Source organism: Hyla sarda, unplaced genomic scaffold (genome assembly GCF_029499605.1).
Source record: "Hyla sarda isolate aHylSar1 unplaced genomic scaffold, aHylSar1.hap1 scaffold_1558, whole genome shotgun sequence".
Lineage (NCBI taxonomy): Eukaryota > Metazoa > Chordata > Amphibia > Anura > Hylidae > Hyla > Hyla sarda.
Genome location: NW_026608194.1, coordinates 6,435 through 78,523, shown reverse-complemented (window position 1 = coordinate 78,523; position 72,089 = coordinate 6,435). Strand labels below are relative to the sequence as shown.

General features: G+C 43.9%; 1 protein-coding gene across 3 annotated transcripts; it reads left to right on the top strand.

The window, feature by feature from the left end:
- The first annotated feature begins 41,253 nt into the window (after positions 1-41,253).
- On the top strand, positions 41,254-54,426 carry LOC130310169 (uncharacterized). 3 transcript variants are annotated; one of them, XM_056552377.1, is made up of 13 exons: positions 41,254-41,488; positions 43,673-43,713; positions 44,833-44,904; positions 48,792-48,836; positions 49,338-49,385; positions 50,111-50,218; positions 51,316-51,369; positions 51,516-51,635; positions 52,729-52,776; positions 52,862-52,945; positions 53,119-53,352; positions 53,480-53,759; positions 54,258-54,426. In XM_056552377.1, the coding sequence occupies exons 2-11, from the start codon at positions 43,678-43,680 to the stop codon at positions 53,323-53,325; spliced, it is 822 nt and encodes a 273-aa protein (XP_056408352.1). In that variant the 5' UTR covers positions 41,254-41,488; positions 43,673-43,677; the 3' UTR covers positions 53,326-53,352; positions 53,480-53,759; positions 54,258-54,426. The 3 variants fall into 3 exon arrangements, with proteins under 3 accessions (XP_056408352.1, XP_056408351.1, XP_056408350.1); XM_056552376.1 differs by having other exon boundaries at positions 51,313-51,369; positions 53,480-53,620; XM_056552375.1 differs by having other exon boundaries at positions 51,313-51,369.
- The last annotated feature ends 17,663 nt before the right edge of the window (positions 54,427-72,089 follow it).

Sequence of the window (72,089 nt, the reverse complement as noted above, 5' to 3'; positions counted from 1 at the left end):
TGTATCTATTTCACAAATCGTAAAATTAAAGGCCCAAGCCCAGAAGCATCATGAAGGCAAGTAGTTCCTGAAAGACACAGGAGCAGTCAGGAGTAGGCATCAGCAGTACCCAAGAGGCTTTCATAACCCCTTACATGGCACGATCGAGATCGAGCAATAACAGGTGTGTGAGGCCCTCAGATGTCCGGGGCTGCACGCGCGCTACACTGAACGGACCAGCGTGTGTCTATCCTTCACCGACAAGTGTGGGTAACCCGCTCAACCCCGTTCATGATAGGGATCGGGGATTGCAATTATTTGCCATGAAAGAAGAATTCCAACTAAGTGCTGGTCATAAGCTCTGGTTCATTAAGTCCCTGGCCTTTGTACACACCGCCTGTCTCTACTACCGATTGGATGGTTTAGTGAGGTGCTCTGATCGGCCCCGGCGGGGTAGGCGACAGCCCTGGCAGACGCCGAGAATTTAAAGATCATTTTTGAAATTAGCATTAAGCATGTATTAGCTACTTCTAAACTTCCAAAAATTAAAGGCCCTAGGCCAGAAGCATCAGTGAGGCAAGAAGTTCCTGAAAGACACGGGATGATCCAGGAGCAGGCATTCACAGTACCCAAGAGGGTTTCATAACCCCTTACATATAAAGATCAATGTTGAAATTTGCATTAAGCAGGTATTTAGCTACTGCTAAACATTCAAAAATTAAAGGGCCAAGGCCCGAAGCATCTGTGAGGCAAGTAGTTCCTGAAAGACACAGGATGAGTCAGGAGCAGGCATTCGCAGTACCAAATTCATAATCCTAATTGATAACCCAAGAGGGTTTCATAACCCTAATTGGGAAGTGTTGGTGTAGCAGCATGGTCAATCTACTCTGAGGCATCTAGCATTGGTGGCTGGAAATCCTGGCTGATCCATCCCTGATTCATCTTGACAAACGTCATTCTCTCCACATTTTTAGTGGACAGACGAGTTCGCCTTGGGGTGACTATGGCCCCGGCCACACTAAACACCTGCTCTGATGGCACACTACTGGCCGGGCAGGACAGCTTTTCCAGGGCAAACTCTGCCAGTTGCGGCCATGAATCAAGTTTGGCTGCCCAGAAGTCCATCGGATCTTCAAGGTGTGTTGGCATGGCCATGTCAAGGTATGCCACCACCTTCTGGTTCAGGTCCTGCTCCATGTCTACCTGCTGCTGATGAGTTGCTTCACTATGTGGGTGAAGAAAGCTACTCATCAACGACTGTAGACTCAGGCTGCTGCTGATTGAGCTGGTACTGCTCCTGCCACCCCTCCCCTCCCCAGTAACCATGGCAGTGGAAGGTGAGCGCAGAGGGCCCCCCGAGTTAGACTTGCGGGTGGATGGACCATGTGGCCGATAGGCATCGGCCAACTGACTACGTAGGATCTCTCTGTAGTAGGTCAGTTGGTCCTCCCTCTCAGTGGGTGTAAAAAAGGCCCCCATTCTGGTACGGTAGCGAGGGTTTAATAAGGTGGAGATCCAGAAGTCATCCCGCTGACGAATTTTGACAATTCGGGGGTCACTACGTAAGCAACTGAGCATGCATCATGCCATTTGCGCCAGTGGCTCGGAGGGACTACCTGCCTCCATCTCCACTGCATACTGCCACGGTGTGTCTGGGTCCTCTGTCTCGCCTTCCTCATAATCCTCCAGCTCCACTGGCTGCTCCTGCTCCTCCTCTCCTGACCGATCACTAGAAACACCGGCCATCTCATCCAACCTAAACTGTGCTCCGCTCTGCCCCTCATCCTCCTCCTCCAGTTCAGCCCCCACAGGGCTCATGTAGTCTTGAGATGTTGGTGCAATGTCTCCATTGCTGTGACCAGCCATGGTTTCAATAATTTGTTGTAGGAAATGTAGGAGTGGAATTACGTTGTTCACGGCGTAATCCAGGTGACTTACAAATAAAGAATATAGTGGTAGACAGACCTCTAGGTACATATTAAATAAACAGTATTAGATAAATATTAGAATTGAGATGTGAGGTAGGTGTGTATGTGCAAATAGACTAGCAGTAGATAATATAAGTAAAAATTAGTTTATTAATGTAAAATATAGTAGTCCTAGCAGGGCCCTTGCTATGGATCTACTAAATATATAAACAATAAATTTGTACAAAAACAGTTAAAAATAATATTACGTTGTGCAAAAAATAATAAAAAATATTAAAATATCAAATAAAATAATGGGGCAGTCACCAATGGTATAGGAAATTGTGGACAGTTATAATGCTTTGTAATCCATAGAAATGCTTTGTAATCCACAGAGATACTTTTAGAGTACAGTGATCCCTCAACTTACAATGGCCTCAACATCTTTTCTGGACCATTGTAAGTTGAAACCAGACTCAACATACAATACTCCGGACAATCCAGATCTGCAAAACATATCAATAGCTGGAAGAACTGACCAATCAGAATGGACATTTCACTGGTAAAACACCTGTATTACTGAAGCGTATGCACTGAATTCCTGTCTGGTAGTGCCCCCTACAGTACAGGGAGGTATTACATGTTCTGTACTCTTTACCTGTACCAGGGTTACCTGCTCCTTTGGACACCAGTTGAGGGCGGCTCCATGTTACTTTTTTAGGACACTGTGTACTGTACAGGACCCTGAAGAAGCTCCTGTCCTCTACATAGACCAGCAAATCCTTACATATAAAAGTAAGAAAGATCTGCTGGGAGCTGTAAATCACTGTCTATGTCAGTGTTTCCCAAGCAGGGAGCCCCCAGCATTGCAAAACTACAACTCCCAGCATGCCCGGACAGCCTTTGGCTGTCCGGGCATGCTGGGAGTTGTAGTTTTGCAACAGCTGGAGGCTCCCTGCTTGGGAAACACTGACATAGACAGTGATTTACAGCTCCCAGCAGATCTTTCTTACTTTTATATGTAAGGATTTGCTTTATCTGTATTAGTTATCTACTTATTTTTCTTTAATCCTCACTTTTTCCTATTTTTGGATGACATTGGGCCTTTAGAACCAATTACCAGGTTTCCATTGAGTTATGATCTTAACATACAATGGTTTCAACATACAATGGTCATCCTGGAACCGATTAATATTGTAACTTGAGGGACCACTGTATACTTCAAGTATAATTGCAGTCCACTGAAGTTTTAGCAAAATAGTAACAAATAGAATATCAAATAAAGTATATGCCTGTGCTTCTGGACCACTCACCGCTCCGCTGTGTGCAGGAAACCTGGGATGGAATACCCTATTTCGCTGGGCTCCGTATCGCAGACTGGCTTGGCGGCCAGCTCAGTGTGGATGTCTGCGTGATAAGTCCGAGGATTTCCCAATTCTGATGGCAACAAGGATGCGGTGTGTGGCTGGTGAGTGGATGCAGGTGCAGATTAGCAATGCTGAAGGCGTCGTCCATGTGTTTGAGAGCGCATGTATGCACAGTGGTCCCAAAAGCAAGGGATTCCAGCTGTTGCAAATGGTAGGATGGTGTTAGGCTTCCAATGGTGATCTGAATGCTGGGGGTGGATAAGCTAGACGCATTTCGGGAGTGTCCCCTTTTTCAATAGCTGTTGTATACCCCATGTTTGAGGGTTTATATAGTCCATGTTGCTTTAATTGGTGGCTGATTTAAGGTTCGTTACAAACTGTGGACTGGGTTGTTGGTGACGTGTAAAACACGGACTAGATCATGCACAATTTAAACATAGTGTATAGAAATAAGTTAGGAATGGCTGGTCGTTACGAAAAAATTTGAAAAGTGGAATGTAAGTAGAGATATATCATAACGATGTAAAATTGGTTCATATGGGTATAGAATGAATTATTCTAGAATCTAGAGTGTGAATTTTATGTGGATGAATAAAGTATGCTGATAGAATGGATAACATAGATAGTACGTTTAATAAATAATATCAACATATGGATAGATGGAAACCATGAACATATGTATAATATATAGCTACAGAGATATAGAAATATGAAAATTAAAAATTAGAAATATAAAGTTGTATATGTTAAAATATATAAAAAATATACAAAATGTATATAAAAATTTGTATATGGTTATATTGGTTATATATTGTAATGGATGCTAAATCTATAAAAAAAAAAGTGTCAAAATAGTATAAAAGATGGTACAGTTTGTAAATGATTATGGCTAAAACTATAAAAAAAAAATTGAAAAATGTTTTTACAAAAAAAATCTTTTACAACATTTTTTATAAAAAATTCTAAAAAAAATAAATAAAAAAATACATTATAAAGGAAAGAATTTGATTTTGTTAAAATTTTATATGAAAAACCAAATGAAAATAGGGTGCTATAATTAAGATGTGATAATAAATTAGACAATAAATAAGACAATAAATGTGGACTACTGGTGCAGATGAAATTATCCATGTGAGTCATGACCCTGGGCCCATCCAGACGCTGATAGACAGCCTGGTACTGGATGGGGCGAGGGGCAAGGCCCAAAATGGAGGCATCACAGGAATCCAAAAACTTCCAATTCCGAATTTAAGCCCTTGGGTTCTTGAGATTCAAATTCATAGATCTTCCTGGCTTGTAATTGCCTCCCCTACAATCTTTCTTTATTTTTTGAATGCCTGTATATGTCATATTAGATGGGTCCTGTTGATGGTGGTGTAAAAAGTGTAATGATAATGGATGTTTGGTGTTTCCTTTTCTTATGTTATAAATGTGTTCTGAAATCCTTGCTTTAAGTGCTCTTTTTGTCCTGCCACATATTGTTTGTTGCAACCACATTGTATAATATAAATGATACTTTTAGTATTACAGGAGATATTATCTGTAATTTCCCAACAGAAATTATTGACTGTGAAATGTTTTCTGTTTTCTTTTGAAATGTGGTTAGTTTACAGTTTGAACATGTGTTGCATCTAAAAAAAACTTTAAAATGAAGCCATGTGTTATCTGTGTATGGCCCTAGTTTGTTTTGGATCGTTGGGGCTACTTGTAAACTTAGATTAGGAGCTTTTGAATAAATAATGGAGAGGGTTGGGGTTAAAATAGAATTTAAAAATTTGTCTTGATGTAAAAGATGCCAATGTTTGTTGAGGATTTTTTCCATTTTTTAATATTCTTGGTTAAAAGGTAATATGAGACGTGTTTCGTTGTCTTCCTTTGACATGGGGGGGGTGTCTAAAAAATATGTTTTTCTATCTTGGTTTTCTATTTTAGTTTTGGCTTTTTCTAGAATTGAATTTGGATAGCCTATTTCTTTAAATTTGTCTGTAAGGGATTGTGCTTCTATTTGGTATTGATCATCATAAGTACAATTACGTTTAAGGCGTAGATATTGGCCTGATGGTATATTCAGAAGCCATCTAGGAAGGTGGCAACTGGAGAACAGAATGAAACTATTTTTTGCTGTTGGTTTGTGAAAAGTATTTATTTCAAGTTTACTACCTGTGCTCCTTATTTTAAGATCTAAAAATTCAATGGATGTAGTATCGTTGGATGAAGTAAAAGAGAGATTCCAATCGTTTTTGTTAATATCTTTTAAAAACAGGTTTAGATCATCCAAAGAATTTTGCCAGACTAAAATGATGTCATCTATATACCTACGCCATAGGACCAGGCCCACACCTAGATGGGGGGTGACAAATGTTTCTTCCCACGCAGACATAAATAAATTAGCGTAACTAGGTGCGAACCTGGTTCCCATGGCGGTTCCTGTTCGTTGTAAATAAAAATTACCATTAAAATTAAAATAGTTGTGAGTTAAAATGAATAAAATACTGTCTAAAATAAATTGTATTTGTGTTGTTGGAAGGTCTCCTTTTGTTATTTTTTTAACTGCATTAATGCCTAAATTATGATATATTACTGTGTATAGCGAACTAACATCTAGTGTTACTAATAGGTAATGTTCTTGCCTTTTTAGATTTTCTAATATAGATATGATCTGGGTAGTGTCCTTAAGGTAGTAAGGTGTGGTTTGTACATAAGGTTGGAGCATTTTATCTATGTATTGTGATAGGTTTGATGAGATGGATTCATCTATTGGTCAGCCGGGTGGGTGAATGGGATTTTTGTGTACCTTGGGGATGCAATAAAACACTGGTATCCCTTTTTGGGTACCAGTTATGAATTGTTTTTCTTTTTGTGTTAGGATACCTAATTGGGAAGCTGTGTTGCAGAGGGTTTCTAATTCGGTGCTGTAATGTTCTGTGGGGTCTGATTTAAGTATGGAATAAGTGTTTGTGTCCGTTAATTGGGAGAGGCATTCTTTGTTGTAATCCTCTGTATTTAGTACCACTATTCCTCCCCCTTTATCTGCAGGCCGGATTGTTAGATTATTGTCTTGTTGCAACTGTTTAATTGCTTCTCTTTCTCTATAGGTTAAATTGGATTTGGTGAGTGTAGATGGGAGTTTGCGGAAATTGCATTCTACTGTGTGTTTGAAGGCAGAGATGTGTGGGCCTGCCTCATGTCTAGGGTAGAAATTAGATTGTAGCTTACAACTGGTGTGTGTATATATGTCTGTGGTAGGAATGTGAGGTTCTGGGGGGTTCTTTAAAAAATATTTTTTTAAACATAGTTTTCTTATGAACTTTTCTATCCCTATATATGTATCAAATTTATTAAGCTTTTTTTGTAGGGGCAAATTTTAGACCTTTTTCAAGTAATTTGGTTTGGGAGTTAGTGAGAATGGTGGAACTAAGGTTTATAATGGAGCTGACGGGTTTGGTTACTTGGCCTTCCCTACTTTGGTCGGGGGTTGGTTTATTATGTCTGGTTCTTCTGACTCTTCAACTAACCCTCTTTTTCTTGGGGTTGGAGGGGGTTGAGTTTGGAATGGGGATTGATGTTCGGCATAGGGTGGATATCTGCTTGAATCGTGCGTTGTTTGGGATGTGGTAAGGGTGGTTGGGTGTTGGGAGTGATGAGTGTTGGTATGGTGGTTTGTAGAGTTGGGAGAAGGGGCGAGGGTTTTCGTGTTTGGGGTGATTTGTAGTGGTTCCATCTTGGTTGATACTTGTGGTATTGTGATTTGTGAGTTCTGTTGGGTGAATGGTGGTAGAATGGACGGTTGTCTTAAAAATCTGCACCTGCGTCCACTCATCAGCCACACACCTTGTTGACATCAGAATTAGGAAATCCTCGTACTTATCACACAGACATCCACACTGAGCAGGCCACCAAGCCGAGTCAGTCTGCGATATGGAGCCCAGCGAAATTGGGGCTTCCATCCCAGGTTTCCTGCACACAGCGGAGAGGTGAGTGCTGCAGAAGCACCGCCATATACTTTATTTGATACTCTATTTGTTACTATTTTGCTAAAACTTCAGTGGACTGCAACTATACTTGAAGTATACTCTAAAAGTATCTCTGTGGATTACAAAGCATTTCCATGGAGTACAAAGCATTATAACTGTCCATAATTTCCTATACCATTGGTGACTGCCCCATTATTTTATTTTATATTTTAATATTTCTTATTATTTTTTGCACAACGTAATATTATTTTTAACTGTTTTTGTACAAATTTGTTGTTAATATATTTAGTAGAGCCATAGCAAGGGCCGTGCTAGGACTACTATATTTTACATTAATAAACAAATTTTTACTCATATTATCTACTGCTAGTCTATTTACAAATACACACCTACCTCACATCTCAATTCTAATATTTATCTAATACTGTTTATTTAATATATACCTAGAGGTCTGTATATCACTATATTCTTTATTCCCTTTCTGGCACGTAGGGTTACGTGTAACACAGAAACCTCGGTACATATTAGCACAGTGTGAGCCCCCCAAACCCTTGTTTACTTGACTTACAAATAATGTGGCTTCCTCAAAGGGCCTCAGCAAACGGCAGGTGTCACGTATGAGCGGCCACTGGTTCACATTGAAGTAACACAGGGGAGTATTCCTATCTGCTTGGATCATCAAGAAATCGGTGATGGCTTTTCTTTGTTCTTATAGTCTGTCCAACATATGGAGGGTGGAATTACAACGTGTGGCAACGTCACAAATATGACTATGTTGTGTGATACCGTTCTGACGCTGCAGCTCAAGGAAGGTGTGCTTGGCGGTGTACGAGTGACTGAAGTGCATGCACAGTTTCCTTGCACAGGATGTTTTGCAAATGGGGTGAAGACTTGAGGAAGTGCTTGACAACCAGATTCAACACGTGTGCCATGCAGGGCGCATGTTTCACACTTCCTTGTCGCAGTGCGGACACAATGTTCTTCCCATTGTCGGTCACCATGGTTCCCATTTACAGATTTCATGGAGTAAGCCATACTCAGATTTCTTTATGAATGAATTTTAGCAGTTCCTCCCCTGTGTGACTCTGTTCGGCAAGGCAAACCATGTGAAGAACAGCTTGACACCGCCGTGCCCTACACACATGGTATGATGAAGGGCCACCGAGATTTGGACGTGCAGTGGAGGCCGAGGACACGGTGGAGGATGAGGAGGCGGCGTCGCACACTGTAACAGGGCCAACTGCCTGAGAGCGAGAGCGTGGAGGAGGATGCGGTGTGACCTGTCCAAGTTGCTGGAACCACATTTGCCCAGTGGGCCATAAAAGACAAGTATTGTGCCTGCTCGTACTTACAGCTCCACACGTCGGCGCTGCCGTGCACTTTTGAACACACCGACAGGCTCAAGGACTGGCCCACCATCTCTTGTACAAACTTATGCAGGGCTGGTACTGCCTTCTTCACAAAGAGATGACGGCTTGGGACTCTCCACCTCGGCTCGGCACAAGCCATCAATTCTCTGAAAGGTGCAGAGTCCACCACTTGAAAAGGGAGGGACTGCAGCACCAACAACTTGGAAAGGAGCACATTCAACTTCTGCGCCATTGGATGAGTGGGCGCATACTGTTGTCTCTTGGACATGGCTTCGCCGATGGATTGTTGGTGGAATGGCTGACTAAAAGCGGGAGAAGCAGGAGCATCTGGAGCGACAGAAGGAGGGTTTGATACACACCTCCCTTCGGTTGAGGTGGTGGAGCCTTGGCTGGATGAAGGAGGGAGCGGATGGCCACTGAGTGATGCAGCAGGCTGGACCGCTACATCGGAGCCACGGTTCTTCCAGGCCGCTTTATGGTGGCGAAGCATGTGTTGATGCAGGGCTGTGGTGCCGACATTAGGACCCTGGCCCCGTTTCACCTTCTGCCTACAGATCTTGCATGTGGCTACGTGAACCTCCTCCGGATTCCTAATGAAAAACTTCCACACCGCCGAGTAGCTGATTTTCCCACCTACAGTCCGCACTAATTGACTGCTACTGGTGCCGTCTCAAGGAACCCCTGTTCCACTACCTCCCGGAAAGGTAGGCTGCCGCGCCGCAGTTGGTCTCCCCCAGGCATGTTCGGCTTCTGAATTTCCACTCCTGCCACCACGCTGACTGCCAACCGTGCTACCGCCTTGCTGCCTCAAGGGCAATCTGCAACTCTCTTGTCCTGATGATGATGAAGCCCCTTCTGCACCCAGCTCCCAATTGCGATCGGCTTCATCATCATCAACAGGTGTGTGCACGTCACTGATGTCCTCCTCAGGTTCCCCAACAGTGTCTGCTTCAGGACCCTGAACCCTTGCAACACTGCCTCCGCATCACTCTCCGCATCAGTACTTGGCCGCCTAGCGGAGCAAGCGGCGCATGTCTCCTGCCCTTCTTGGCTGGGCAGTAGCTGCTGACTGTCCTCTATTAGATCGTCCTTAGTAAATAGTGGAGCTGAACCCACAGCATAAGATACTACTTTAGGAGAGGGAACAGCATAGGACAAAGGCAATGGGAGGACAGGGACTACTCCCGGGCCATGCCAACTGAGGGTTGTGTCTGAGGACTGTTCACTGGGGGTGTCAGATGTCACTTGTGATCATGTGGATGAGCGTGTTAACCAATCGACGACGGCAGATGGGTTGCTGGTGGAGACACGACCGCTGGCTGATAACGGGAGCTCAGGCCTCTCGCTGCGACTCCTGCTGCCACTCGTCCCTAGTCTGCTGCCAACTCTGCCTGAAGTATTTAGGCCTCTGCCACTTCTCTGTGCACGTCCTGGCACTTCTCTGCCTGACATACTTAGTGCGCATATGAGGGTATTACAATACGCTTCACTACTCTTTAAACAGAATTTGTCTAGAACAGCAGCAGGTGATTACTTATGGCTGTCGTTTCACAGTATGTAGGACCTTGACAGATTAACAGGTACAAAATGTTACACTACTTGGATGTACATATGCGGTATGCACTGATGAGGGCAGAAATATGCGCAACTATATGCAGAAAAAACTCTGTATTTTTGTAAAACACCAGCCGGTGAATACTATTGTTTGGACTTTGACAGTATGGAGCACCTTGACAGCTTAACAGGTACAAAATGGTACAATACTTGGATGTACCTATGCGGTATGCACTGATGAGGGCAATAATATGCGCAACCATACGCAGAAAAAATAAGTATTTAAAAAAAAAAAAAACAGCTGGTGAATACTTTTGCCAGGAGTCAGGACTTTCCCTGTATCTAGACTTGTTACAGATACAGAATAGTAGACTGCTTTGATGTAGACATGTGTTATGCACGTATGAGGGTAGACAAATGCACAACAGTCCGCTGAAAAATAACTTATTTGTGAACAGCAGCAGGACCCAACAGTGCAGCACCACAATAAAAAAAAAATCCAGGGATTAAACCCTAAATTGCACTCTGTCACACAATTCTGAGCAGCAGATGATTTGTGGAGCAAAAACAATTCTGATTTGCGCTAAACAATGAGGACATAAGATGGTTGATGAAGTTCAGGCAGCTTGGAGATCTGTATGAGGCAGCTGACAGCTATCTGCCCCTCTCTACTGCAATGCTCAATAACGTGAATAGGAGGTTTAGCAATCAATGATCCTTCTCAGAGTAACAGCAAAGCACTCTGCACTCCTGCCTTTCCCTAATGCTGATGTGACTAGCAGTTGCAGAGTAACTCTGTGGTATAAGCTATTCACACACACACAGTCCCGTCCTCTCCATCTGAGTGCATAGATGAAATGAAGAGAGGCAAGATGGCCACCGATTATATAGGGCTGTGACATCACAAGGGTCAATGAATGCTGATAGGCTGCATCTCACATGTGATTCAGGGTCATCCCGCCTACCTTCATTTCCGTCGCTGTTTCCCGCCCTCCCATAATCCCCTGCCCCATGTACTCAAACGTGGATCTGCCATTTTAGGTCTCCAATAGCCTGGAACGCTTTAAAATTAAGTTTAATGAAGCAATTCACGCGATCGAATCGTTGAGATATTCGTATTTGCATCTCTAATGTAGATAATAACATTATATGTATATTTGCAATTTACATTGGTTAACAAATGTGTATATTTTTGGGTGAAAAAAATGCTGTCTCTGCAGCTATTGCCTGTGTGTCTCTGAGAGGAGTCCAAATACAGGAAGTGATGGTGGAACAAGCAGGGCTCTGTGCAGGCTCCTGGCTTGTCAATCATCATCATATGAGCCCATAGCATGTCACAGAGCCTCACTGCACAGAGCCCTGCTTGTCCTCAGTGTACAGAGCCCTGCTTGTCCTCAGTGTACAGAGCCCTGCTTGTCCTCAGTGCACAGTGCTCTGCTTGTCCTCAGTGTACAGAGTCCTGCTTGTCCTCAGTGTACAGAGCCCTGCTTGTCCTCAGTGTACAGAGCCCTGCTTGTCCTCAGTATACAGAGCCCTGCTTGTCCTCAGTCTACAGAGCCCTGCCTGTCCTCAGTGTACAGAGCCCTGCTTGTCCTCAGTGTACAGAGCTCTGCTTGTCCTCAGTGTACAGAGCCCTGCTTGTCCTCCATGCACAGAGCCCTGTTTGTCCTCAGTGTACAGAGCCCTGCTTGTCCTCGGTGTACAGAGCCCTGCTTGTCCTCGGTATACAGAGCCCTGCTTGTCCTCAGTGTACAGAGCCCTGCTTGTCCTCAGTGTACAGAGCTCTGATTGTCCTCAGTGTACAGAGCCCTGCTTGTCCTCAGTGCATAGAGCCCTGCTTGTCCTCAGTGCACAGAGCCCTGCTTGTCCTCAGTGCACAGAGCCCTGCTTGTCCTCAGTGTACAGAATCCTGCTTGTCCTCAGTGTACAGAGCCTTGCTTGTCCTCAGTGCACAGAGCCCTGCTTGCCTCAGTGTACAGAGCCCTGCTTGTCCTAGGTGTAGAGAGCCCTGCATGTCCTCAGTGTACAGAGCCCTGCTTGTCCTTAGTGTACTGACCCTGCTTGTCCTCAGTGTACAGAGCCCTGCTTGTCCTCAGTGTACAGAGCCCTGCTTGTCCTTAGTGTACTGAGCCCTGCTTGTCCTCAGTGTACAGAGCCCTGCTTGTCCTCATGGTACAGAGCCCTGCTTGTCCTCAGTGCACAGAGCCCTGCTTGTCTTCAGTGTACAGAGCCCTCCTTGTCCTCAGTGTACAGAGCTCTGCTTGTCCTCAGTGTACAGAGCCCTGCTTGTCCTCCATGCACAGAGCCCTGTTTGTCCTCAGTGTACAGAGCCCTGCTTGTCCTCGGTATACAGAGCCCTGCTTGTCCTCAGTGTACAGAGCCCTGCTTGTCCTCAGTGTACAGAGCTCTGCTTGTCCTCAGTGTACAGAGCCCTGCTTGTCCTCAGTGCATAGAGCCCTGCTTGTCCTCAGTGCACAGAGCCCTGCTTGTCCTCAGTGCACAGAGCCCTGCTTGTCCTCAGTGTACAGAACCCTGCTTGTCCTCAGTGTACAGAGCCTTGCTTGTCCTCAGTGCACAGAGCCCTGCTTGTCCTAGGTGCAGAGAGCCCTGCATGTCCTCAGTGTACAGAGCCCTGCTTGTCCTTAGTGTACTGACCCTGCTTGTCCTCAGTGTACAGAGCCCTGCTTGTCCTCAGTGTACAGAGCCCTGCTTGTCCTCAGTGTACAGAGCCCTGCTTGTCCTCAGTGTACAGAGCCCTGCTTGTCCTCAGTGTACAGAGCCCTGCTTGTCCTCAGTGTACAGAGCGCTGCTTGCCCTCAGTGTACAGAGTCCTGCTTGTCCTCAGTGTACAGAGCCCTCCTTGTCCTCAGTGCACAGAGCCCTGCTTGTCCTCAGTGTACAGTGCCCTGCTTGTCCTCAGGGTACAGAGCCCTGCTTCTCCTCAGTGTACAGAGCCCTGCTAGTCCTCAGTGTACAGAGCCCTGCTTGTCCACCCTCACTTCCTGTATTTGTACTCCTCATAGAGACACACAGGCAATAGCTGCAGGGAAAAAACATACATATTTTTTAACCAATGTTTATTACAAATATACATATAATGACATTATCCATATGATATAAAAAGTTATTGTTGACGACAGGTACCCTTAAAGTGAAGAAGGGCTTTAGCAGCTTAGAGGTTACCTTGGGTTCCTTTGTAACCTTACTGATTATTAAACTCCTTGTTCTAGGTTTGCTCTTTGTTGGCTGAGCACTCCTGGGGAGGGTAATAAAGCAACCGGCTCAGCTTTCATATCTTAAGTTCTGATTGGTTCTGGCTGTGATTGGTTGTTGTGGGCAAAACCAGATAGTTTTGGTTTCAGACAGATTGATAAATCGGGGCTAATCAGTCTGACTGCGGATTGATGGAGTCAAAATTATTTAGAGATGGGTTTATAACCATTTCCAGCCTGATGAGCATCACCAAGTCTTCTTCTAAGGTCCCCAAAAATCTATTTGGTTTGTGCCATGATACACTTCACAAACGTGTTTAGACTATGTTAAGACTTGATTCCGCTCCATCACCAATCCACACCTGATTGCCATCCCATATCTGTTAATCCTAAAGGTTCACATACGTTTGTCAAAAATGTGGTATTGGATCATTTGCCTAAAAATAGACCAAATCTGATATTTGGTTCCCTTTATCTACGTTTGGGACTTTTGTGAAAATCTGATATTTTAGGTGGAATTTATGTAAAAAAAAAAAAAAACTCTAAAGGTTTCACAAACTTTCATGCTTTAAAGGGGTATTCCAGGAAAAAAAAACTTTTTTATTTTATATCAACTGGCTCCAGAAAGTTGAGTTGTTCTTTTCTGTCTGGCAACAGTGTTCTCTGCTGACATCTCTGCTTGTCTCGGAAACTGCACAGAGTAGAAGAGGTTTTCTATAGGGATTTGCTTCTACTCTGGACAGCTCCCGAGACAGGTGTCATCAGAGAGCACTTAGACAAAAAAGAGCTCACCTTCAGCAGCTCATCAGTACTGAAAGGATTAAGATTTTTTAATAGAAGTAATTTACATATCTGTTTAACTTTCTGGAGCCAGTTGATATATATATAAAAAAAATTTTTTTTCCTGGATAACCCCTTTAAGTTTGTTTTCCAGTTGGTTGAAAGAAAGACTATCCACAATGAGTATTATGAACATATACACTCCATCTACATGATACACCAACAGATTTTGCATTTATATATGCTGGTGGGGGAGGTTTAACTGCAAAATGTTCTTTATCTTATTAATAACATTAAAGGTAAGTCCACCTCTATCAACCAGGTCTTATTTTTCCAATACATCTAAAATAAAATATGAAGTTTCCTATACTAAATATCGCCTACCGTTTTGTGTTGACATTTCCAAAGCAAACCTGTGTGCCTCCATGGTTACAGACTACAAACCATCCCAGTGTAGTCAGAATGTGTAATTATACTCCTTTTTATCTCTCCCCTTGTACTTCATAAAATGCATTTAAAAGGTTAGCAAAAATAACAGGGATCTGTCGTCGCATGCAATGGAGGTACATGGCCAGCATAGGAGTTGCACACACAGGATAGGTAGATATTTGGATGACAGATGTGTGACTATTTCCTCATATTGTACAATTCCAGTTTGGCCGCAGCATATCAGTTTTCAGAAAAATTACTCTGAGGTGTCATTGGATGGCTGATGGCTCCCTGTTCTAGAATATGTTGTATGAACTTCATACGCTTCAGGAGGTGTTAGCTACATATAAAAAGTTTCAAAAGTAAATAAACAAATCTTAATATGTGCAGCATTTTCTAATATATTTATATATATATGGCGGTGGGCTGTAACATTAAAACCACTGACAAGAGAATTGCACAGCATCGACCATCTCATTATAATGGTCATAGAGTGGTATATATCAGGCAGTAAGTGAACAGCAAGTTCTTGTTAGTGTCTGTGTTAGAAGCATGAGAAATGGACAAGTGTAAGGGCCAAATTGTGTTGGCAACACAACTGGGTCAGAGCCTCTCCAAAACTGCAGGTCTTATGAGTTGTTCCCAGGATGCAGTGGCTAAGATCTGTCAAAATTTGCAGATGAAGATAGGACAGTCCACTCCTCTAGTGGCACCCAGGGCATGTGCCATATCTGCATGCTCTAGATACACCACTGGTTTAAAAACTAGAATGATTCACAGTTGGGATGGGGTTTTTGGGGTTGTACTCATCCTTCTTATTCCTCCAAAAACGGTGAGTGGAGTTTACACCAAAAAGCTCTATTTTTGTCTCATTAGACCACATGACCTTCTCCCATTCCTCCTCTGGATTATCCAGATGGTCATTGGCAAACTTCAGAAGGCCTAGACATGCGCTGGCTTGAGCAGGGGGACCTTGTGGGCACTGCATGATTTTAATCCATGACGGTATAGTGTGTTACTAATGGTTTTCTTGTAGACTGTGGTCCCAGCTCTCCTCAGGTCCTTGACCAGGTCCTGCTGTGTAGTTCTGGGCTGATCCCTCACCTTCTTCATCATCATTCATGCCCCATGAGGGGAGACCTTACATGGAGTCCCAGACCAAGGGAGATTGATCGTCATTTTGAACTTCTTCAATTCTCTAATAATTGCGCCAACAGTTGTTGCCTTCTTACAAAGCTGCTTGCCTATTGTCCTGTAGCCCATCCCAGCCTTGTGCAGGACTACAATTTTATCCCTGATGTCCTTATACAGCTCTCTGCTCTTGGCCATTGTGTAGAGGTTGGAGTCTGTTTGTTTGAGCGTATGGACAGGTGTCTTTTATACAGGTAACAAGTTCAAACAGGTGCAGTTAATACAGGTAATGAGTGGAGAACAGGAGGGTTTCTTAACCACTTAAGGACCAAGGACGTACCGGTACGTCCTTGGTCCTGCTCTCCTGATATAACGCGGGACCCGCCTCTAATAGCGCGCAGCGGCTAAAAGTGAAAGTGAAAGTTGCCGGCTAGCTCAGTCGGGCTGTTCGGGATAGCCGCGGCTAATCGCGGCATCCCGAACAGCTGATAGGACAGCGGGAGGGCCCCTACCTGCCTCCTCGCTGTCCGATCGCCGAATGACTGCTCAGTGCCTGAGAACCAGGCATGAGCAGTCATGCGGCAGAATCGTTGATCACTGGTTTCTTATGAGAAACCAGTGATCAGCATAGGAGATCAGTGTGTGCAGTGTTATAGGTCCCTATGGGACCTATAACACTGCAAAAAAAAAGTGAAAAAAAAAAGTGAATAAAGATCATTTAACTCCTCCCCTATTAAAAGTTTGAATCACCCCCCTTTTCCAATAAAAAAAAAACACAGTGTAAATAAAAATAAAAATAAACATATATGGTATCACCGCGTGCGGAAATGTCCGAATTATAAAAATATATCATTAATTAAACCGCTCGGTCAATGGCATGCGTGCAAAAAAATTCCAAAGTCCAAAATAGTGCATTTTTGGTCTATCAATGCAACAATGGTACCGTTAAAAACTTCAGATTACGGCGCTAAAAATGAGCCCTCATACCGCCCCATACATGGAAAAATAAAAAAGTTATAGGGGTCAGAAGTGCGACAAAATCAAACCTATATAAGTAGGGTATCATTTTAATCGTATGGACCTACAGAATAAAGATAAGGTGTCATTTTTACCGAAAAATGTACTACGTAGAAACGGAAGCCCCCAAAAGTTACAAAACTGCGTTTTTTTTTTCAATTTTGTCGCACAATGATTTTTTTTTCGTTTCACCGTAGATTTTTGGGCAAAATGACTGACGTCATTACAAAGTAGAATTGGTGCCGCAAAAAATAAGCCATCATATGGATTTTTAGGTGCAAAATTGAAAGAGTTATGATTTTTTAAAGGCAAGGAGCAAAAAACGAAAATGCAAAAACGGAAAACCCCCCTGTCCTTAACCCCTTCCCGCTATTGGACGTATGCATACGTCCAGGCGAATTACACGTTCGCGCAAATGGACGTATGCATACGTCCAAGCGATCTCCTGCGCTGCCGCTGGCAGCGCAGGAGATCGCGGGTGGGACTCAGCTGTCAATCACAGCCGGAGTCCCACCGCAGCTACCGGGGCCGCGATCGCGCCGGTCCCGGCAGCATTAACCCCATAGATGCCGTGATCAGTTCTGATCACGGCATCTACGGTGTTTGCAGGGGGAGCGCTCTCCCCCTGCCCATCAATCGCGGCGCCGCGATAAAATAAGGGGGATCGGGGGTGTCCAAGACACCCTCGATCCCCCTAGAAGAGATAGGAGTGAGGTGGCAGGTTTGCCACCCCTCCTATCCCTGCTATTGATCGGCGGAGCGGCCGACCAATAGCAGACTGGGGGCGGGGGGGTTAAAGTTCGGTTCCCCCCGCTATGCCCACCCATGGGTGTCCGGGCACAGCGGGGGGAACCGTGTAATAGTGGCGGCGGCGGCAGCGGCGGTCACTTACCCGGCGGCGGAGGCTGTGATCACGGCGGCGGTGGAGGTAAGTATGACGCCGCGTGTCCAGAGTCTGTTGCCTAGCAACATCTGTAGGGCGACAGTTTAGAGAGTGGTCTCTAAACTGTCGCCCTCCAGATGTTGCAAAACTACAACTCCCACCATGCCTTGACAGCTGTTTGCTGTGTTGGCATGCTGGGAGTTGTAGTTTTGCAAGATTTAGAGGGGTTCAGGCTGGAGATCACTGACAGTGGTCTCTAAACTGTAGCCCTCCAGATATTACAAAACTGCAACTCCCAGCATGCCCAGACAGCAGTTTGCTGTCTTAGCATGCTGAGATTTGTAGTTTTGCAACATCTGGAGGGCCACAGTTTAGAGACCACTGTCAGTGATCTCCAGCCTGAACCCCTCTAAATCTTGCAAAACTACAACTCCCAGCATTCAGGAACAGCAAATGGCTCTCTCAGCATGCTGGGAGTTGTACTTGCGTGCCTCCAGCTGTTGCATAACTACATCTCCCAGCATTCCCTTTGGCAATCAGTACATGCTGAAAGTTGTAGTTCTGCAACAGCTGGAGGCACACTGGTTGGGAAATACCGAGTTAGGTAATAGGTTCTATTATCTAACTCAGTATTTTCCAACCAGTGTGCCTCCAGCTGTTGCAAAACTACAACTCCCAGCATGCACGTTCTGTCAGTGCATGCTGGGAGTTGTAGTTCCCCCCCCCCCCTCCCATGTGAATGTACAGGTTACATTTACACTGGCGACGGATTACAGTGAGTTCCCTGCTTCAAGTTTGAGCTGCAGCCGCAGCTCAAACTCCTAGCGGGAGACTCAGTGTAATCCGCCGTCAGTGTGAATGTAACCTAAAAACACTACACTACACTAACATAAAATAAAGAGTAAAACACTAGATATACACACGTACACTGCCCCCCCACCCCCCCTTCCCCCCCAATAAAAATGAAAAACGTATCCTACAGCAGTGTTTCCAAAATGGAGCCTCCAGCTGTTGCAAAACAAAAACTCCCAGCATTTCCGGACAGCCATTGACTGTCCAAGCATGCTGGGAGTTTAGCAACAGCTGGATGCACCCTGTTTGAGAATCACTGGTGTAGAATACCCCTATGTCCACCCCTATGCAAATCCCTAATTTAGGCCTCAAATGCACATGGCGCTCTCACTTTGGAGCCCTGTCGTATTTCAAGGCAACAGTTTAGGGCCACATATGGGGTATTTCCGTACTCGGGAGAAATTGCCTAACAAATTTTGGGGGGCTTTTTCTCCTTTTACCCCTTATGAAAAGGTAAAGTTGGGGTCTACACCAGCATGTTAGTGTAAAAAAAAAACATTTTTGTACACTAACATACTGGTGTTGCCCCATACTTTAAAATTTCACAAGCGGTAAAAGAAAAAAAGCCTCCAAAATTTGTAACACAATTTCTCCTGAGGACGGAGATACCCCATATGTGGACGCAAAGTGTTCTGGGGGCGCACAACAAGGCTCAGAAGGGAGAGTGCACCATGTAAATTTGAGGTCTAAATTGGTGATTTGCACAGGGGTGGCTGATTTTACAGCGGTTCTGACATAAGTGCAAAACAATAAATATCCACATGTGACCCCATTTTGGAAACTACACCCCTCACGGAATGTAACAAGGGGTACAGTGAGCATTTACACCCCACAGGTGTCTGACAGATCTTTGAAACAGGGGTCTGTGAAAATGAAAAATAAAATTTTTAATTTGCACAGCCCACTGTTCCAAAGATCCGTCAAATGCCAGTGGGGTGTAAATTCTCCCTGCACCCCTTATTACCTTCCGTGAGGGGTGTAGTTTTAAAAATGGGGTCACATGTGGGGGGGTCCACTGTTCTGGCACCACGGGGGGGCTTTGGAAATGCACATGGCCAAATTCTCTCTCCAAAAGCTCAATGATGCTCCTTCTCTTCTGAGGATTGTAATTCGCCCCCAGTGCACTTCACGTCCACTTATTGGGTATTTCCATACTCAGAAGAGATGGGGTTACAAATTTTGGGGGGTATTTTCTGCTATTATCCCTTGTAAAAATGTAAAATTTGGGGGAAAACAAGCATTTTAGTGTAAAAAAATGCAAAAGTCGTGAAACACCTGTGGGGTATTAAGGTTCACTTTACCCCTTGTTACGTTCCCCAAGGGGTCTAGTTTCCAAAATGGTATGCCATGTGGGTTTTTTTTTCTGTCCTGGCACCATAGGTGCTTCCTAAATGCGGCATGCCCCCAGAGCAAAATTTGCTTCCAAAAAGCCAAATGTGACTCCTTCTCTTCTGAGACCTGTAGTGCGCCAGCAGAGCACTTTTCATCCCCATATTGGGTGTTTTTTGAATCAGGAGAAATTGGGCTTCAAATTTTGGGGGGTATTTTCTGCTATTACCTTTTTTAAAAATGTAAAATTTTTGCTAAACCAAGCATTTTTGGTAAAAAAAATAATTTTTTTTTTACATATGCAAAAGTCGTGAAACACCTATGGGGTATTAAGGTTCACTTTATCCCTTGTTACGTTCCTGAAGGAGTCTAGTTTCCAAAATGGTATGCCATGTCGTTTTTTTTTCTGTCCTGGCACCATAGGGGCTTCCTAAATGCGACATGCCCCCTGAGCAAAATTTGCTCTCAAAAAGCCAAATATGACTCCTTCTCTTCTGAGCATTGTAGTTCGCCCGTAATGCACTTCAGGTCAACTTATGGGGTACCTCCATACTCAGAAGAGATGGGGTTACAAATTTTGGGGGGGTATTTTCTGCTATTAACCCTTGCAAAAATGTGAAATTTGGGGGGAAACACACATTTTAGTGAAATTTTTTTTTTTTTTTTTACATATGCAAAAGTCATGAAACACCTGTGGGGTATTAAGGCTCACTTAATTCCTTGTTACGTTCCTCAAGGGGTCTAGTTTCCAAAATGGTATGCCATGTTTTTTTTTTGCTGTTTTGGCACCATAGGGGCTTCCTAAATGCAACATGCCCCCAAAAAACCATTTCAGAAAAACGTACTCTCCAAAATCCCCTTGTCGCTCCTTCGCTTCTGAGCCCTCTACTGCGCCCGCCGAAAAATTTACATAGACATATGGGGTATGTGCTTACTCGGGAAAAATTGGGCTACAAATTCAAGTATAAATTTTATCCTTTTACCCCTTGTAAAAAATCAAAAATTGGGTCTACAAGAACATGCAAGTGTAAAAAATGAAGATTTTGAATTTTCTCCTTCACTTTGCTGCTTTTCCTGTGAAACACCTAAAGGGTTAAAACGCTTACTGAATGTCATTTTGAATACTTTTGGGGGTGTAGTTTTTATAATGTGGTCTTTTATGGGTATTTCTAATATGAAGACCCTTCAAATCCACTTCAAACCTGAACTGGTCCATGAAAAATAGCGAGTTTGAAAATTTTGTGAAAAATTGTAAAATTGCTGCTGAACTTTGAAGCCCTCTGGTGTCTTCCAAAAGTAAAAACACATAAATTTTATGATGAAAATATAAAGTAGACATATTGTATATGTGAATCCAAAAAAAAAAATATTTGGAATATCCATTTTCCTTACAAACAGAGAGCTTCAAAGTTAGAAAAATTCAAAATTTTCTATTTTTTCATCAAATTTTGTGATTTTTCACCAAGAAAGGATGCAAGTTACCACAAAAATTTACCACTATGTTAAAGTAGAATATGTCACGAAAAAACAATCTCGGAATCAGATTGATAAGTAAAAGCATTCCAGAGTTATTAATATTTAAAGTGACAGTGGTCAGATGTGCAAAAAAGGGCTGCGTCCTAGAGGTGAAAATGGGCTGTGTCCTTAAGGGGTTAAGGGGTTAAAGCCCAGGAGAAAAAAATGTTTTGAATATTAACTGGTGCCAGAAAGTGAAACAAATTTGAAAATTAGATGTATGGAAGCTGTGTAGCTCACTCGGGGGTAGATTGTACCTGAGGTTAAAGGTGTTACCTTTACCCAAAAGGCCTATAATAGAATACAATTGGAGATATATAAATAGAATTTATATAGAACCAGTCCTCAAGGTACAATTTCAAAAGAATAAAGATATAGATGAAGATAAAGATGAGAGTAGGTCCAGTAGATATAATAAATGGTATTTGTGTTCGGGGACTTAATGCGTATCGTACCTACATAAACTAACCACCTGATGAACTAGCTAACAGGCAGTCTGAGTTGTGCCATGTACTGCCGTGTGTAGGTATACCTGAATAAAATAGCGGGCATACCTATTAGCCGTGAATGGATTATAGAAGAAAAGGGGGGAGGGGGGAATTTTTTCGGGTGGGATGCGAAGAACCCGCTGCGTGGAGACGTACTGACGCCGCGGGCTCTTATAGTGGTAACCCCGCCCCCTCACACAAACACAGGCCAACTACGCCGGCCTTCCCACTTGTGTTCGGGGACTTAATGTGTACCGTACCTACCTAAACTAACCACCTGATGAACTAGCTAACAGGCAGTCTGAGTTGTGCCATGTACTGCCGCGTGTAGGTATACCTGAATAAAATAGAGGGCAAAACTGCAAAATTTGAAACAAAAGCGCTTTATTAACAAACAACATGACAGTACCAAGGACTGAAAAGCACGCGACATTTCGGCCTTAGGATTGGGTATGTAGCGCATGTATATGCTGGATTTCCACCGGCCTAACTTGCGAATTATGTGAGCTGGTACCCCCTGCCGTGATGCAGATGATGCGGCACCAATACGAAGGGAGTAACCAGATATGACTGCCGCATTGCCCCCTAAACTTCTTACTAACGCTCGTATGTGCTTGATGAATTGTGCTGTGGTGAGAGCGGCCCCTTGAAACAACAGCAACGGCTGAGATCTACTGGCTCCTAGACGAGAGGTCAAGAGATTGCTTAGGACGTGCACCGGACACCACCTATGATCGGTAGGAAAGTATCGGACAGTAACCACTTGCCCTGGTAGGGATGTTTAGTAGAGCTCAACTCTAGCGTGTAGTGATCCGAACTCCGTATTAATTGACCCAGTGTCAAACAAGGACTACTCGCTGTCTTACTAGTGAATTCTCCGGGTCTGAGGAATCTGTAGTATCCTAAAAACAAAGCTGCCTTCAGACACAGACTATCCCTGAAGCCAAATGGTGACCTGTCTACAGCGTCGGCTAATTCTCTAAACAATTTGGCCGCCAGAGGTTGGCGGGAATGAGTCTTCACTCCCTCACGCCTTAGAGCGCCCCTAAGTGCAGCTTTGATAGCATGTGACGTGAACAAAGATGCTAAATGTGGTTGTGCTAATGTGATGAGGTGCTGTACCCCAGCAAGGTAAGACCTGATAGTGTTGTGAGCAAGGTGCAAAGAAGAGTGGCAAAAGCCGATGAAACCAAGTAGGAGAGTGATAGAGTGCGGAGTTTCTTCAGGGAAATTGTTACAGAATGTGGTGTAAGTGCTCCAGGCTGTTTTATACATCTCCTGAGTGCTGGGGGCCAATGATTTGTTGATGAGATGTTTGGCAGCCTCCAAGTAGAGTATTAGTCCAGGATCAGTTCTTGTGGCATGGGCACTGGAGCCCCTTGAGGGTCTGCCTCTGGCATGATATGGAAAAAGAGTTGAAAATTCAGTCTGGATAAGGAGTCTGCGGCCGTGTTCCTAACCCCTTGAATATGTGAACTGGTGAACCGGAAGTGATGCTGCAGGGACAACCATACTAATCTCCTAGCTAAAGACATAATCAAGGCTGACTTGGACCTGCCTTTACTCAGAATGTCTACGGTGGCTGCGTTGTCCGAAACAAACATCACTGTCTTCCTGTGCCACAAATGACCCCACACTTTGGCCGCAGCCACAATTGGATAGAGCTCAATAATGCTAAGCTAGAGGAGAACCCGGGTGACCGTGACACCTCGGCCGGCCACTCTCCCGCCATCCACTTACCGCCCCAGACGGCGGCAAAGCCAACGGAGGATGAAGCGTCAGAGAATATCAATGGTGAGAGATTATCAATGCCTGGAACAAAATATGCCCTGCCATTCCAATCTTTGAGAAATGACTCCCACATGAGCAAATCTGCCCTGGCATGCTTATCCAAGATTACCACATCATTCTGACCAGGGACTGAAGCCATGAGTACCAACAACCTGGAAATGAAAGACCTACCTTGTGGCATTATGCGCATAGAAGTTCAGCATGCCAAGGAGAGATTGGAGCTCAACTTTCGTGACCCTGGGTGACATGAGGGTGTCATGAATGATCTTCCTAATTTGTCCACGGGCAACCTGGCTTCCATGGCTTGAGTGTCTAATTCTATGCCGAGAAACGTGAGAGACTTGCTTGGACCCTCCACCTTCTTATCCGACACTGGAATTTGCATTTGACTGAACGAGGCCAGCAGGACTCCTAGATCCCTGGGACGTGCCTCGCCTTTCCCAATTAAAAGGAAATCATCCAAATAATGTATCACATGATTGCATTTGAACCTGTGTTCTAATATCCAATGTAAAGCTTGGGCGAACTTATCGAATATGCAGGGGCTGCTACGAGACCCGAAGGTTAATTTGACAGCAAAGTAATATTGACCACGCCATGTCAGTCCGTGCCACTTCCACAATTCTGGATTAATGGGAAGAAGTTTGAAGGCGTCAGCTATGTCTGCCTTAGACAACCAAGCATCACCCCCTATGCTGAGAATCACTGCGATGGCCTCGTCAATTGATGAATACTTGAGAGCAAACCCTTCTGCTGGAATAAGAGAGTTTAAACTCGGAGTGGAGGACGAGTAAGGAGTGGACAAGTCGTAGATCAGACGCTGTTTATTACTGAACTTGCCAACTACTAGGCCATCAAATGGTGATTCATAAAAAGGGCCTAACACAAATCCTTTAAGTACCTCATTGGCAATCAACTTATCGACCACTGCTGGATTTCGCGAAGCCGACCTCAAGTTTTCACACTCAAAAGGGGCACTGGGGAGTGCCACGAAACCAGTGTGAAATCCTTCTACCAGACCTGACATCAGATACGACACAAACTGGCTGTCTGGGTGCTCCTGAAGAAACAACTGCATGAACGATACCTCCACCACTGTTAGTCATGCTCTGACTTTTTGGGGGCATGCTGTCTTCGGGTGTACCCGGAAGCAGACTGCGCATACGTGCAGCAGTCTGCACTGGTGGTAATTGCAGACAGTATAGTTGAAATTATTGCAAATTTGGGATTTGCCTAAGTACCTGATGGGTCTACCAAGTTTGTCGGTTAAACCCGACGACTTAGGACCTCTCGTAGACACAGTGGAGGAGGATGTCCCTGGAGCTGCCTCTTCGTCCGTGTTATTGAGGCTACTGCACCATTCCGTCGTGTGAGCTATCAACTGACATTTGGCGCACACTTGGGCTTTCAAACCTGCGAAATGGTTGCAGAAAATTTCAGTGTCGATAGCTGCCCAATTCATGGTGTAATTGTACTGAACTAACGCTGCGGCCGCCTTGGCGGAAAACGACTTATGATAGTCGTAAAACGTGTTGCCGCCATACTTGTGAGACAGCTCCGTCACCTTGAAGAGATACATGTCGAGCTCTTCGCGATGCTCGGGTTTGTCCGAGCATATGATGTCCCTATATATGGCGAAGGCCATGCTAAACTCAGCAAGGGAAAGTTTCCTGCTAAGTCTAACATCCTTAGCTCTGAGGATGACCGATACCTCGCCACATGCTATCGTCTTGTTCTCTATAATGTCATGTGTGGCAATTAGAAGGGAGGCTAGGTTGACGTCCTTACCCTCAATGATATCCTTCTTAAAAATTTGCCGGGATAAAGTGGGCAGGAGCTACGCTAGGAACTACTGTGTTAAGTCCTACGGACATGGCTGGGACCGACTGCTGGACCGGCTGGACGGTCGTAGCTGAAGAAGGAGAGTTAGCCCGGTTCTCTAAGTTATCAATCCTGGAGGAGAGGGAGTTAATCAGTGTGTGTAGCTGGGTGATGGACGTATGCAACGTTTGCATAGATACTCCCCCGCCACTGGGCCCTGCTTGATCGCTAGAACCAGCCTGTTCCGTGATTAACAGGCGGTAAAGTTCAGCCTTTCGGGCAGTAGCTGGAAATGGTATGCCCCTCCGCACAAGCTCGGCCGTCAGTTTAGGGATGGTCCAACTACGTAGTGACTGCACGCTACCGTGCTCGGATGTTCTAGTGATGTTCTCCAAGATGGAGCCGGAGTCCTCGATATCAGAAGCATGAGACATCCCTACCAACAAGAAAATGGTAATTACCGCCAGACCGATGTTGTCTAGCCGAATCAACTTCAACCCATCCTAGCACCACCAATCACGCAACCAAACAAAGAAAACTTACCTATCACTGTCTCTGCCCTAATCACATGGGAAAAAACGACAACGAGGCCTGAAGACGTGTCAGACCTCCAGATTCGTGACATAGTGACATTGGTGGAATCATACCCTTAACTAGTGACAAGTGACCATACAACGTGACAAGCTTCGAAATGCCCAATGACGTGATGGGCGGTCGCCTGTTATCTTTACTACCCAAAGACGTGATGGGTAATAACCGTATCTACCTGTGTTCTGGAAACTTTTACAGGATGGAAGAATGGATGTACCACAATGAACCTGCCCACTGGAGACTGTGCACAACCTGAAAAGAAGTAAAAAACCCAGTCATACCGAGTCGCTAACCCCTGCCACTGGCTCTGACTAACCGTACCTACCTGAATATAGAAAATCGTGGCAACTACCAAGACATGCAGCTCCATACCCTACTAAACTCAACTGACAGGACAATTGACAGCCAATGCTGAACTTGAAAACAAATACAAAGAAAAACATCATTCAACCTGCCTATCCCCCGACAGTTAGGGACGTGCACCCAAAGACGTGATGGGTAACCCAAACCAAGATTGCCAGTACCTGTACTGAGAAAAGTGCTGATCTGCCACACGAGCCCACGTACTAGCCTGGAACTGGATCAGCGGATCTGACGCCAACACGACCTAGTGACAATGAACAATCCATGACCGAAAGTAACATGACTCTTACCCCTTTCTGTGCCTTCTTCCCTACGTACCTACCCTAATAACTGAATACGTATAGCAAATAACCCAGATATGGAGTTCTGTCGACTACCAACCCAGCACGAGCAGGATAGCTGAAATACAAAAATACATCATACCGTCTGGCCTAGCGAATGACAGTTTGGGACGTGAACCCAATGATCAAATGGGTAACCCCAACCAGTGGTTGTCAATACCTGAACTGGAACACATGCGCTGATCTCTACCACGAGCCCTGTACGAGTCTGGCACCAGAGAATCAAAGTCTGACACCAACTAACCTAGTAAACGAAAACACAATGACAATCCGAAGCTGCCAACAGCACCCCAAGGCCCTACATGCGAAGAACCCGCGGCGTGGAGACGTACTGACGCTGCGGGCTCTTATAGTGGTAACCCCGCCCCCTTACACAAACACAGGCCAACTATGCCTGCCTTCCCACTTATTATATTATAATAGTACAAACAAAGATTTGTTTAAAATGTATGTATGGTAAAGGACGGCCTAACAATGAGTAAAAAATAGGTAGTAAAAAATGTTAAGAAAATAATGATAATAAAAAGTGGATAAAATCAAGGGGATATGCTGTATATCAGAGCAATTAATAATAGTCTCTAATGCAGATGATATTTTCACGCAAAAAATAGTTCATTCAATTAATTGTGGATGCATACACTTCATGGGCGGCACGGTGGAAGATAGCGCTTATTGAAAGATTTGTCACAGTTCAGTTGTAATAGTCAGCGCTGAAGATATATTATTGCTGTAAAGATATAGTGTTGCTGTGAAGATACAGTGTAATGATGTGCTGGTATGCATGTCTGTGTGTTATTAAATAGCAGTGAAATAAAAACTAAAACTGTACAGGAGTCTGGGTGTGGTCAGGGGGCATGCTTAGGGTGGGACTTTTGGATGCACACCCTAATGCAATAAGTTGCCCATACCTATGATATCAATACAAGGGATTATTGTCCGACAACCAACTTGTCATTCCCATAAGACACACAGTGGGACACTGCACATGTGAAAACATCTACAATGGACGACATAACAATAAGAGGTGAAGGGGCAGCTGTCAATCTTCTGTGTGTATAAGAAGATCCGAGGCTCCACTCACACACAAGATAACAGTATTATAGACGGCACACAGTCTGTAACAAAGTAGCATATTGATCAAAGCATTGTCAAGAAAAAAAAAATGATATAATGATTTTTGTAATTGAGGAGGAGGGGTAAATCTCCAATAAAATATTTAATGAACTGTGTTTATAACTTTTCATTATCACATTTAGAGGGACAGAACTTTCAGGACATAACTACACAGAACAAGGGATTGTTTTTTGCAGGAAGAGTTGTGTTTAACCCCTTAAGGACACAAGTCATAAATGTACAGCACTGCAGCAAGATACTTCACACACAGCCTCGTACACTCGTGGCCCGACTATGAAGCAAACACAGGGGATGCGATTGATTTATAGCAGGATCTGTTGAGTGCACATGGCTGCCGGAGATCTCCTCTCCTGCTCCTTGATGGACGATCTTCTTATGCAGGATGACTTGATCAGTAGTAATGTGTTATTACATAGTACTGAATAGCATATTAAAATCTAATGACAGCATATAAAAGTCACCTATGGAGAGTAAACAGTGTAAAGTTAATATTAAAAAAAAGTTTTTTTTTAATAAATGACCCTCACTAATAAGAAAATTAAATCATGCCCCTTTTCCCATTAAAAAAAATTGTAAATAAAATATAAAAATGATAAGTATGAAATGTAAATAATGCCCCCTTGATGCCCAGCATAGTATGAGAAAGTAGGTAAGTGGGTGGGGGGAAAGGGTAGGGGGATTGGGTGGTGGTGGGTAGGTAATTTGCCCTCCCCTATTAGGTTATGCCCCCCTGTAGGTAGGTAAGAAATACTTCTTCTAAGGTAGAAGCCCCCAGTAAATCGGTAATGCCCCCAGTAAGTAGATAGGTAATGCCGCCAGTAGGTAGGTAGTAGGTAATGCCCCTAGTAGGTAGGTAATTGACAATGCCCCCAAAAGGTAGTGCCCCCAGTTGGTAGGTAGTAGGTAATGTCATCAGTAGGTCATGTCTGAAGTAGGTAGGTAGTGCCTCCAGTAGGTAGGTAGTAGATAATGCCCCCAGTAGGCAGTGCCCCCAGTAGGTTGTATGTAATGCCCAAAGGTAGGTAATGCCTCCAGTAGATAGTGCCCCCATGTAGGTACTATTCCCAGGTTGGTCATGCCTTCAGGTAAGTAGGACCCCCAACTACGTAGTGTCCCCAGATGAGAAATGCCCCCAAAAAGGTCCTCTTAAAAAAACAAAAAAAAAACAAAACACCTTTCTGATGATTTTGCACTGAGGCCGGGCTCTCAAAATCCTTCAGAGCAGCATGGGACTTTTCTGGAAGCCGTGTGATGAAATGACGTCATCATGTGGCCTGCAGCGCCTTAAAGGGGTACTCCCATGGAAAAAATTTTTTAAATCAACTGTTGCCAGAAAGTTAAACAGATTTGTAAATTACTTCTATTAAAAAATCTTAATCCTTCCAGTACTTATTAGCTGCTGAATACTACAGAGCAAATTATTTTCTTTTTGGAACACAGAGCTCTCTGCTGACATCACAAGCACAGTGCTCTCTGCTGACATCTCTGCCCATTTTAGGGAATGTCCAGAGCGGCATATGTTTGCTATGGGGATTTTCTCCAACTCTGGACAGTTCTTAAAATGGACAGACATGTCATCAGAGAGCACTGTGGTCATGATGTCAGCAGAGAGCTCTGTGTTCCAAAAAGAAAACAATTTCCTCAGTATTCAGCAGCTAATAAGTACTGGAAGGATTAAGATTTTTAATAGAAGTAATTTACAAATCTGTTTAACTTTCTGGAACCAGTTGATAAAAAAAAAAGTTTTCCACTGGAGTACTCCTTTAATGACCAATAACCCATAATTCGAGCACGTGCCATAGCAAGCAGACCCCAGTTGATTCCTGTAGCTGAGGGCCACCACTAGCAGGCCAACATGCGGCGATCCGCAGCCAGCTATTAACCATTTAGCTTGCCGCTGTCAAAGCTGACAGCAGCATCTAAAGGAACCTTTAAGTGGACCCTGGTAGTCTAGTCGGGTGCGTGGGGTTGTGAAAACTTTACATTACCCTCTTTTCCAAAATTCCATATAAAAAATATGTAAACATAATAAAAATAAACATATTTGGTATCACAACATGTGTTAAAAAATATGTAAACGTTAAAAATACCAGACCCCAGAATTGCGTTTTTTTTTATCACATCATACCCCAAAAATGAAGTAAAATGCAAACAAAAAAGTCTGATCAATGCCACAATGGTACTGATAAAAACTACAGATCAGGTGCAAAAAATGTGCCCTCATAGAGCCTGGTAAACAAAATAAAAAAAAACTTATAGTGGTCAGAAATTGGCAATTTTATTTATTTTTTTTAAAAGTAAAAAAAAAATTAAAATGAATAAAACATGATGCAAACTATACAAATTGGGTATTGTTTAAATTGCGCCGACCTAAAGTGTCAAGATTACATGTTAGTTCGACTGTATGGTGAGTGGTGTAAAAAAAAAAAAAACTCATTTGCAGAATTGCTTTTTTTTCCAGTTTAGGAGCATATATTATGGAAAAATGAACGAAGACATTACAAAGTACAATTGTCCCGCATAAAATAAGCCTTTATATGGATGTGTAGATGAAAAAATAAAAGAGCTATGGCTATTAAAGGGCGAGGAGGAAAAAACTAAAGTGCAACAACGAAAATTGGCCAGGGGGTTAAACAGCGCTCTTCTGCTTCTGTGCTGGGGCAGCTGCAGGGGGAAAGTGGGGGCTCGGGCCTCTTACTCTGATGGCGGCCCCGCATGTCAGATTTACAATAAGGGGCACCATGTAAAAACAAACCCCCACTGAGGTTGCAAAAGTGTAAAAAGGGAAAGGTGCATTGCAAAGTACAATTTGTCCTACAAATCCCTCATATGGGCCTGTGGAGGGAAAAATAAAGTGCTATGTCACTTAGAGGAAAGGGAGAAAAAAACGGAAATGCAAACATGACGTTTTCTTAAGGCCAAAATGAGCTGTGTCCTTAAGGGGTTAGTAACATATTTATGGGACACATTGGTCCAGATTTATCATAGAATATCTATGGTAGAGATTAGAGATGAGCGAACTTTTCAAAAATTTGATTCGGCCGATTCGCGCCGAATTTTCCAGAAAAGTTTGTTTCGATCCGAATTTATTTGCGGCGAATCGATGTTAAAAAAGGCTATTTCTAGCCTACATACAGCCTCTATAGGGGTATAGAACACTTTGCTGTGTCGTAAAACGCATATGGAGTGTGCTGGGGTAGTGAAATAATACTGTTATTGTCACGATTCGGCTGGCTGGAGGTGGATCCTCTGTGCCAGAGAGGGATTGGCGTGGACCATGTCGGTGGACCAGTTCTAAGTTGCTACTGGTATTCACCAGAGCCCGCCGCAAAGTGGGATGGTCTTGCAGCGGCGGTAGCAACCAGGTCGTATCCACCGGCAACGGCTCAACCTCTCTGACTGCTGAGATAAGCGCGGTACAAGGGAGTAGACAAGAGCAAGGTCGGACGTAGCAGAAGGTCAGGGCAGGCAGCAAGGATCGTAGTCAGGGGCAACTGCAGGAGGTCTGGAACACAGGCTAGGAACACACAAGGAAACGCTTTCACTGGCACAATGGCAACAAGATCCGGCAAGGGAGTGCAGGGGAAGTGAGGTATAAGTAGGGAAGTGCACAGGTGAAGGTACTGATAAAAAACCTCATGCGCCAATCAGTGGCGCACCGGCCCTTTAAATCGCAAAGACCCGGCGCGCGCCCTAAGGAGCGGGGCCGCGCGCGCCGGGACAGCACAGACGGGGAACGGGTCTGGTAAGCGAGTCGGGATGCGCATCGCGAGCGGGCGCGTCCCGCATCGCGAATCGCATCCAGGCTGGGAACATTATCGCAGCGCACCCGGTCGGCAGGTCTGACCGGGGCGCTGCGAATAGGAGAACGCTGTGAGCGCTCCGGGGAGGAGCGGGGACCCGAAGCACTCGGCGTAACAGTACCCCCCCTTGGGTCTCCCCCTCTTTTTGGAACCTGAGAATTTGAGGATAAGATTCTTGTCCAGGATGTTGTCCTCAGGTTCCCATGATCTCTCCTCTGGGCCGCAATTCTCCCAATCAACCCCAAAAATTTTTTTACCTCTGACCGTCTTGGATGCCAGAATTTCTTTTACCGAAAAAACGTCAGAGGACCCGGAAACTGGAGTGGGAGAAACAACTTTGGGAGAGAAGCGGTTAAGGATGAGTGGTTTAAGGAGAGAGACATGGAAAGCATTGGGAATACGAAGAGAAGGAGGAAGAAGGAGTTTGTAAGAGACAGGGTTGATTTGGCACTTGATTTTGAAAGGACCAAGATAACGTGGTCCCAGTTTATAACTGGGGACACGCAAGCGGACATACTTGGCGGAGAGCCATACTTTGTCTCCGGGAGAAAAAAGGGGGGGAATTCTTCTTTTCCTATCGGCATGTTTTTTCATCCGGGATGAAGCCTGTAAGAGAGAATTTTGAGTCTCTTTCCATATGGTGGAGAAGTCCCGAGTCACCTCATCAACAGCGGGCAAACCAGAGGGCATGGGAGTGGGAAGTGGGGGAAGAGGGTGACGGCCGTACACCACGAAGAATGGGGATTTAGCAGAAGATTCAGAGACTCTGAAATTGTACTAGAATTCGGCCCATGGTAGAAGATCTGCCCAGTCATCCTGGTGGGAGGAAACAAAATGTCGCAAATAGTCACCCAGAACCTGATTAATTCTTTCTACTTGCCCATTGGATTGGGGATGATAAGAAGACGAGAAGTTTAATTTGATTTTGAGCTGATTACAGAGGGCCCTCCAGAATTTAGACACAAATTGGACGCCTCTATCCGAGACGATATGCGTGGGCAGCCCGTGAAGGCGAAAAATGTGTATAAAAAATTGCTTCGCCAACTGAGGCGCAGAAGGAAGACCTGGAAGAGGGATAAAATGTGCCATCTTGGAGAATCGATCAACGACCACCCAAATAACTGTGTTGCCATGGGATAAAGGTAAGTCAGTAATAAAGTCCATACCAATCTGAGACCATGGTCGTTCAGGAACAGGCAGAGGATGGAGGAGACCAGCAGGCTTCTGGCGAGGGGTCTTGTCCCGGGCACAGACTGTACAAGCCCGCACGAAATCAACAACATCAGCTTCCAGGGTAGGCCACCAATAAAATCGAGAGATGAGCTGGATGGATTTTTTGATGCCAGCATGGCCTGCGAGGTGTGAGGAGTGTCCCCACTTGAGAATCCTGAGGCGTTGGCGTGGAGAGACGAAGGTCTTCCCTGGAGGAGTTTGTCTGATGGAAGCTGGAGAAGTGGAGATCAGACAGTCCGGAGGAATAATGTGTTGCGGGGAAGCTTCCACTTCAGAGGCATCCGATGAAGAGAGAGGGCATCAGCCCTAATGTTCTTGTCAGCAGGGCGTAAAATGAATTTCAAAGTTAAAACGGGCAAAGAACGACGACCACCTAGCCTGGCGAGGGTTCAGCTGTTGGGCAGACTGAAGATAAGAGAGATTCTTGTGATCAGTGTATATAATAACTGGATATTTGGATCCCTCCAGCAGGTGCCTCCATTCCTCAAGCGACAATTTTATGGCCAATAGTTCTCGATCACCAATGGAGTAGTTTTTCCTCCGCCGGAGAGAAGGTCCTAGAAAAGAAACCACAAGTAACAGCATGCCCGGAAGAATTTTTTTGTAGGAGCACTGCTCCAGCTCCCACCGAGGAGGCGTCTACCTCCAGCGAGAAGGGCCTAGATGGATCAGGTCTGGAGAGTACGGGAGCAGAAGAAAAGGCAGTCTTGAGATGATTGAATGCGTCTTCCGCTTGAGGAGGCCAAGATTTAGGGTTGGCGTTTTTCTTGGTTAGGGCCACGATAGGAGCCACAATAGTGGAAAAGTGGGAAATAAATTGTCTGTAATAATTGGCAAACCCCAAAAACGTTGGATAGCACGGAGTCCGGAGGGGCGTGGTCAATCCAATACGGCTGATAGTTTATCTGGGTCCATTTGTAGTCCCTGGCCAGAGACTAAGTATCCTAGGAAGGGAAGAGATTGACATTCAAAGAGACATTTTTCTATTTTGGCATATAATTGATTGTCCCGAAGTCTCTGAAGAACCATGCGGACATGCTGGCAGTGTTCTTCTAGGTTAGCAGAAAAAATCAGAATATCGTCTAGGTAAACCACAACACAGGTATATAGAAGATCACGAAAAATTTCATTTACAAAGTCTTGGAAGACGGCAGGGGCGTTGCAAAGCCCAAAGGGCATAACCAGATATTCAAAGTGTCCATCTCTGGTGTTAAATGCGGTCTTCCACTCGTCCCCCTCCCTGATGCGGATGAGATTATATGCACCTCTTAAGTCCAGCTTGGTAAAGATGTGGGCGCCTCGTAGGCAATCAAAGAGTTCCGAGATAAGAGGTAGGGGATAGCATTTTTTTACAGTGATTTTATTAAGTCCGCGGTAATCAATGCAAGGGCGTAAGGAGCCGTCTTTTTTGGAAACTAAAAAAAATCCAGCTCCGGCAGGGGAGGAAGACTTGCGGATAAACCCCTTATTTAAATTCTCTTGGATGTACTCCAACATGGCTTGTGTTTCCGGAGCAGACAGAGGATAGATTCTGCCCCGGGGTGGAGTAGTACCAGGGAGGAGGTCAATAGGACAGTCATAAGGCCTGTGAGGAGGCAAAGTCTCTGCTTGTTTTTTGCAAAAAACATCAGCATAATCCAGATAGGCCTTGGGGAGACCAGATATCGGAGGAACCACAGGGTCTTGACTGACAGTACAGGGAGCAGGCTTAAGACAGTCCTTGTGGCAAGAAGTACCCCAGTTCTTGATTTCCCCGGTGGTCCAATCGAGGGTTGGGGAATGGCGTTGAAGCCACGATAATCCAAGAAGAATTTCCGAAGTGCAGTTAGAGAGGACCAGAAATTAAATTTTTTCGTGATGGGGTCCGATGCACATTAAGAGGGGTTCCGTGCGGTAACGCACAGTACAGTCCAATCTTTCATTATTAACAGAGGCGATATAGAGGGGTCTGGCGAGACTGGTCACTGGGATGTTGAACCTGTTGATGAAAGAGGCCAAAATAAAAGGCCAAAATAAAATTTCCTGCAGATCCGGAATCCAAGAAGGCCATAGCTGAGAAGGAGAAGGTAGAAGAAGAAATCCGCACAGGCACAGTAAGACGTGGAGAAGCAGAGTTCACATCCAGAGCTGTCTCACCTTTGTGCGGAGTCGGAGTGCGTCTTTCCTGACGTGGAGGTCGGATAGGACAATCCTTCAAGAAGTGTTCGGTACTGGCACAGTACAGGCAAAGGTTCTCAATGCGGCGTTGTGTCCTCTCTTGAGATGTCAAGCGAGACCGGTCAACTTGCATAGCCTCCACGGCGGAAGGCGCAGGAACGGATTGCAGTGGACCAGAGGAGAGAGGAGCCGGGGAGAGAAACCGCCTCGTGCGCACAAAGTCCATATCCTGGCGGAGCTCCTGACGCCTTTCGGAAAAACGCATGTCAATGCGGGTGGCAAGATGAATAAGTTCATGCAGGTTAGCAGGGATTTCTCGTGCGGCCAGCACATCTTTGATCTTACTGGATAGGCTTTTTTTAAAGGTCGCGCAGAGGGCCTCGTTATTCCAGGACAATTCGGAGGCGAGAGTACAGAATTGGATGGCGTACTCGCCAACAGAAGAATTACCCTGGACCAGGTTCAGCAGGGCAGTCTCGGCAGAAGAGGCTCGGGCAGGTTCCTCGAAGACCCTTCGAATCTCCGTGAGGAAAGAGTGTACAGAGGCAGTGACAGGATCATTGCGGTCCCAGAGCGGTGTGGCCCATGACAGGGCTTTCCCAGACAGAAGGCTGACTACGAAAGCCACCTTTGACCTTTCAGTTGGAAACTGGTCCGACATCATCTCCAAATGCAGGGAACATTGTGAAAGAAAACCACGGCAAAATTTTGAGTCCCCATCAAATTTGTCCGGCAAAGATAAACGGAGGCTGGATGCGGCCACTCGCTGCGGAGGAGGTGCAGGAGCTGGCGGAGGAGATGATTGTTGAAGCTGTGGTAGTAGCTGCTGTAGCATCACGGTCAGTTGAGAGCTGGTGGCCTTGTTGCGCTGCTGGGCGACCACCGTAGTGAGGTCAGCGACAACTGGCAGCGGGACCTCAGCGGGATCCATGGCCGGATCTACTGTCACGATTCGGCTGGCTGGAGGTGGATCCTCTGTGCCAGAGAGGGATTGGCGTGGACCGTGTCGGTGGACCGGTTCTAAGTTGCTACTGGTATTCACCAGAGCCCGCCGCAAAGTGGGATGGTCTTGCAGCGGCGGTAGCAACCAGGTCGTATCCACCGGCAACGGCTCAACCTCTCTGACTGCTGAGATAAGCACGGTACAAGGGAGTAGACAAGAGCAAGGTCGGACATAGCAGAAGGTCAGGGCAGGCAGCAAGGATCGTAGTCAGGGGCAACGGCAGGAGGTCTGGAACACAGGCTAGGAACACACAAGGAAACGCTTTCACTGGCACAATGGCAACAAGATCCGGCAAGGGAGTGCAGGGAAAGTGAGGTATAAGTAGGGAAGTGCACAGGTGAAGGTACTGATAAAAAAACCTCATGCGCCAATCAGTGGCGCACCGGCCCTTTAAATCGCAAAGACCCGGCGCGCGCGCGCCCTAAGGAGCGGGGCCGCGCGCGCCGGGACAGCACAGATGGGGAACGGGTCTGGTAAGCGAGTCGGGATGCGCATAGCAAGCGGGCGGGTCCCGCATCGCGAATCGCATCCCGGCTGGGAACATTATCGCAGCGCACCCGGTCGGCACAGCAGCACAATGACAGAGCCTGGTGGTGGCATCAGTGTCAGGAGACCATATAGTGACTGAATGACATAGCGTGGACATGTTGGCAGCAAGAGGAGACCATTTAGTGGCTGAATGGCACAGCGCTGATGCACTAGTATACTACACACCAGGGCTTCACAATCCCCCCCCAAAAAACAACACAATATATGAAGCTTTTTGACAAAGATTTCTCATTGGTAGCACCCGCTATCCAAAAATTAGAAATTTCCAGACCCAGGCCCCACCTCTGCGGCATCAGTAACCCATATATTGCTTGAAGGACACAGCCTGGAGTTGGCTGATGCACCAGTACACACCAGGGCTTCACAATCTCCCCTCCAAAATCAACACAATGAGAAATTTTTGTCAAAGATTTCTCATTGGTAGCACCAGCTTTCCAAAAATTTGAAATTTCCAGAACCAGGCCCCACCCCTGTGGCATCAGTAACCCATATATTGCCTGCATGACACAGCCTGGAGTTGGCTGATGCAAGAGTACACACCAGGGCTTCACAATCCCCCCCCCAAAAAAAAAACAACACAATATAGGACATTTTTGTCAAAGATTTCTCATTGGTAGCACCCGATATCCAAAAATTTGAAATTTCCAGACCCAGGCCCTACCTCTGCGGCATCAGGAACCCATATATTGCCTGAAGGACACAGCCTGGAGTTGGCTGATGCACAGTACACACCCGGGCTTCACAATCCCCTCCAAAAAACAACAACATTTTAGAAATTTCTTAAAGAAATACCTTTGTGTAAGAACAAGCGCATATCCAACAGAAAATTGGCCAGGGGGTTAAACAGCGCTCTTCTGCTTCTGTGCTGGGGCAGCTGCAGGGGGAATGTGGGGGCTCGGGCCTCTTACTCTGATGGCGGCCCCGCATGTCAGATTTACAATAAGGGGCACCATGTAAAAACAAACCCCCACTAAGGTTGCAAAAGTGTAAAAAGGGAAAGGTGCATTGCAAAGTACAATTTGTCCTACAAATACATCATATGGGCCTGTGGAGGGAAAAATAAAGTGTTATGTCACTTAGAGGAAAGGGAGAAAAAAACGGAAATGCAAACATGACGTTTTCTTAAGGCTAAAATGAGCTGTGTCCTTAAGGGGTTAGTAACATATTTATGTGACACATTGGCCCAGATTTATCATAGAATGTCTATGGTAGAGCTATATCCCCACGTTTATTTGGGTGGTGGGTTTGACTAGCGTGCATCTTATTTATCAAGAAGGTGCAGCAGGATGATGAATTTTGCGCAGCTCTGCTGTGGTGGGAAAAGCTCTACCACATACAGATGCTTGTGAGGGAGGGAAGTAGACACTTTCCCGGGTCCTGAATTTGGCAGGTTAGGTGTTTTTACTTACTTTCACAGAGCTGCCGGGCATCATCGTGATCGGTGATGTCTGGCATTAGAGATGGGTCCTGTGGCAGATAGCCGCCAGGACCACCCAGCTGTGACCCGTGCTCAGCTCCTGAGCGCATGTCATAGAAGGGGAGTGGGACGCTGTCGTCCACAAGGGGTTAAAGGTTGAATTGTGGAAGGTAGAAATTATTCTCACGCCAACTGGTAAGTGGTGTAGCGCTGCGCCTTAAAAAGTACCTTTGCGCACAAAATAGCGACTTTTGACAAAAGTCGCAAATGATAAAACACGTGACCACTGCATGGTCAAAAAGAAAAAGTTCTACGCGAAGGAAAAAGAGAAAACTGTCTATATCAAAAGGCGCATAAAAGTCGCTAAATATGCTGCTTGCGCCTGAACTGCGCCTAAACATAGATAAAAAAAACTGCTCTAAAACCAATGATAAATCCCTCCCATTGTGTTTACCCTTTTTTTTCCTCATCTATATTTGGCGCTATTTTGGAGCAAGTGTCCTTTTTTTTGCCTTTCGTTTTACACATTACCAGCACACAAAAAGGTGTAGAAAAATGCTTCACTTACACCTACAGAGGGACATTCATCATTGTGGGGGGCATTCATCATTGTGGGGGGCATTCATCATTGTGGGGGGGGGCATTCATCATTGTGGGGGGGGGGCATTCATCATTGTGGGGGGCATTTATAATTGTGGGGGGGGGGGGCATTCATCATTGTGGGGGGGGCATTCATCATTGTGGGGGGCATTCATCATTCTGGGAGGGGCATTTATCATTGTGGGGGGCATTTATCATTGTGTGGGGCATTCATCATTGTGGGGGGCATTCATCATTGTGGGGGCATTCATCATTGTGGGGGCATTCATCATTGTGTGGGGGGCATTCATCATTGTGGGGGGCATTCATCATTGGGGGGGCATTCATCATTGTGGGGGGCATTCATCATTGGGGGGCATTCATCATTCTGGGAGGGGCATTCATCATTGTGGGGGGCAATTATCATTGTGTGGGGCATTCATCATTGTGGGGGGCATTCATCATTCTGGGGGCATTCACCATTGTGGGGGCATTCATCATTCTGGGGGGCATTCATCATTGTGGGGGGCATTCATCATTCTGGGGGGAATTCATCCTTGTGTGGGGCATTCATCATTCTGGGGGCATTCATCATTGAGGGGGGCATTCATCATTGTGGGGGGGGCATTCATCATTGTGGGGGGCATTCATCATTGTGGGGGGCATTCATCATTGTGGGGGGCATTTATCATTGTAGGTGTAAGTGAAGTATTTTCTACACCTTTTCTGTGTGCTGTAATGTGTAGGAACAACTAATGTATTATATGGTCACAGAACATTTGATACATTTTGTGCAGGTCACATTTTCTGAAATTTCTCTCTTCACATACACCAAAAATCTAAGCTAAGTCTGGGCTGGTGTAGTTAAGAGAATTCTCTGTGGTTTTGCGCCTTTCCCCAAAAAGGCGCAGTTCATACGACCGTCCACATCATGCATATTGCCATCATGTGTATCAGTGGATTACAACTCAAAATCTGCAGAAATGTGTAAAGCAAAAGGAGCAAAAGAGGCGCAAAAAAGGAAACTTGCGTCAAAATAGCGTCAAATCTAGACAGAAAAAAGGGTAAACACAAATATTAATGCCCCCATTATGTATGACATTTTTTTGTCAGCAAAAGAATTAAAAAAATGTTTTTGGGATCTGTAATTATGGCATTCCCAATGTGATATAGACTCCAGATGATAACGTTATGAGTTTATAGTTTATAGATAACAAATGTATATATTTTATTTTATCCTATTAAGGAAGCAGGGCCTGTATGCCCTGCGCCCACTCCCTTTCTATAATGCGGGGTCACGCCGTGACCTCATGTCATAGTGGGTCGGGCCGACCTCTAACAGCGGCCGGTACCCGTGGCTAATAGCGGGCATAACTGATCGCGGTGACGTGTGCTGTTAACCCTTTAGACACAGCGATCAAAGTTGATCGTCGTGTCTAAAGTTAAAAAACAATGATTCCCGGCAGCTCAGTTGGGTCGATCGGGACCACCCGATCCTCTGTACGGACACGAGGAGGTTCCCTACCTTCCTCCTCATTGTCCGATCGCCAAATGACTGCTCCGTGCCTGAGATTCAGGCAGGAGCAGTCAAACGGCGATAACACTGATCAATGCTATGCTATGGCATAGCATTGATGAGAGATCAGTGTATTGCATGTTATAGCCCCCTATGGAAAAAAAAAGTTTGATTCAACCCCTCCCCTAATAAGATTTTGAATCAACCCCCTTTTCCCATTTAAAAAAAAAACTGTGTAAATGTCCAAACTATAAAAATATATCATTAATAAAACCGCACAGTCAATGGCGTACGTGTAAAAAAATTCAAAGTCCATAATAGAGTATTTTTGGTCACTTTTTCTACGTATATATTTTCCTGCATGTAGTTATGATTTTTTCCAGAAGTCTGACAAAATCAAACCTATATAAGTAGGGGATCATTTTAACCGTATGGACCTACAGAATAATGATAAGGTGTCATTTTTACTGAAAAATGCACTGCGTAGAAACGGAAGCCCCCAAAAGTTACAAAATGGCCTTTTTTTCTTCAATTTTGTTGCACAATGATTTTTTTTTTTTTTTTTGGTTTTGCCGTAGATTTTTGGGTAAAATGACAATAAAAAAAAAGTTATTACAGAGTAGAATTGGTGGCGCAAAAAATAAGCCATCTTATGGATTTTTAGGTGCAAGACTGAAAGGGTTATGATTTTTAAAAGGTAAATAGGGAAAAATCCAAAGTGCAAAAATGGAAAAATGCTGAGTCCTTAAGCGGTTAATTTATTTTTTTGTGAGCAATTCCTTTTTGTGCCCAGAGTTGTAGTTTGGGGTTCAGTCCCCTATCAGCTGATGGCCGGGTCGGCTTTATTCCAGAATTGGGTTATGATGAGGAGACGCCCCCTGTGAGCACAGAAGTGACAGTTCACACAGTGATACAATCTCTAGAAGTGATGCTGTATATAGAAGTATATACTGCGGGGTGTCCCCTTCTATACAATTATGGCTCTTTCTTCCAGCGCTATGTAAAATGGCCATATCCAGTGTATACACAGCCAGAATAGTCCAGGCTGTAGAGGCTGACCTGTGTAAGGCAGAAATGACAGGTAATGCTGATGTCATCGATGATGTCATAATGACAGGGAGGCTAGTAATTCCATGCGCAGCTGATTTCAGCCCAGTGTGCACTTGATCTCTGATCGGTGTGTGTTTCTTTCGCTTGCTGTTTATTGGCTAGTTTTGTTTCGTCTGGTGACAACATCTGATCCAGCAGCGCTTTTTGCGCCACTGCGCAACTTGCGCAGCTTTTCTTCGCTTGCTGTTTATTGGCTAGTGATATTCCTTCTGGTGACAACATCTGGACCAGCGGCGCGTTTTGCGCAACAGTGCGACTTGCACGACTACTTGATTATTGTGACTGTCTCAAAGGTAAGAATTTTATCATTTATTACTTATAATCCCAGTATATATATATATATAAAACACAACGTGTGTGTGTATGTTCCAGCATCACGTCCAAACGGCTAAACATATTAACATGAAACTTGGCCACATGTTACTTATATATCATCAACAAACATAGGATAGGTGATTTAACCCTTACTCACCCCCATTTGCCAGGGGCGGGGTTTATGTTTAAAGTCCCATACAAGTCAATGGGAAATATATGTTACTGCATAACTTCCAAACGGCTGGAGATATTTCGATAATACTTGGTCATATGTTACTTATATGTCCACTTAAAATATAGGATAGTTAATTTAACCCTTAACTACCCCCATTTGTGAGGGTCAGGGTTTTTGTTTAAAGTCCCATGCAAATCAATGGGAAATGTATGTTCCCACATAACTTCCATACGGCTGGAGATATTTCAATACCTGGTACACATATTACGGGTCGGGATAGGAGGTCGGGATAGGAGGTCGGGATAGGAGGACCAGGATAGGAGAACCGGGATAGGAGGATGGGATAGGAGGTCGGGATAGGAGGTCGGGATAGGAGGTCGGGATAGGAGGTCGGGATAGGAGGACGGGATAGGAGGTCGAGATAGGAGGACGGCATAGGAGGTCATGATAGGAGGATGGGATAGGAGGACGGGAAAAGAGGACGGGAAAGGAGGTCGAGATATGAGGACGGGAAAGGAGGACGGGAAAGGAGGACGGGAAAGGAGGATGGGAAAGGAGGACGGGATAGGAGGACGGGATAGGAGGTTGGGATAGGAGGTCGGGATAGGAAGTCAAAAGCTTCCTCCTTTGTTTATTTTCCTCCCCAACAAGGATTAGGAAGGAAAAACCGGGCAACGCCGGGTACTCAGCTAGTAAATATATATATATATATATATATATATATATATAGTAGAGTTCTCATACAAGGCCACATTCACACACAACATTAGTAATGTCATTTCTATTCCCCCTAATACTTCACCATAACGAGATGTTATAGGAATTTTGTGTGATTCTCATAACTTGGATAAGTTCCTATATCAAGGTTTCCCAACCAGTGTGCCTCCAGCTGTTGCAAAACTACAACTCCAAGCATGCCCGGACAGCTGAAGGCTGTCCGGGCATGCTTGGAGTTGGAGTTTTGCAACAGCTGGAGGCACATTGGTTAGAAAACATTGATATACTGTATAAACAGATATACACATGAGATAGGCTGTCCGGGCATGCTTGGAGTTGTAGTTTTGCAACAGCTGGAGGCACACTGGTTAGAAAACATTGATATACTGTATAAACAGATATACACATGAGATAGGCTGTCCGGGCATGCTTGGAGTTGTAGTTTTGCAACAGCTGGAGGCACACTGGTTAGAAAACATTGATATACTGTATAAACAGATATACACATGAGATAGGCTGTCCGGGCATGCTTGGAGTTGTAGTTTTGCAACAGCTGGAGGCACACTGGTTAGAAAACATTGATATACTGTATAAACTGTATAAATTCCCTATTCAAAGGTATCACACATTTGATAATATAAAATAGGAGAAGACAAGGTTTTTAGTTTTTAAAGAACATTTGATAAATGAGGAATGACACCTGTTTCCCACAATTTAGGTCCCTTCCCCTCTTTACTAAGGACCGCCCTAATGGCACTTCCATCCTAACAAAATATCACATTAATAATTTATAAATTACTTCTATTAAAAAATCTTAATCCTTCCAGTACTTTTTAGGGGCTGTATACTACAGAGGAAATGCTTTACTTTTTAGATTTCTCTGATGACCACAGTGCTCTCTGCTGACCTCTGCTGTCCATTTTAGGAACTGTCCAGAGCAGGAGAAAATCCCCATAGCAAACATATGCTGCTCTGGACAGTTCCTAAAATGGACAGCAGAGGTCAGCAGAGAGCACTGTGGTCGTGACATCAGAGAAATCTAAAAAGTAAAGCATTTCCTCTGTAGTATATAGCCCCTAAAAAGTACTGGAAGGATTAAGATTTTTTAATAGAAGTAATTTACAAATCTATTTAACTTTTTGACACCAGTTGATTAAAAAAAAAAAAAAAAAAGTTTTCCACGGGAGTACCCCTTTAAAGACACTACAGAATTTGTATTTATTTGTTGTTTTATTATATTATTAAGATGATTTTATTTTTATTTCCTCAGTCACAATGGATAATTGGAGAAGAGGAGACTCCCCCGATGAGGTAATTTGTCTTATCTGAATCATCTATCTAGATATTTGTAGCTTCTATAACATATCTGTAGAGCAGGGTTTCCCAACCAGGGTGCCTCCAGCTGTTGCAAAATTACAACTCCCAGCATGCCTGGACAGCCTTTGGCTGTCCAGGCATGCTGGGAGTTGTAGTTTTGCAACAGCTGGAGGCACCCTGATTGGGAAACACTGGTGTAGAGAATCAGTAAATCCCTTATACAGACTCCATTCTACTCATACAGTCTGGTCATCCTCTAGTGAGCTGGCATCAGGTATAGACAGACTGTAATCTGCTTAACATTCATGGTCCATGCCCGGGTATCATTAGTTGTCTGGGCATGCTGGGAGTTGTAGTTTTGCAACATCTGGATGGCCATAGTTTGGAGACCACTGCTGTAGCCTAAAACTGATAGAGATAATATCCCTGTATGTATATTGATCTAACAGGATACTGTTATATACACTGGTAATCTTTTATGTGTCGGTTCTCTTTAAAGGGGTACTCCGGTGGAGAATAAGTCAGCTGGTGCCACAAAGTTATACCGATTTGTAGATTACTTCTATTTAATAATCTTACTATACTACAGAGGAAGTTGTGTAGTTTTTTTTTCCAGTTGAGGCAAATCCCCATAGCAAACCTCTCCTGCTCTGGACAGTTCCTGAGATGGACACAGGTGTCAGCAGAGAGCACTGTGGTCAGACTGGAATGAACTACACAGCTTCCTTTGGAGCATACAGCAGCTGATAAGTACTGGAAGGATTAAGATTTTTAAACAAAAGTAATTAACAAATCTGTATAACTTTCCGGCACCAGTTGATTTAAAATAATATTTTACACCGGAGTTCCCCTTTAAAGGGCTTATCTAGGAACAGAAAAACAGAGCTAATTGCTTTCCAAAAAAACGCTCCCCGTCTGTCTCCAAGTTGGGGTAGGTTCTGCAGCTCAGTTCCATGGAGGTGAATGAAGCCAAGTTGTAATACCACACCCAACCTGGAGACAGATGTGGAGCTGTTTTTGAAAGAAATTAGCTCTGTTTTTGTATTCATGGATAATCCCTTTAATGTTCTCATGTTTCTGATCTTTTCTTCCTCTTTTCTATGTTCACTATAGGAGAATATGAGGAGACAACCACCACCTCCACCTTCTTCACCTACTGATGAAATGATGGAGAATAACGCTGAGGTACTGTCTGCTGTCATCATATATGTGTTATAGTAAGAAGAATACCCCCATTATTGTATCGGGCTCCTCTGTATGGACTCATGTACACTGGTACGGGGCCTGGACTGCGGGGCTCGGAGCCATACAGTCTTAACCCATTGTTATACAGGCTCAGTGCCCTTTATGAGAGTCTCCTATACTGTACAACATATAAAGTTATAGGATTATTTTTATATAAAGTTATATCATATTTAACCCCTTAAGGACGCAGCTCATTTTCACCTTAAAGGGGTATTCCAGGCTAAAACTTTTTTTTATATATCAACTGGCTCCGGAAAGTTAAACAGATTTGTAAATTACTTCTATTAAAAAATTGTAATCCTTCCAATAGTTATTAGCTTCTGAAGTTTTCTGTCTAACTGCTCAATGATGATGTCACGTCCCGGGACCTGTGCATGATGGGAGAATATCCCCATAGGAACTGCACAGCTCCCGGGACGTGACATCATCATTGAGCAGTTAGACAGAAATGGGTGCACAACAGCAAATTTTTTTTTTACATTTATTTTCTATTCTGGTTTGTAATATTTTAAATATTGTTAAAGACAGTATCAAGGTATGCTCACATGCTGTCAGATCAGATGAAGATAATGGGGGGATATTCTCCCATCATGCACAGCTCCCGGGACGTGACATCATCATTGAGCAGTTAGACAGAAAACTTCAGACGCTAATAACTATTGGAAGGATTAAAATTTTTTAATAGAAGTAATTTACAAAATCTGTTTAACTTTCCGGAGCCAGTTGATATATAAAAAAAAAGTTTTTGCCTGGAATACCCCTTTAACCCTTTAGGTGTTTCACAGGAATAGCAGCAAAGTTAAATTCAAAATCTATTTTACAAGGGGTAAAAAGAGAAAAATCTTCCTAAAATTTTAAGCCAATTTCTCTCGAGTAAGGAAATACCTCATATGTGTATGTGAAGTGCTCTGTGGGTGCACTAGAGGGCTCAGAAGGGAAGGAGCCACAATGGGATTTTGGAGATTGAGTTTTTCTGAAATGGTTTTTGGGGCGGCATGTCACATTTAGGAAGCCTCTATAGTGCCAGAACAGCAAAAAAAAAAAAAAAAAAAAAAAAAAAAAAACAAACACATGCCATACTATTTTGGAAACTACACCCCTCAGGGAATGTAACAAGGGGTCCAGTGAGCCTCAACACCCCACAGGTGTTTTGACAACTTTTCATTAACGTTGGACGTGTAAATGAATTTTTTTCCCCACTAAAATGCAGTTTTCCCCAAAAATTTTACATTTTTACAAGAAATAATAGGAGAAAATGCCCCCCAATATTTGTAACATGGCATACTATTTTGGAAACTACACCCCTCAGGGAATGTAACAAGGGGTACAGTGAACCTTACCACCCCACAGGTGTTTGACGACTTTTAGTTAAAGTTGGATGTGTAAATGAATTTAAATTTTTTTCCACTAAAATGCAGTTTTTTCCACAAATTTTACATCTCTACAAGGGGTAATAGGAGAAAATGCACCCCAAAATTTGTAACCCCATTTCAAATTTTTTACCCAATTTAGGGTAACACCAGCATTTTAGTAAAAAAAAAATGTTTTTGCCATTTTCCCATCCAACTTAACAAAAATTCATCAAACACTTGTGGGGTGTTCAGGCTCACTATACCCCTTGTTACGTTCCATGAGGCGTGTAATTTCCAAAATTGGGTCACATGTGGGTATTTATTTATTTGGGGTTTATGTCAGAACCGCTGTAATATCGGCCACCCCTGTGCAAATCACCAATTTAGGCCTCAAATGTACATGGTGCACTCTCACTCCTGAGCCTTGTTATGCGCCCGCAGAGCATTTTACGTCCACATATGGGGTATTTCCGTACTCATGAGAAATTGCGTTACAAATTTTGGGGGTCTTTATTTCCTTTTACCTCTTGTGAAAATAAAAAGTATGGGGCAACACCAGCATGTTAGTGTAAAAACACTATTTTTTTTTACACTAACCGGGTGATATAGACCCCAACTTTTCGTTTTCATAAGGGGTAAAAAGAGAAAAAGCCCCCCAAAATTTGTAACTCAATTTCTCCCGAGTACGGAAATACCCCATATGTGGCCCTAAACTGTTTCCTTGAAATACGACAGGGCTCCAAAGTGAGAGAGCGCCATGCGCATTTGAGGACTAAATTAGGGATTGCATAGGGGTGGACATAGGGGTATTCTACGCCAGTGATTCCCAAACAGGGTGCCTCCAGCTGTTGCTAAACTCACAGCATGCCTGGACAGTCAGTGGCTGTCCAGAAATGCTGGGAGTTGTTGTTTTTACGATATGTTTTCTATTTTTATTGGGGGGGGGGGGGGGACAGTATAAGGGGTATATATGTAGTGTTTTACCCTTTATTATGTGTTAGTGTAGTGTTTTTAGGGTACATTCGCACTGACGGGTTTACAGTGAGTTCCCCGCTAGGAGTTTACGATGCGGCAGAAAGTTTTCCGCAGCTCAAACTTGAGGCAGGGAACTTAGTGTAAACCTGCCGGTGTGAATGTAACCTCCAGCTGTTGCAAAAGAAGTTTCACTGGTAGGAAAACCTTCAGTTAGGTTCCGTTACCTAACTCACTATTTTGCAACCAGGGTGCCTCCAGCTGTTGCAAAACTACAACTCCCAGCATGTACTGATCTCCGAAGGGCATGCTGGGAGATGTAGTTATGCAACAGCTGGATGTATGCAACTACAACTCCCAGCATGCCGAGACAGCTGTTTGGGCATGCTGGGATTTGCAGTTTTTAACCATCTGGAGGGCTACAGTTTAGAGACCACTGTACTGTGATCTTCAAACTGTGGCCCTCCAGATGTTGCAAAACTACAAATCCCAGCATGCCCAGACAGCAAACTGCATACGCCCTGCGTCCGAAGAGGTTAAAGTCTTAAATATTATATAACATCTGAAGCCGATATGATATTCTCCCATACTTTACATGACTTTTATATGATAGTCTCCCATATTATATAACGTATGATGTTTACATGATAGTTTCTAATATAATATATGACATTTATATGATAGTCTCCTATATTATATATGACTTTTATATGATAGTCTCCCATATTATATAACGTATGATGTTTACATGATAGTTTCTAATATAATATATGACATTTATATGATAGTCTCCTATATTATATATGACTTTTATATTATATTCTCCTATATTATATATGACTTTTATATTATATTCTCCTATATTATATATGACTTTTATATGATATTCTCCCATATTATATAGGACTTTTATATGATATTCTCCCATATTATATATCACTTTTATATTATATTCTCCCATATTATATATGACTTTGATATGATATGGATTTATTAAATGCAACGCGTTTCGCTGCGCATGCGCAGCTTCATCAGGCATAACAAGAGAAGGCTGATGACAGATATATATATAACTTTTATATGATAATCTCCCATATTATATAGGACTTTTATATTATATTCTCCTATATTATATATGACTTTTATATTATATTCTCCCATATTATATAGGACTTTTATATGATATTCTCCCATATTATATAGGACTTTTATATGATATTCTCCCATATTATATAGGACTTTTATATTATATTCTCCTATATTATATATGACTTTTATATGATATTCTCCCATATTATATAGGACTTTTATATTATATTCTCCCATATTATATATGACTTTGACATGATATTCTCCTATATTATATATGACTTTTATATTATATTCTCCTATATTATATATGACTTTTATATGATATTCTCCCATATTATATATGACTTTTATATGATATTCTCCCATATTATATAGGACTTTTATATGATATTCTCCCATCTTGTCTTACAGGTTACGGCACATCTACCTGGGCAGTGCCTTGAGGACAGCGTACAGGTTAGATTCTCTTTGCATTACCTTCTATCTATATCTTATTACTTCATTATGTTTGGCAAGAAGAAATGACTATGGCTTTGTTCACATCTGAGCAGGAGACCGATGTGGGGTCTCTGACTAGGATACATACCTGCAGCCCGGAGTGGTGTCCCTCTGAAGGTCCGCTTCTTTCTTCAGTGAATTGTGCAGGAGGCGGGCCCGCTGGTTGAATTTGAATATTCATGAGCGCTGGTCATGTGAGCACTCAGTAGGCGCAACCACTCACGTGACCAGCGCCCATGAAATATTCAAGCTCCCCTGGTAGGCCCGCCTCCTGTGCGCAATTCACCGAAGAAAGAAGCGGACCATCAGAGGGACACTGCTCCGAGCTGCAGGTACGTATCTTAGTCAGAGACCCCGCATCGTCTCCTGTTCCCCCGCACTATAACCCAGTGTATTGAGTTCAGTATGGGGGAACAGAATGATCGTTTTCCTTTAAACTTATTGATGCTTCTATTTCAGGTTCTCCCAAGAGTTACCTGTCAGCTCGCCCAGTTTACCATCTCTGAGGTTTGTATCTATGTATTTTTCTATTTAGCAAACGGATGTTGAGGCAGCGCAGCCAGAGTAAAGTGTAGTTGGTGGGTGCTGGCTAGTTTAAACAGTCCCGGTCGCAGACAGTATAGAAATATCCAGTAAAAAGGTTCAGCAGCACACCAGAAGAATTGCAAATGGGGATTTTTAATGTCCCATGTTCAGATACAACGTTTCAGCAGTTTCCCACTGCCTTTCTCAAGCATCTCATGCTGAAACGTTGTATCTGAACATGGGACATTAAAAATCCCCATTTGCAATTCTTCTGGTGTGCTGCTGAACCTTTTTACTGGATATTTTACTATTTATTTATCTGCTTGGGCAGGTTACCAACCAGTAACGGCTCTGCGGGCAGATACCTTGGATAACGCCAAGGGAGATGCCGGGAGCATATGTGGTCCCTTAGTAGCTTTGGCAAAAAGGGACATCGAACCTGGAACCTCGCAGGTACTTTTTGGTCTGGAGGCGAAGGGTAAGGTTTGTTGGGGGCCTCTCTCCTGTCGGAGAAGGGCTTGCGATAGACCGCATCCTTTGTGCACATTTTTTAGTGTAACACGTTCGCACTTTTTCTTGCACTTTGGGTGATTCGAGAGCACGTTCCTCGGCTCTTAAAAAAAATGTATTTGTAATGTTTATTTAATTCATTATGTTTTATACCTCCCTTATAACAAAACCTCTCCTTTGTCTCCCATTATATTTAGACTGATAGCACATCATCAGATGAGGATACAAGTTCGGATGAATCCAGTCCCATCAGCCCCATCCGTCCTAACAGTCCTATTAGCTCCATCGGCAGCATCAGCCTTCAGGTATTCCCTTTTCTTTCATTTACCTTTTATATGTAACACTTATGTATAATGCCAAATCGCTTCTTGGCCTTTTGGCTAAGATCAAGTGTAGTACCTCTTTAGCTAGTTGGCGGTGTGGGAGACCACCAAGGCAGGAGATGGGAACCACACAGAACAGTCCAGGTGTACCAGGGTAAGCCATGTGCATCCGGCGGCCGAGCCTGAAGCGACCTGCGCCATCTGGATTTGGCCCTAAGGTTCTAGTAGAGTGAAGGCCGAGGTGCAAAAGTGCCCTGGGAGTGGTGACCCCAGGGTGCCGGAACTCACTTGGGATTGGCTACCCCACTTGACTGATGGCACGAAGCACGCACTTTTTTCTCTCATTCTTCTGAGCATTCACCTCTAGCGTTCCGGCCTTCTGGCTCTTGATCTGCAGAGGATTTTTATAGATCATTCACTTATTTCTATTATGTGTTTTTGTCACTGTGCTCACGTTTGTGTTCTTTATGTGTCACAAGGATTTGGTAGTATGCGGTAGCCCTTCTGGGTGTCCCTCCTGCCAGTCTAGGGGAGGTGAGTGTGTGGTCATTAGGTTCCTCACCTCCTTGCCATACCCTGTGGTACTCCTGCTTCAGCATGAGTTCCAAACCGGTTTTACTGGTTCCTTGGTGGCAATCTGGTTAACGCCTAGTTGCCCGCCGGGAACACTTTTCGGTCCCTGAGTAGCTTAAGCCAAAGGGGACATTGTACCTGGAACATCGCAGGTGTCTTATGGCCCGGAGGCGAAGGGTTTGGTTTAGTTGGGGGGCCTCTCCTTTCAGAGAAGGGCTTGCAATGGACCGCATCCTTGTGCACGGTTTTTGTGTGAACACTTTTGCACTTGTTACTTGCACTTGGGTGATTTGGGAGCACGCACTTCGGCTCTTCAAAAAAAAATCTACCTATCTATCTTATATTTACCTACCTATCTATCTTATATCCACCGATCTATCCGTCTATCTATCTATCTTATATCTACCTATCTATCTATTCTAAGGCTATGCTCATCTTTAGCTTAAAAATACTAATAAAACACTCTTTTGATTTTTATCTGATCTTCTCCCGTATTTTCTTAGCAGGTCCCAGCACCCCAGTGTCCTCAGCACATCTTTCTTCATTGTCCTGGCTCCCTGGTTAGTTTATACTTTTCATATTGTTTATATGTAATGTTTATTTCATTAATTTATTGTGTAGAACACCCTGTTTGTTATATATCTGCCTTATAACAATAGCACATATGGTAACCCTGGACCTCTCCTTTATCTCCCATTATACTCAGACTGATAGTTCTTCATCAGATGAGGAAACAACAAGTTCGGATGAATACAGTCCCATCAGCCCCATCCGTCCTAACAGTCCCATCTGTCCTATCGGCTCGATCAGCAGCATCAGTGATCAGGTATTCCCTTTTCATTCATTTACCTTTTTTATATAACACTTCTGTATAATGCCAATGACTTTTTGTGTAAGGCTATGTTTGCACGGCGGAATTTCCGCAGGGAATTCCGCAGAGATTCCGCAGCAGCAGTGTCCCATTAGATTCAATTGGATCCTGCCGCTCTGTTCAGAGGGCAGAATTTCTGCACCAGAAACATTAAGGGTACGTTACCACCTGGCGTATTTTGCTGCGTATTTGCTGCATATTTGCTGCTGCGTATTTTATTTCCCATTGAAGTCAATGGGAAAGAAAATATGCAGCAGCAAATATGCAGCAAATACGCAGCAAAATACGCCAGGTGGGAACGTACCTTAAACGTGAAATTAAATTCCAGTGTCCGCAGAAAGAATAGTATGTTATGCCGGCGCTCCGCTCTCAGGGGCAATGTTCACGCAGAGATTTTCCTTGAGAACATAGCCTAAGATGAATCCCATAGCTGGAGCTAGGCTACACATATCAGATCATTTAATCCCCTGATATCTACTATTGTAGGAGAATCAGGACACCCCCATACACTGGGCTCCTCTATATATAGCCTGGGTTTTATGATTAAGGGTAGAAAGTCCCGTGTCTGTCTCCTCCATCATGCCCCTAACATGGGCCAATTCCTCTAGTAGTGTGCCACATAGGCAAAAAATGTGAGGATCCAGCCGAAGGCTGAGGCCAGACTTACCAGAGGTTCTCCACTCCTGGTTATACATTAGCCCCATTGTCTATAAATGAAGTGGCAGATGACATACTTGCTCCGGACAGTTCCTAAAATGGACAGAGGTGTCAGCAGAGAGCACTGTGGTCTGACAGAAAGGAAATTTATAAAGAAAAGAACTTCCTGTGTAGCATATAGCAGCTGATAAGTACTGGAAGGGTTATGATTTTTAAATAGAAGTAATTTGCAAATCTAATGCAAAAAGAAGCACACTAGTGCTTGCTTCTTCCGGCCTCTTTGAAGGACTCAGGACCCCCAGGAATCTTTAATTTCATGATCTTGGCCGACTGTATATTCCAGAGAGCACTCTACTATGTAATATTAATGTCTCCTCTTTTATGTTTTCAGCCACAACCAAGGTACTCCGTAAGATACCCAGGACAAGTCATCCCGGAGGTCAGTTTCTTCTCATAAATAATATGTAATATAATAATAAGAATAATATCTAATAAGGTGTATTTCTTCTGGCATCTTATACTAGGATTGGTTCATTGGTCCCATGCCTGAGTTGGCCTCAATGCCGGAGTATAGGGCCATGTGTGAGTGGTACAGCTCAGACCGCGAGGTACGTACTATACAAATACATGGAGCTATGTCTATAAGCCAGTGTGGCTCCAGCTGTTGCAAAACTAAAACTCTCAGCATACCCAGACAGCCTTTGGCTGACCGGACATGCTGAGAGTAGTGGTATTTCAATGCAAGAATAAGCCTAACATATAACCACTTTATTCACCACAGGCACATAGAGATAATCTGGTGGTCACACGCAGTCATGTCGGCAGACCATCTGAAGCAACATCAGCAGAGGAATTAATAAGTATAAACATTACATGTGCCTTCAACTGCACCATAACATCGAGGCCATTCATGAGATTATATAGAAACCTTAGATCGAGACTTATGAAGGCGGCCCAAAGATTACGGAGGGCCCTGCAACAGCACTGACAAAAAAAAAAAAAAAGAGAGTCCAAGGTAAGTGCCGGTTATTGCTGACATCTCTACACTCACACAGTAATATCACAATCCTCTTGTGGTCGGTGAAGGACATCGAGCACTCGTCATAAATAATGTTATAAATAATATCTGTTTTCTTTTCCAGAAACATCTATGAACATCTCCCTCCTGCCAGGGGGACTCTCTGAAGCGATAGAGTACTGAGGGCCAGTAGAAGCCGGACATGCCCTGTGAAGCCTGTGTACTCCGCTATGTCCATAATAAAAGGATTGAGACCTATTGAAAAGTGCCGTTCTGCTTTATTTCTATACCTTTGTATCACTTTGGGGATGTTTATTGATTTGGGAACAGAGCATCATGTCCACAATCTAGGCTATCCTGTAGATGGTGAACCACATGGACTGTCGTTACTGAAGGACTACAAGGTGCACATATTTGTGGTGTACAGCCGACTCTGAGGTGTTTTCCTTTGCAAAAACTGCAACAATATACAGGACCTCTCTACACTGAATTCCAAATGTGTCTCAGTCTTTGGAAATATATAGTTAAGGGCAGGAGGGGAACCTACATGTAATAAAGCTGACCAAGATATTGCCTCAAATAATCCTGTGAAACCATTATATAGGGAAATCCATCTGACCACAAAATACACAGGCCAACCGGGCAAGCAGAATTATGCCCACCTGATCCCATGCCATATAACAACCGTTTCCCTGCTATACTCCTCCCACTCCCCGTTTCCTTCAAATATTCTCACATTGCCCTTCCCCCACATAACAGGCTGGGTCTGGCTTTTCTCTTACATTGTAGAAGCATAGAATGAGTATATAAAATATAATAATGGGGACTGTTCTCTGTTCTAGAAAGAAATATCTGTATGAATTCTAATTTTCCCTTATATATTTTGTCTCTCTTTATTCTAGCATAACGATTCATGAAACCAGTGGATAAACAGCTAAAGCTGAGAGCAAGATTGTGGCCTTGGTCATAAACGTACCTGTCCTCGCTATTGCGCTGCACCTGTTCCCTGAGGAGCACTGCTGGGACTTGTCCTCATTACACTCTCCTCATTTATGGACTTAACATTTTTGGGACCTGAAATTAATAAAATCATTGTTTATTACTTATCTGTGCATCTAAGTATCTTTATGAATCGTAACAGTACTTACATTTCCCAAAATGTCATAAATATGTAATAGTTGTGGGTCCCTCAAGGATTTGCACCAATCTTGAGAACAACCCCCACCCTCCTTGTATGGCCTGCTTGTGGAGACCAGAGGGGATTGGTAAGACAAAAATAACCAAAATTGCAATTGTTTCTTCTAGTATCATACAATAAACCTGAATAGTACAGAGGCACAGGAACCCTATAGTCCACATGCAACTCTACTGTGTGAGATCCATCTTAAAGGGGGATTCTTATCTCAGCATTTTATCCCCTAGTCACAGGATTGGAAATAACATGCTGATCAGTGGGGTTCTGAGCTAAACACTCGGTCAAAAGCCCCTTAAAGAATGAATAGAGCTGGACCATGCATGTGTAACATAGTAACATAGTTCATAAGGTTGAAAAAGACCAGAGTCCATCAAGTTCAACCTATAACCCTAATGAGTCCCTACTGTGTTGATACAGAGGAAGGCAAAAAACCCTCATACTAGAGGTAAAAATTCCTTCCCGACTCCAAAATGGCACCAGAATAAATCCCTGGATCAACGTTCTGTCCCTATAAATCTAGTATCCATAACCAGCGATGTTATTATTCTCCAAAAATGCATCCAGACCCCTTTTGATCTCTTTTACAGAGTTCACCATGACCACCTCCTCAGGCAGAGAATTCCACAGTCTCATTGCTCTTACAGTAGAGAACCCCTGTCTGTGCTGGTGTAGAAACCTTCTCTCCTCTAGACATAGAGGATGCCCCCTTGTTATAGATACAGTCCTGGGTATAAAAAGATCATGGAGAGATCTCTGTACTGTCCCCTGATATATTTATACATAGTTATTAGGTCTCCCCTAAGCCTTCTTTTTTCTAAACTAAATAACCCTAATTCTGATAATCTTTCTGGGTACTGTAGTCCTCCCATTCCCCGTATTACCCTGGTTGCTCGTCTTTGAACCCTCTCCAGCTCCACTATATCTTTCTTGTACACTGGTGCCCAGTACTGTACACAGTATTCTATGTGTGATCTGACTAGTGATTTGTACAGCGGTAGAATTATTTCCTTGTCATGGGCATCTATGCCCCTATTGATGCACCCCATGATCTTATTTACCTTGGCAGCAGCTGCCCGACACTGTTCACTACAGCTAAATTTACTGTTAACTAAGACTCCTAAATCCTTTTCCATGTCAGTCGTCCCAAGTGTTCTCCTATTTAATACATAAGCCCAGCCAGGATTTTTCTTCCCCATGTGCATTACCTTACATTTATCAGTGTTGAACCTCATCTGCCACTTCCCAGCCCAAACCTCCAACCTATCCAGATCCATTTGTAACAGTGCACAGTCCTCTATAGTGTTTACCGCTTTACAGAGTTTAGTATCATCTGCAAAGATTGCTACTTTACTATTCAACCCCTCTAGTGACGGATATTCGGACCAATTAAAATGGCCCTGCCCATATAAGGGAGTGGCGGCCATAGCGCGCTCTCTTGTTCCCGGGCTTTGATGAGAGAAGGATCTGCGCTGCTGTCATCAGTGAGTTTAGGAATGAGCCTTGCGGCAACGGCTGATCGTTACCAAACCGTGAGTGTATCAATCCCTAAGCACTCTGAAAGATCACCGGACCTTATCTATCCCCTAAATCCGGAAAGATCTTCGCAATTAACCCTAAATTCAGAGACTTATAAACAAGTCAGCAACAACTGTCAGTCAGTGAAGTGTATAGAGACTGTATTGATGAGACTGTTACTGTTCATTGGATGTACTGCAAGCCTTTAAGTAAAGTTTATCCAAGTTCAAGTTCAACTACCTTGTGGACCTTCAGTCATTTTATGCATGCACCTATCGTTACTGGGAAGGGCGGCAATAGGCCGGAGAATTACCTCAGCATACTAGCCCTCAGCCTGGCGTCACGAACAATAGGGTTAACCTTAACCCCTGATATACTGAAACAAAACCCTGACTACACTACCCCTACCCCAGAGGCCTACCACATATAGTTAAAAAACATTTGGGGGTAAGTTTTACTCTCTTTGGCAATGAGTCTTTCTGTCTCTCTTTTTGCAGCTTTTATTTGTTTTTTTTTTACATATTTTATATTTTTCTCTATACCTTTTAAATGCTTCTTCACTGCCATCATATTTTAGTAGTTTTTTGTCATTTATTGGCCCCTTAACATTTTTATTCATCCATATTGGTTTTCTTTTATTTCTGACCCTTTAATTCCCATATGGTATATCGATCTTACAGTGAGAATCTTAAAGTCTCCCTTTTAATGTCAGTATTCTTGTTTTTGAGGAAATTATCCCAATTTATATTGATAAGGACTTCTCTGAGTTGATCAAAAGCAGACCTAAAGCTCTACTGTAGTCTCATATGTCCACAAAACATTGTTCCAATAGCCTTGTGGTTTGTCCAAGTGATCTTTAGCAAACTACAGATAGGCAGCAATGTTGTTTTTGGGGAGTAGCTTTCTCCTTGCAATCCTGCCATGCACACCATTATTTTTATGTGTCCTCTGATGGTGGCCATTAACCCTTTGAGGATCAAGGGACGTATTTGTTTCATGTTTTTAATTGCCCGATACAATCCCTTGGTCCTCAAAGGGTTAAGCTTAAAGTGTACCTGTCATCAACAAAACCTTTTTATATAATGTAGATTAGAGATGAGTGAACTTTTGAAAAATTCGATTCGATCGATTCAACGAATTTTCCGAAAAAGTTTGTTTTGATTCAAATTTTTTTGCGGTGAATCTATATTAAAAAAGGCTATTTCTAGCCTACATACAGCCTCTATAGGGGTATAGAACACTTTGCTGTGTTCTAAAACGCATATGGAGTGTGCTGGGGCAGTGAAATAATACTGTTCTTCAGAATAACATGCAGATTACCGGCATAGCTTTTAGAATCACTGCCGCACAACAGCACAATGACAGAGCCTGATGGTGGCATCAGTGTGAGGAGACCATATAGTGACTGAATGACACAGCTTGGAGGTGTTGGCAGCAAGAGGAGACCATATAGTGGCTGAATGGCACAGCCCGGAGTTGCCAGCAGCATGAGTAGGCACTAGGCATTCACAATCCTTAAGATTTAAAGATGAATTAAGAAATTTAAACAGAAGATTTTGGATAGCGGGTGCTACCTATGAGAAAATGTGAAATTCCCAGACCCAGGCCCCACAGCGGCATCAGTAAACCATATATTGCCTGAATGACACAGCCTGGAGTTGGCTGATGCATAAGTACACACCAGGGCTTCACAATCCCGCCAAAAAACCACAACAATTTTAGAAATTTATGAAGAAGATTTTGGATAGCAGTTGCTATCTAAGAGAAAATTTTAAATTCCCAGATCCAGGCCCAGCAGCGGCATCAGTAAACCATATATTGCCTGAATGACACAGCCTGTAGTTGGCTGATGCACGAGTACACAGCAGGGCTTCACAATCCCCCCCAAAAAACACAACAATTTTAGAAATTTTTAAAAAAGATTTTTGATAGCGGGTGCTACCTATTAGAAAATGTGAAATTCCCAGACCCAGGCCCCACAGCGGCATCAGTAAACCATATATTGCCTGAGTAACACAGCCTGGAGTTGGCTGATGCATGAGGAGACCATTGAAATGTCTGATTTGTTAACTTGAAATTTAAATCAAACTTTGAGTGTCCCGGACCCCAGCGTGTGGGTACGAAGGACCAAATCCAACAAGCCCCCACAGGGCTCATGTGGCCGTGAGATGTAGGCGCAACGTCTCCATTGCCCTGACTGGCCCTTTTTTTGTTTTTGTACCTTTGTTTAAGAACAAGCGCATATCCAAGAGTCCAGAAGACTCTATAATGTAGGATGGTGGACCACAAAAAGACATTCTTCTCTAAAGTAATGTTTTCTGAAATAAAGAAGCAGAGTTCATCCATCTCCGTATTATTTTTGACAATTTTAATTAAAAAATCACACACAACAAGCGTTCAATGGTGTAATGGTTATTATTCTGGAAAATTCAAGTTTATTACTGACAAAATCCTAAAATATAAAAAAATAACAGTACCCAATAGGGTTTAATAACCCCATACATTGCACCATAAATGTTGAAATTTTTATTAAGCATGTATGTATCTATTTCACAAATCGTAAAATTAAAGGCCCAAGCCCAGAAGCATCATGAAGGCAAGTAGTTCCTGAAAGACACAGGAGCAGTCAGGAGTAGGCATCAGCAGTACCCAAGAGGCTTTCATAACCCCTTACATGGCACGATCGAGATCGAGCAATAACAGGTGTGTGAGGCCCTCAGATGTCCGGGGCTGCACGCGCGCTACACTGAACGGACCAGCGTGTGTCTATCCTTCACCGACAAGTGTGGGTAACCCGCTCAACCCCGTTCATGATAGGGATCGGGGATTGCAATTATTTGCCATGAAAGAAGAATTCCAACTAAGTGCTGGTCATAAGCTCTGGTTCATTAAGTCCCTGGCCTTTGTACACACCGCCTGTCTCTACTACCGATTGGATGGTTTAGTGAGGTGCTCTGATCGGCCCCGGCGGGGTAGGCGACAGCCCTGGCAGACGCCGAGAATTTAAAGATCATTTTTGAAATTAGCATTAAGCATGTATTAGCTACTTCTAAACTTCCAAAAATTAAAGGCCCTAGGCCAGAAGCATCAGTGAGGCAAGAAGTTCCTGAAAGACACGGGATGATCCAGGAGCAGGCATTCACAGTACCCAAGAGGGTTTCATAACCCCTTACATATAAAGATCAATGTTGAAATTTGCATTAAGCAGGTATTTAGCTACTGCTAAACATTCAAAAATTAAAGGGCCAAGGCCCGAAGCATCTGTGAGGCAAGTAGTTCCTGAAAGACACAGGATGAGTCAGGAGCAGGCATTCGCAGTACCAAATTCATAATCCTAATTGATAACCCAAGAGGGTTTCATAACCCTAATTGGGAAGTGTTGGTGTAGCAGCATGGTCAATCTACTCTGAGGCATCTAGCATTGGTGGCTGGAAATCCTGGCTGATCCATCCCTGATTCATCTTGACAAACGTCATTCTCTCCACATTTTTAGTGGACAGACGAGTTCGCCTTGGGGTGACTATGGCCCCGGCCACACTAAACACCTGCTCTGATGGCACACTACTGGCCGGGCAGGACAGCTTTTCCAGGGCAAACTCTGCCAGTTGCGGCCATGAATCAAGTTTGGCTGCCCAGAAGTCCATCGGATCTTCAAGGTGTGTTGGCATGGCCATGTCAAGGTATGCCACCACCTTCTGGTTCAGGTCCTGCTCCATGTCTACCTGCTGCTGATGAGTTGCTTCACTATGTGGGTGAAGAAAGCTACTCATCAGCGACTGTAGACTCAGGCTGCTGCTGATTGAGCTGGTACTGCTCCTGCCACCCCTCCCCTCCCCAGTAACCATGGCAGTGGAAGGTGAGCGCAGAGGGCCCCCCGAGTTAGACTTGCGGGTGGATGGACCATGTGGCCGATAGGCATCGGCCAACTGACTACGTAGGATCTCTCTGTAGTAGGTCAGTTGGTCCTCCCTCTCAGTGGGTGTAAAAAAGGCCCCCATTCTGGTACGGTAGCGAGGGTTTAATAAGGTGGAGATCCAGAAGTCATCCCGCTGACGAATTTTGACAATTCGGGGGTCACTACGTAAGCAACTGAGCATGCATCATGCCATTTGCGCCAGTGGCTCGGAGGGACTACCTGCCTCCATCTCCACTGCATACTGCCACGGTGTGTCTGGGTCCTCTGTCTCGCCTTCCTCATAATCCTCCAGCTCCACTGGCTGCTCCTGCTCCTCCTCTCCTGACCGATCACTAGAAACACCGGCCATCTCATCCAACCTAAACTGTGCTCCGCTCTGCCCCTCATCCTCCTCCTCCAGTTCAGCCCCCACAGGGCTCATGTAGTCTTGAGATGTTGGTGCAATGTCTCCATTGCTGTGACCAGCCATGGTTTCAATAATTTGTTGTAGGAAATGTAGGAGTGGAATTACGTTGTTCACGGCGTAATCCAGGTGACTTACAAATAAAGAATATAGTGGTAGACAGACCTCTAGGTACATATTAAATAAACAGTATTAGATAAATATTAGAATTGAGATGTGAGGTAGGTGTGTATGTGCAAATAGACTAGCAGTAGATAATATAAGTAAAAATTAGTTTATTAATGTAAAATATAGTAGTCCTAGCAGGGCCCTTGCTATGGATCTACTAAATATATAAACAATAAATTTGTACAAAAACAGTTAAAAATAATATTACGTTGTGCAAAAAATAATAAAAAATATTAAAATATCAAATAAAATAATGGGGCAGTCACCAATGGTATAGGAAATTGTGGACAGTTATAATGCTTTGTAATCCATAGAAATGCTTTGTAATCCACAGAGATACTTTTAGAGTACAGTGATCCCTCAACTTACAATGGCCTCAACATCTTTTCTGGACCATTGTAAGTTGAAACCAGACTCAACATACAATACTCCGGACAATCCAGATCTGCAAAACATATCAATAGCTGGAAGAACTGACCAATCAGAATGGACATTTCACTGGTAAAACACCTGTATTACTGAAGCGTATGCACTGAATTCCTGTCTGGTAGTGCCCCCTACAGTACAGGGAGGTATTACATGTTCTGTACTCTTTACCTGTACCAGGGTTACCTGCTCCTTTGGACACCAGTTGAGGGCGGCTCCATGTTACTTTTTTAGGACACTGTGTACTGTACAGGACCCTGAAGAAGCTCCTGTCCTCTACATAGACCAGCAAATCCTTACATATAAAAGTAAGAAAGATCTGCTGGGAGCTGTAAATCACTGTCTATGTCAGTGTTTCCCAAGCAGGGAGCCCCCAGCATTGCAAAACTACAACTCCCAGCATGCCCGGACAGCCTTTGGCTGTCCGGGCATGCTGGGAGTTGTAGTTTTGCAACAGCTGGAGGCTCCCTGCTTGGGAAACACTGACATAGACAGTGATTTACAGCTCCCAGCAGATCTTTCTTACTTTTATATGTAAGGATTTGCTTTATCTGTATTAGTTATCTACTTATTTTTCTTTAATCCTCACTTTTTCCTATTTTTGGATGACATTGGGCCTTTAGAACCAATTACCAGGTTTCCATTGAGTTATGATCTTAACATACAATGGTTTCAACATACAATGGTCATCCTGGAACCGATTAATATTGTAACTTGAGGGACCACTGTATACTTCAAGTATAATTGCAGTCCACTGAAGTTTTAGCAAAATAGTAACAAATAGAATATCAAATAAAGTATATGCCTGTGCTTCTGGACCACTCACCGCTCCGCTGTGTGCAGGAAACCTGGGATGGAATACCCTATTTCGCTGGGCTCCGTATCGCAGACTGGCTTGGCGGCCAGCTCAGTGTGGATGTCTGCGTGATAAGTCCGAGGATTTCCCAATTCTGATGGCAACAAGGATGCGGTGTGTGGCTGGTGAGTGGATGCAGGTGCAGATTAGCAATGCTGAAGGCGTCGTCCATGTGTTTGAGAGCGCATGTATGCACAGTGGTCCCAAAAGCAAGGGATTCCAGCTGTTGCAAATGGTAGGATGGTGTTAGGCTTCCAATGGTGATCTGAATGCTGGGGGTGGATAAGCTAGACGCATTTCGGGAGTGTCCCCTTTTTCAATAGCTGTTGTATACCCCATGTTTGAGGGTTTATATAGTCCATGTTGCTTTAATTGGTGGCTGATTTAAGGTTCGTTACAAACTGTGGACTGGGTTGTTGGTGACGTGTAAAACACGGACTAGATCATGCACAATTTAAACATAGTGTATAGAAATAAGTTAGGAATGGCTGGTCGTTACGAAAAAATTTGAAAAGTGGAATGTAAGTAGAGATATATCATAACGATGTAAAATTGGTTCATATGGGTATAGAATGAATTATTCTAGAATCTAGAGTGTGAATTTTATGTGGATGAATAAAGTATGCTGATAGAATGGATAACATAGATAGTACGTTTAATAAATAATATCAACATATGGATAGATGGAAACCATGAACATATGTATAATATATAGCTACAGAGATATAGAAATATGAAAATTAAAAATTAGAAATATAAAGTTGTATATGTTAAAATATATAAAAAATATACAAAATGTATATAAAAATTTGTATATGGTTATATTGGTTATATATTGTAATGGATGCTAAATCTATAAAAAAAAAAGTGTCAAAATAGTATAAAAGATGGTACAGTTTGTAAATGATTATGGCTAAAACTATAAAAAAAAAATTGAAAAATGTTTTTACAAAAAAAATCTTTTACAACATTTTTTATAAAAAATTCTAAAAAAAATAAATAAAAAAATACATTATAAAGGAAAGAATTTGATTTTGTTAAAATTTTATATGAAAAACCAAATGAAAATAGGGTGCTATAATTAAGATGTGATAATAAATTAGACAATAAATAAGACAATAAATGTGGACTACTGGTGCAGATGAAATTATCCATGTGAGTCATGACCCTGGGCCCATCCAGACGCTGATAGACAGCCTGGTACTGGATGGGGCGAGGGGCAAGGCCCAAAATGGAGGCATCACAGGAATCCAAAAACTTCCAATTCCGAATTTAAGCCCTTGGGTTCTTGAGATTCAAATTCATAGATCTTCCTGGCTTGTAATTGCCTCCCCTACAATCTTTCTTTATTTTTTGAATGCCTGTATATGTCATATTAGATGGGTCCTGTTGATGGTGGTGTAAAAAGTGTAATGATAATGGATGTTTGGTGTTTCCTTTTCTTATGTTATAAATGTGTTCTGAAATCCTTGCTTTAAGTGCTCTTTTTGTCCTGCCACATATTGTTTGTTGCAACCACATTGTATAATATAAATGATACTTTTAGTATTACAGGAGATATTATCTGTAATTTCCCAACAGAAATTATTGACTGTGAAATGTTTTCTGTTTTCTTTTGAAATGTGGTTAGTTTACAGTTTGAACATGTGTTGCATCTAAAAAAAACTTTAAAATGAAGCCATGTGTTATCTGTGTATGGCCCTAGTTTGTTTTGGATCGTTGGGGCTACTTGTAAACTTAGATTAGGAGCTTTTGAATAAATAATGGAGAGGGTTGGGGTTAAAATAGAATTTAAAAATTTGTCTTGATGTAAAAGATGCCAATGTTTGTTGAGGATTTTTTCCATTTTTTAATATTCTTGGTTAAAAGGTAATATGAGACGTGTTTCGTTGTCTTCCTTTGACATGGGGGGGGTGTCTAAAAAATATGTTTTTCTATCTTGGTTTTCTATTTTAGTTTTGGCTTTTTCTAGAATTGAATTTGGATAGCCTATTTCTTTAAATTTGTCTGTAAGGGATTGTGCTTCTATTTGGTATTGATCATCATAAGTACAATTACGTTTAAGGCGTAGATATTGGCCTGATGGTATATTCAGAAGCCATCTAGGAAGGTGGCAACTGGAGAACAGAATGAAACTATTTTTTGCTGTTGGTTTGTGAAAAGTATTTATTTCAAGTTTACTACCTGTGCTCCTTATTTTAAGATCTAAAAATTCAATGGATGTAGTATCGTTGGATGAAGTAAAAGAGAGATTCCAATCGTTTTTGTTAATATCTTTTAAAAACAGGTTTAGATCATCCAAAGAATTTTGCCAGACTAAAATGATGTCATCTATATACCTACGCCATAGGACCAGGCCCACACCTAGATGGGGGGTGACAAATGTTTCTTCCCACGCAGACATAAATAAATTAGCGTAACTAGGTGCGAACCTGGTTCCCATGGCGGTTCCTGTTCGTTGTAAATAAAAATTACCATTAAAATTAAAATAGTTGTGAGTTAAAATGAATAAAATACTGTCTAAAATAAATTGTATTTGTGTTGTTGGAAGGTCTCCTTTTGTTATTTTTTTAACTGCATTAATGCCTAAATTATGATATATTACTGTGTATAGCGAACTAACATCTAGTGTTACTAATAGGTAATGTTCTTGCCTTTTTAGATTTTCTAATATAGATATGATCTGGGTAGTGTCCTTAAGGTAGTAAGGTGTGGTTTGTACATAAGGTTGGAGCATTTTATCTATGTATTGTGATAGGTTTGATGAGATGGATTCATCTATTGGTCAGCCGGGTGGGTGAATGGGATTTTTGTGTACCTTGGGGATGCAATAAAACACTGGTATCCCTTTTTGGGTACCAGTTATGAATTGTTTTTCTTTTTGTGTTAGGATACCTAATTGGGAAGCTGTGTTGCAGAGGGTTTCTAATTCGGTGCTGTAATGTTCTGTGGGGTCTGATTTAAGTATGGAATAAGTGTTTGTGTCCGTTAATTGGGAGAGGCATTCTTTGTTGTAATCCTCTGTATTTAGTACCACTATTCCTCCCCCTTTATCTGCAGGCCGGATTGTTAGATTATTGTCTTGTTGCAACTGTTTAATTGCTTCTCTTTCTCTATAGGTTAAATTGGATTTGGTGAGTGTAGATGGGAGTTTGCGGAAATTGCATTCTACTGTGTGTTTGAAGGCAGAGATGTGTGGGCCTGCCTCATGTCTAGGGTAGAAATTAGATTGTAGCTTACAACTGGTGTGTGTATATATGTCTGTGGTAGGAATGTGAGGTTCTGGGGGGTTCTTTAAAAAATATTTTTTTAAACATAGTTTTCTTATGAACTTTTCTATCCCTATATATGTATCAAATTTATTAAGCTTTTTTTGTAGGGGCAAATTTTAGACCTTTTTCAAGTAATTTGGTTTGGGAGTTAGTGAGAATGGTGGAACTAAGGTTTATAATGGAGCTGACGGGTTTGGTTACTTGGCCTTCCCTACTTTGGTCGGGGGTTGGTTTATTATGTCTGGTTCTTCTGACTCTTCAACTAACCCTCTTTTTCTTGGGGTTGGAGGGGGTTGAGTTTGGAATGGGGATTGATGTTCGGCATAGGGTGGATATCTGCTTGAATCGTGCGTTGTTTGGGATGTGGTAAGGGTGGTTGGGTGTTGGGAGTGATGAGTGTTGGTATGGTGGTTTGTAGAGTTGGGAGAAGGGGCGAGGGTTTTCGTGTTTGGGGTGATTTGTAGTGGTTCCATCTTGGTTGATACTTGTGGTATTGTGATTTGTGAGTTCTGTTGGGTGAATGGTGGTAGAATGGACGGTTGTCTTAAAAATCTGCACCTGCGTCCACTCATCAGCCACACACCTTGTTGACATCAGAATTAGGAAATCCTCGTACTTATCACACAGACATCCACACTGAGCAGGCCACCAAGCCGAGTCAGTCTGCGATATGGAGCCCAGCGAAATTGGGGCTTCCATCCCAGGTTTCCTGCACACAGCGGAGAGGTGAGTGCTGCAGAAGCACCGCCATATACTTTATTTGATACTCTATTTGTTACTATTTTGCTAAAACTTCAGTGGACTGCAACTATACTTGAAGTATACTCTAAAAGTATCTCTGTGGATTACAAAGCATTTCCATGGAGTACAAAGCATTATAACTGTCCATAATTTCCTATACCATTGGTGACTGCCCCATTATTTTATTTTATATTTTAATATTTCTTATTATTTTTTGCACAACGTAATATTATTTTTAACTGTTTTTGTACAAATTTGTTGTTAATATATTTAGTAGAGCCATAGCAAGGGCCGTGCTAGGACTACTATATTTTACATTAATAAACAAATTTTTACTCATATTATCTACTGCTAGTCTATTTACAAATACACACCTACCTCACATCTCAATTCTAATATTTATCTAATACTGTTTATTTAATATATACCTAGAGGTCTGTATATCACTATATTCTTTATTCCCTTTCTGGCACGTAGGGTTACGTGTAACACAGAAACCTCGGTACATATTAGCACAGTGTGAGCCCCCCAAACCCTTGTTTACTTGACTTACAAATAATGTGGCTTCCTCAAAGGGCCTCAGCAAACGGCAGGTGTCACGTATGAGCGGCCACTGGTTCACATTGAAGTAACACAGGGGAGTATTCCTATCTGCTTGGATCATCAAGAAATCGGTGATGGCTTTTCTTTGTTCTTATAGTCTGTCCAACATATGGAGGGTGGAATTACAACGTGTGGCAACGTCACAAATATGACTATGTTGTGTGATACCGTTCTGACGCTGCAGCTCAAGGAAGGTGTGCTTGGCGGTGTACGAGTGACTGAAGTGCATGCACAGTTTCCTTGCACAGGATGTTTTGCAAATGGGGTGAAGACTTGAGGAAGTGCTTGACAACCAGATTCAACACGTGTGCCATGCAGGGCGCATGTTTCACACTTCCTTGTCGCAGTGCGGACACAATGTTCTTCCCATTGTCGGTCACCATGGTTCCCATTTACAGATTTCATGGAGTAAGCCATACTCAGATTTCTTTATGAATGAATTTTAGCAGTTCCTCCCCTGTGTGACTCTGTTCGGCAAGGCAAACCATGTGAAGAACAGCTTGACACCGCCGTGCCCTACACACATGGTATGATGAAGGGCCACCGAGATTTGGACGTGCAGTGGAGGCCGAGGACACGGTGGAGGATGAGGAGGCGGCGTCGCACACTGTAACAGGGCCAACTGCCTGAGAGCGAGAGCGTGGAGGAGGATGCGGTGTGACCTGTCCAAGTTGCTGGAACCACATTTGCCCAGTGGGCCATAAAAGACAAGTATTGTGCCTGCTCGTACTTACAGCTCCACACGTCGGCGCTGCCGTGCACTTTTGAACACACCGACAGGCTCAAGGACTGGCCCACCATCTCTTGTACAAACTTATGCAGGGCTGGTACTGCCTTCTTCACAAAGAGATGACGGCTTGGGACTCTCCACCTCGGCTCGGCACAAGCCATCAATTCTCTGAAAGGTGCAGAGTCCACCACTTGAAAAGGGAGGGACTGCAGCACCAACAACTTGGAAAGGAGCACATTCAACTTCTGCGCCATTGGATGAGTGGGCGCATACTGTTGTCTCTTGGACATGGCTTCGCCGATGGATTGTTGGTGGAATGGCTGACTAAAAGCGGGAGAAGCAGGAGCATCTGGAGCGACAGAAGGAGGGTTTGATACACACCTCCCTTCGGTTGAGGTGGTGGAGCCTTGGCTGGATGAAGGAGGGAGCGGATGGCCACTGAGTGATGCAGCAGGCTGGACCGCTACATCGGAGCCACGGTTCTTCCAGGCCGCTTTATGGTGGCGAAGCATGTGTTGATGCAGGGCTGTGGTGCCGACATTAGGACCCTGGCCCCGTTTCACCTTCTGCCGACAGATCTTGCATGTGGCTACGTGAACCTCCTCCGGATTCCTAATGAAAAACTTCCACACCGCCGAGTAGCTGATTTTCCCACCTACAGTCCGCACTAATTGACTGCTACTGGTGCCGTCTCAAGGAACCCCTGTTCCACTACCTCCCGGAAAGGTAGGCTGCCGCGCCGCAGTTGGTCTCCCCCAGGCATGTTCGGCTTCTGAATTTCCACTCCTGCCACCACGCTGACTGCCAACCGTGCTACCGCCTTGCTGCCTCAAGGGCAATCTGCAACTCTCTTGTCCTGATGATGATGAAGCCCCTTCTGCACCCAGCTCCCAATTGCGATCGGCTTCATCATCATCAACAGGTGTGTGCACGTCACTGATGTCCTCCTCAGGTTCCCCAACAGTGTCTGCTTCAGGACCCTGAACCCTTGCAACACTGCCTCCGCATCACTCTCCGCATCAGTACTTGGCCGCCTAGCGGAGCAAGCGGCGCATGTCTCCTGCCCTTCTTGGCTGGGCAGTAGCTGCTGACTGTCCTCTATTAGATCGTCCTTAGTAAATAGTGGAGCTGAACCCACAGCATAAGATACTACTTTAGGAGAGGGAACAGCATAGGACAAAGGCAATGGGAGGACAGGGACTACTCCCGGGCCATGCCAACTGAGGGTTGTGTCTGAGGACTGTTCACTGGGGGTGTCAGATGTCACTTGTGATCATGTGGATGAGCGTGTTAACCAATCGACGACGGCAGATGGGTTGCTGGTGGAGACACGACCGCTGGCTGATAACGGGAGCTCAGGCCTCTCGCTGCGACTCCTGCTGCCACTCGTCCCTAGTCTGCTGCCAACTCTGCCTGAAGTATTTAGGCCTCTGCCACTTCTCTGTGCACGTCCTGGCACTTCTCTGCCTGACATACTTAGTGCGCATATGAGGGTATTACAATACGCTTCACTACTCTTTAAACAGAATTTGTCTAGAACAGCAGCAGGTGATTACTTATGGCTGTCGTTTCACAGTATGTAGGACCTTGACAGATTAACAGGTACAAAATGTTACACTACTTGGATGTACATATGCGGTATGCACTGATGAGGGCAGAAATATGCGCAACTATATGCAGAAAAAACTCTGTATTTTTGTAAAACACCAGCCGGTGAATACTATTGTTTGGACTTTGACAGTATGGAGCACCTTGACAGCTTAACAGGTACAAAATGGTACAATACTTGGATGTACCTATGCGGTATGCACTGATGAGGGCAATAATATGCGCAACCATACGCAGAAAAAATAAGTATTTAAAAAAAAAAAAAAAAAAACAGCTGGTGAATACTTTTGCCAGGAGTCAGGACTTTCCCTGTATCTAGACTTGTTACAGATACAGAATAGTAGACTGCTTTGATGTAGACATGTGTTATGCACGTATGAGGGTAGACAAATGCACAACAGTCCGCTGAAAAATAACTTATTTGTGAACAGCAGCAGGACCCAACAGTGCAGCACCACAATAAAAAAAAAATCCAGGGATTAAACCCTAAATTGCACTCTGTCACACAATTCTGAGCAGCAGATGATTTGTGGAGCAAAAACAATTCTGATTTGCGCTAAACAATGAGGACATAAGATGGTTGATGAAGTTCAGGCAGCTTGGAGATCTGTATGAGGCAGCTGACAGCTATCTGCCCCTCTCTACTGCAATGCTCAATAACGTGAATAGGAGGTTTAGCAATCAATGATCCTTCTCAGAGTAACAGCAAAGCACTCTGCACTCCTGCCTTTCCCTAATGCTGATGTGACTAGCAGTTGCAGAGTAACTCTGTGGTATAAGCTATTCACACACACACAGTCCCGTCCTCTCCATCTGAGTGCATAGATGAAATGAAGAGAGGCAAGATGGCCACCGATTATATAGGGCTGTGACATCACAAGGGTCAATGAATGCTGATAGGCTGCATCTCACATGTGATTCAGGGTCATCCCGCCTACCTTCATTTCCGTCGCTGTTTCCCGCCCTCCCATAATCCCCTGCCCCATGTACTCAAACGTGGATCTGCCATTTTAGGTCTCCAATAGCCTGGAACGCTTTAAAATTAAGTTTAATGAAGCAATTCACGCGATCGAATCGTTGAGATATTCGCATTTGCATCTCTAATGTAGATAATAACATTATATGTATATTTGCAATTTACATTGGTTAACAAATGTGTATATTTTTGGGTGAAAAAAATGCTGTCTCTGCAGCTATTGCCTGTGTGTCTCTGAGAGGAGTCCAAATACAGGAAGTGATGGTGGAACAAGCAGGGCTCTGTGCAGGCTCCTGGCTTGTCAATCATCATCATATGAGCCCATAGCATGTCACAGAGCCTCACTGCACAGAGCCCTGCTTGTCCTCAGTGTACAGAGCCCTGCTTGTCCTCAGTGTACAGAGCCCTGCTTGTCCTCAGTGCACAGTGCTCTGCTTGTCCTCAGTGTACAGAGTCCTGCTTGTCCTCAGTGTACAGAGCCCTGCTTGTCCTCAGTGTACAGAGCCCTGCTTGTCCTCAGTATACAGAGCCCTGCTTGTCCTCAGTCTACAGAGCCCTGCCTGTCCTCAGTGTACAGAGCCCTGCTTGTCCTCAGTGTACAGAGCTCTGCTTGTCCTCAGTGTACAGAGCCCTGCTTGTCCTCCATGCACAGAGCCCTGTTTGTCCTCAGTGTACAGAGCCCTGCTTGTCCTCGGTGTACAGAGCCCTGCTTGTCCTCGGTATACAGAGCCCTGCTTGTCCTCAGTGTACAGAGCCCTGCTTGTCCTCAGTGTACAGAGCTCTGATTGTCCTCAGTGTACAGAGCCCTGCTTGTCCTCAGTGCATAGAGCCCTGCTTGTCCTCAGTGCACAGAGCCCTGCTTGTCCTCAGTGCACAGAGCCCTGCTTGTCCTCAGTGTACAGAATCCTGCTTGTCCTCAGTGTACAGAGCCTTGCTTGTCCTCAGTGCACAGAGCCCTGCTTGCCTCAGTGTACAGAGCCCTGCTTGTCCTAGGTGTAGAGAGCCCTGCATGTCCTCAGTGTACAGAGCCCTGCTTGTCCTTAGTGTACTGACCCTGCTTGTCCTCAGTGTACAGAGCCCTGCTTGTCCTCAGTGTACAGAGCCCTGCTTGTCCTTAGTGTACTGAGCCCTGCTTGTCCTCAGTGTACAGAGCCCTGCTTGTCCTCATGGTACAGAGCCCTGCTTGTCCTCAGTGCACAGAGCCCTGCTTGTCTTCAGTGTACAGAGCCCTCCTTGTCCTCAGTGTACAGAGCTCTGCTTGTCCTCAGTGTACAGAGCCCTGCTTGTCCTCCATGCACAGAGCCCTGTTTGTCCTCAGTGTACAGAGCCCTGCTTGTCCTCGGTATACAGAGCCCTGCTTGTCCTCAGTGTACAGAGCCCTGCTTGTCCTCAGTGTACAGAGCTCTGCTTGTCCTCAGTGTACAGAGCCCTGCTTGTCCTCAGTGCATAGAGCCCTGCTTGTCCTCAGTGCACAGAGCCCTGCTTGTCCTCAGTGCACAGAGCCCTGCTTGTCCTCAGTGTACAGAACCCTGCTTGTCCTCAGTGTACAGAGCCTTGCTTGTCCTCAGTGCACAGAGCCCTGCTTGTCCTAGGTGCAGAGAGCCCTGCATGTCCTCAGTGTACAGAGCCCTGCTTGTCCTTAGTGTACTGACCCTGCTTGTCCTCAGTGTACAGAGCCCTGCTTGTCCTCAGTGTACAGAGCCCTGCTTGTCCTCAGTGTACAGAGCCCTGCTTGTCCTCAGTGTACAGAGCCCTGCTTGTCCTCAGTGTACAGAGCCCTGCTTGTCCTCAGTGTACAGAGCGCTGCTTGCCCTCAGTGTACAGAGTCCTGCTTGTCCTCAGTGTACAGAGCCCTCCTTGTCCTCAGTGCACAGAGCCCTGCTTGTCCTCAGTGTACAGTGCCCTGCTTGTCCTCAGGGTACAGAGCCCTGCTTCTCCTCAGTGTACAGAGCCCTGCTAGTCCTCAGTGTACAGAGCCCTGCTTGTCCACCCTCACTTCCTGTATTTGTACTCCTCATAGAGACACACAGGCAATAGCTGCAGGGAAAAAACATACATATTTTTTAACCAATGTTTATTACAAATATACATATAATGACATTATCCATATGATATAAAAAGTTATTGTTGACGACAGGTACCCTTAAAGTGAAGAAGGGCTTTAGCAGCTTAGAGGTTACCTTGGGTTCCTTTGTAACCTTACTGATTATTAAACTCCTTGTTCTAGGTTTGCTCTTTGTTGGCTGAGCACTCCTGGGGAGGGTAATAAAGCAACCGGCTCAGCTTTCATATCTTAAGTTCTGATTGGTTCTGGCTGTGATTGGT

Bases quoted from the DNA above. Each gene is read 5' to 3' on its own strand.
- LOC130310169 (XM_056552376.1), top strand. From the start codon at position 43,678: ATGGATAATTGGAGAAGAGGAGACTCCCCCGATGAG. The intron at 48,837-49,337 runs GTTAGATTCTCT...CTTCTATTTCAG, and splicing joins GCCTTGAGGACAGCGTACAG to GTTCTCCCAAGAGTTACCTG. The intron at 49,386-50,110 runs GTTTGTATCTAT...CATTATATTTAG, and splicing joins CCCAGTTTACCATCTCTGAG to ACTGATAGCACATCATCAGA.